Here is a 61,384-nt window from a genome sequence, read left to right on the forward strand (position 1 = left end):
AAAAACAAAAAGTGCGTTGCTCGCAGCTGTTGCTCTCTAGTGCGTCACTTGAACTGAAGCGAAGAGAAGAGAGAGTAACAGCTGAGTGATGGAGAGAGAGAGAGAGGAGTAGTGTAGGGAAGGAGTGTGTTTAGATTGCTCGCACACACACACACACACACACACACACACACACACACACACACCTACATTACGCTTACTCGTACATCAAAATGCGAAGCAGCCGCCGCTGTTGCCGCAAAAGGCTACAAAATTCAATTTACTATGCGCGCTTTATGACCGACTGCTGCCCTTCTCCTTCCCTCCCCCTTCCCCTCGGCAACCTTTTCCTCCCTCTCCCTCTCCCTCTCGCTCTGACTCCTTCTACTCCTCTCCAGCAATCCCAGTCAGGCGCAACGAATCAGACTTTATGGCTGTGAGCCATCGTCTGCCCATTTTGCCTGCTGATTTCCATGCATGGCACACACACAAACACACACCTCGCACTTTCGCACACACATACAGCAAGTATGTAAACTATTCAACTTGGCTTTGTGATACCTGCTACTAAAAAAAATTAAACTATTGAAAGGAAAAAAACTCAGACAAAAATTATTCAAAAACAAAACTTATAAGGGAAAACTTTTCTCGCATTAGACAATTTTATTGCTCCGAAATATTAAAAGACTAAATTACCCAAAGAAATACTGTATAAAAAATCATAGAACAGTTCCCTAATTAAAAAATTAAAGATAAAGATATTAAGAAAAAGTAACATTAATATAAAAAATATAAATTAGTATACAGAATAAAGAATAATAAGGACGATTTGCTTGAGTTGGTTTAACAAAATGAAATAAATTTGCTTGAATTAATGTTAAAATATTCTGAACTACAGAAATTAACAAGAAAAGTAATACAAAAAATTAACATAAACAAAATTAAGACGTATAACAAATAAGCAATAATATGAAAGAGTTGGTTTAGCGGGCTAAACAAAAATAAATATAGTTGCTTGTGTTAATATTGATATATTAAAAATATAATTAAAATAATCGAATATATTTTAGAAATTGAACAAAAATAATAACATTAAAAGTATAAATAAGTTCAAAAATTAAAAAATAATATGAAAAATAGCTTAACTTAATTAAAAAAGTAAAAAAAAAATTAATTTAATTAAAAACAAATGAAATATATTTCAGAAAATAAAAAAAATAACATTAATACTTTTTATAATATTAAAAAATATAAATAAGTATAAAATAAAAATCAATAATATAAAAGAGTTGCTTAAATTGGTTTAAAACAAGTAAACAAAATTGCTGGAATTTATGTTCTAATATTAAAAATTAAATTAAATATATTATTTACTTATTTACATGTTAATTATTATATAAAATAATATAATAACTAAAAGAAGGGAGGGCTGGCTACTAAGACCATCGCCTCAAAATATGTATTAGAAAGAATCTTTCATTAGATAGAAAAATGCATATGAATGGAAAATAAACAACATATTTTATTGTATGAGCAATGGGTAAATAAATAGTATGTAAATTTTAATAGTTTTTTAAGATTATATTTTAAAATATTGACAGACAATATGACAATTGATAAAAGTAAGCTAGATATATTACGGATAAAGTATTTAAATAAGTCCTTTTGAAATAAATAATATAATGTTGAAATATTAGGTAGATATTTATGTAGGTGCTAATCATAATTGCGTTATTTGGATGGAAAAGGGGCGTGACACAACTTAAATATAAACCGTTTTTTTATAACTATTTGTTTAAGATATGTTACAGTATTTCAGTTATCGCATTTCCATCATACCCCACTAATCTACATATGCCGGGTATAATAAGCACAGCACCGCACACCACACGCTGATACGTAGAGCGAGAGAAGAAGTCATTACAAGTGCTTGCTTATTAAGTTCCATGGCTCATTAGGCGCTGACAATAAACGCTGTCAAAACACCAGCCAACCACCAAGAAGAGGGCCGTAGAATAACAGACTGGGTAAGAGGGAAAGGAGCTAAGAAGAAGCAAGACTTCGAAAGACGCACTGCCTTAGCTACTGTGCTCCAGCTCCTGCTCCGGCTCCAGCTGCTGCTGTGTGTTGGCTTGCCTGCTCCCCGCGGTGGCGCTGGGCGACGTAAATGAGCGAAGCAACAAGACAAGCTGCCTAATCCAGGGCCGCATTATCTAATTGTCAGTCTTAACAGATGATTACTGTACTAATTTCTCTCGCATAACCTGCGTCCGTAGCCAGGAGACATTGCCCCACAGCCCCACTGTGGGCGCCGTTTCGCCACAGCGCAATACGTGCGTGCCACATTGAGTTGATGCGTGTGTGTGTATGTGTGTGTGTGTGTGTGTGCTTAGCTGGCAAACAGACTAAGCCGCCGCTTCAACCATTGGCAATCAGCGGAATTGTAAAACCGTAAACAACATGACCAGGACGAAGCGAACAGACAGACGAGCGAGACATACAAAATAGATGGACAGACAGGACAGGACAGGACGAACGAGTGAGCGAGCAAGCGACATACAAAATGGATAAACGGAAGACTAAGGGACAAAAGCACAGACGGACGGACAGACGGACGGACGGACAGACAGACGGCAGGACAGGCGATTTGGGCAGGCAGCCAGAGGAGCAATCGAAGCCGCTGTCGCCACAAACGAAATCGCAAATGTTTGCAGTGTATGCGTATGTGTGTGTGTGTGTGTGTGTGGTATGAAAATGATGTGGAAATTGGGAAACTGGGAATAGTATGTAACGCTGTTGGATCTGTGGTCATAGCAAATCACCAACGCCAGCGGACGTTCGACAAAATATTTGTCTGTCTCTTGCTATTGTTTGCCCCTGTGTGTGAGTCCATCTTCCTCTATATATGTGTGTGTGTCTGTGTGTGTGTGTCTGTGTGAGTGGGTTAGCAAAGTGTTTGATTTAGCTGATAGAACAGCCTTCAGCAGCACCTTATCGAGCATGTGCAACACTTACTTGGCCTTTTCCTCCCTCTCTCTCTCTCTTTGCTATCCCAAAAGCATTTTGTCACGCTTCTTGTCTTCGACTTTGGCTTTGGCTTTGCTTAATCCTTTTCTCGGTTTTTAGTTTCATAATTTATTTAATTACTTTACTTGTTCTCGCTCTATTCTCTTCTTGCTTGCCATGTGCTTTTTGGCATTTTGCCACACTTTTCGGGTGTGAAGTAATAATCTTTTACATTATTATACGTTTACGTTACGTATACGTGATCTTTCTCATTTCTATCTTTAGTCCTTTTTGTTCTTAAAGTTTTTTTTTTCATTTTTTATTAGTAATATTATTTATCGCTTCGATCCTTTTGCTGACTTTTTATTATTTGAAATACAGTAATAAGTTGCTTAATTCGAATTCGTTACGTATACTTAATTTCATTTTTAGCTTTATCATTTGTTTTTTTTTTGCTTTAAGTGTGAAATTTTGTTTATTTTGTTGCTTCGATCCATTGGCTGAATTTTAGTGTATTACGTTTCATCATAATCCGGTATATTATATATTACGTATACGTAATGTAAATTTTTTTCTATCTTAATTTTTGTCGATTTTGTTTTAAGGTTAATAATCTTTTCATTCGTAATGTTTGTTATTTGTGACTTCAAACATTTTTCCCACTCTTCGGGTAGAAAGTAACGTATACATAGTAATACACTGTGTATACGTTATATTTCTCATTCCTATCTTTATTTCATTTTGAACTTAAAATTATATTTTCATTCATTATTTGTAACGCTTGTTATTCATCGTTTTGCTAATTATTTTCATGTAATAACGTAATACGCTGCTCAATTCGAATTGGCTACGTATACGTAATTTTCGTATTCCTTTTTTTTTGTTGATTTTGTTTTAAGCTTGATCATCTTTTCATTGGCTTTGTTTGTTTTGTTGTAACTTTAGTATTTTTCGTACTCTTCGATTGTGAAGTAACATTATGTACTATGTATGTATACGTTGCGTATACGTGATTTGTCTAATTTCTTTCTATTTGTTGCGTATACGTAAAATAAAATGCTTCATGTTATTGATTAAGTTTTTATTTATTTATAAATGTTGTCTATTTATAACAGATGTGTTATTATTTTCAAAATTCTCTTATCGCTCTTTCCAAATTTAACCTTTCTTTATCTATTCTGAATCGTACTTGATCTTCATTTTTTTGTACTATATGCTCTACTTTATCCTTTAAAAATTTGTATATTTTATAATTGTTGAATTCATCTAAGTCTTATTTAAATCTTTTTATATTTCAATCGCTGCACTATGGAGATTTTAATATGCTTATTATTAAAAAAATATATATAATATTTTCGCTTTAGGAAAAAACCTCGAAAACAAAATTAATCTGCCATCCATCCTCAATTAGTCTTCCTTCCTCCTCTCTACTTGTGCTATATAGGCTTTATTGCACTAATATGAATGGCATGCTTTTTTCTGGCAATTCCTTTGCTCGCTTCCTTGCTCGCTCGCACACTTAAGTCTCATTTCATTAACTTTATCTTATCGCTTTTGCCTTCTTACACTAATTTAACCTTTCAACTATGGCTTTACGCGCGCTCTTTCTCTTCCTCCCTCTATTTCTCTCTCTCTCTCTCTCTCTCTCTCTGTCTGTCTTTCACTTTCGTCGGCTGTCTCTGCTTCCACTTGTCTTTTGTTGCTTTTAAATACCTTCACATTGCTCCCACTCCTCAACACACACAGAAGTAGTGACCCCATTTCGAGGCCATCGCCTGCCAATGCTGCGGCTTGTCGTCATCTAAAACCAAATCCCCAACGTGCTTCGCCTACACTCCACCCTCTTTTATTCTCTCTCTCTCTCTGTCTCTCACTCCATCGCTGTCAGCATTCAATCCCCCTTTGAGAATCACCAATTAAGCTCTGTTTAAAGCACAATTAAGAACCACCCAGCGGCCAGGCATCAAGCTCATCATCATCAATGCAATTATTGACTACAAATCTGGACGCAGCGCCAAATCCGACAGCAGCAGCAGCAGAGAGAGAGAGCTGCAAAAAAAAAGGCAAAAACAACAACCGCAGTGAGAGCAGAAATAGCAGCAACAACAACAACCACAACGAGGGAGAGCAGCAAACATCATCAGCAGCAGGAGCAGCAGCAACAATAAAAACAGCAGCAAGCCAAAACAAGCAGCAACAACAACGAAAACAACAGCAGCAAGAACAGCAAAAGCAACAACAACGAGAGTAGCAGCAATAACAACAACAACAACAACAACAGTAATGACAGCAGCAGCATGCACGAAAAGGAAGAGCAAAAAAAAACAAAAAAACAGAACAGAACTGAACAACAACAAAATCAACGGGCGGTCAGACAACAACAAGGCAAAGGCAACTGCTGAGAGAGCGAGCGAATGCCAGAGAGTGTGAGTGAGAGTGCGAATGAGAGTGTGAGAGATCGCCAGCCTGCTGTGTACGTATGTGTGTGTGTGTGTTGTGGAAGAGCGAGGGCTGGCGCACAGTGAGTTGGGAGCACGCGGGTGGCTAGTGAAAAATTGGCCACTGATTAAATTCAACACGTTGTGGGATTAACTAACTTGTATTTTATTTGCGGCCAAATTGTGTTGTTAACTTGGCCACACGCACACAGAGACGCAGTGGCACAGCAATTACGTTATCCCCCAGTTTCTTGCTGGGGCCAAAAAGAAAGCCCTCGAGGCATTCAGACAGAACACTTCGCGACTCTCTCTCTCTCTCTCTTACACACTCGACAGTCAAGGCAGCGCGCGCGGACAGCGCAATTTTTTTCAATTTTCCCTTTAGGGCTAGTCAACATTTGTTGGTCCACCCCCTCAGTCCCCCTCAACTCCCCTCTCTCGTGGCGTGCCCCCATCAAATCCCTTGCCGCCGCTGTTGCGTCATTAGCGACAAAATAAAAAAATAAAAAAAATGTATATATGAAAAAAGTGAAGAAAAAAGCAGCGCAAAAAAAAATGCTAAAAAAAAAAAAAAAAATACTTGGTTGAGCAGAAGGGAGCAGGCACTTGGACAAGGCGACGTTGCGACAGCTGACGCCGGCGGCTGAAAATCGTTTTTGTTTTGCAAGTTTTGCTCTCAAAAGCTCAACTCTAGCAGCGAGTAGAGTAAAAGAGAAGAGGAGAAAGGCGGTTGGAGGCTTGGGGGGTTGGGGGGTGGCTGAGCGTGCAACTTCAGCTCATAGCAATGAGGCATTGGCCGTGTCTTACCGCCAAAACGAAGCGCACATCACTTGAGGCGACTTTCTGCACTCATTTCGCACGTTTCAGAGAATAATGGATGCACACATACACACACACATTCTACCTCTCTCCCTCACTCTCCCTCTCTCTCTTTCTCTTCCTCATTCCTCAACATTGCTCAAAGCTTTGCTGTCATGTGAACTAACTCAAGTAAATATCAAAATAAAAAGAAAATAAAATAAAAAAGAATGAAACCTCGCTTTTTGTATAATTTACTTTCAACTTCCTTTTCTACTTCTTCTTCGTCGTCTTTTTCACATTGTCTCTTGTTATCCTTAATAGTTACGCAATTCTTATTTTCGCACATTTTTAGTCTATTTCACTTTTTTTTTTTTTTAGTTTTCCAGTTGACAGCTTTTGTCACTCATTTTCCACTTTAGCATTTTCTTTTGTGCATATCTCTCTCTATCTCTCTCTCTCTCTCTCTCTCTCTCCATTTCTGCATCTATAGTTTTCCATATGTATATCTGTTTGCTTACCTCCATTTTTTTCGTGTTTCTCTTTTCAGTATTGTGTTCTTTCTTCGAAAATATATATATTTTTTTTTTGTATTTCCATTATTTTCTTTTATAAATTGTTTTCATTACTCGGTCTGCTTCTTCATCATAGGTTGGTTTTTTATCTTGGCCAAGTTTAGTATTTCTTTCGTATATTTTTTCATTTTTTTATTTAGCTCGAACTGTTTTTGTTTGTTTATCTATGTATATCATTAGCATTTTGTTTGCTTTAGTTTATACTTTTTTTTCGAGACTTCTTTCACTCACTTTTAATTTGTTCTCAGCTATTTCGAGTTGCTTTGCCTTTTCTTAAATTTGTTTCGCTTCAGTATTAATATCCATCAAATGTCTAGAGAGCTTTATGTTTTAAAGATTAAATATTGTATTTCTTAAATTTGTTTTTCAATTTCAATTACCTAAGCACAAACAAAAGTATTCATGTAAGCTTCGTAGTAAATTGCAATTTTGAATGCATTTTTTAATTTTGTACAAATTTTAGCTAATCTCACTTGCTCTCTTTGGCTCTCTTTCTAACTATCTAAACTGCCATCGCTCTCTTTTGCTTTTCATTATCGCCATTTATCTCGCTGATCCTAGCTAACTCCCTGAAAATGTTTGTTCTACGCCACAGTTGTCTGTTTCTCCTATCCACTTCCTGTATCTCCTACTCCTCCCCCCGCTCCCTCTCCACACTTCTCCCTTGTGAGTGTGCGGCATATTCTTTAACGTTTGCTTTGTCGGCTGGCTTTAGGGGACAGGCCAGGACGCGACGACAATCAGTGTGAGGCAGACAAAAGGGACGCACATTGCAACACAGGGACAGAGCAGCAGAGACTGCGACTGCGACTGCGACTAAAAGAGCGAGCGAGAGGGAGGGAGGGGGGCGGGCAGCCAGGGCTGAATTAGAGGCATCCGCCGTACACGAAAATACAGTTAGCTTTAAGCATTTCCCGTATTTTACTGTCATGGCGCAAGAGTGTTTATATGTATGTGTGTGTGTGTAGGTGAGAGCGAGACAGAGAGAGAGAGAGAGAGAGAGGGGAGTGCGGCCACTGTGGGGGTTAAGGAGGGGAGGAGGGCAGGAACTGAGCTGAGGGCCGGTGCTTTGGGGTTTTCGACTTAGTCGTTGTAAATTACTTGATTCGTTGTTGGAATTTAATTAACATTTTGCTAAGTTTTACTTTAGACTTTTAGTGGCTCTTTATGGCCAAGTGTGTGTGTGTGTGTGTTTGTGTGTTTGTGTGTGTTTGTGTGTGTAAGATGTCTGTCTCGAGTGCTGCTATCTCGCTCGTTCCTTATCTATTTGAAATGCGTATCTCTGTCTCACACTCATAACTCGCTCTCTCTCTCTCTCTTTATTTTTGCTTTCTGCTCTTTGCTCTCTGCTTATAATGCGGGTAACATTGGCCCAGGCTTAGTGAGGTTATGTTTACACGCTCCATTTTGCATGTGTTGATAAACACACACACACACACACACACACACACACACACACACACACACACACACGCATACAACGTGTAAGTGCAAAAGAGATAGAAGAAAGGCATATAAAATACAGAACGATCCATTGAGCAATGTGCATTTTAAAGTGCAGATAATTGCGCGTGTAGACAAAATGTTTTTTCGACTATTTATGTGGTTCCCATGCGGAGCAACTCTGCTTCAACAATAGTGATGGCACCGTGCTTAACACGATTAATGCATTTACGATTATTCGACGAAGAAAATTTCTCTAAACTTTATCGAAATTTATAATATAATTATTTTTTGTACATACAAATTGTATAAATAAAACTATTAAGCAATTTATTATATTTGTATATAAATCAAATTAATTATTTTATGAATTTTCATAATTTATTATAAGTAGATTAAACAATTTTGCAATTTATTACAAATAAAACAATATGTTTATAAACAAAAGAATTATTTTATGTGTATAATCTTAAATGCACTAATTAATTAAATAAAAAAAGAATTACACAATCAATAAGAAATGTTGAATGACATATAAAAGTCGTTATATTATATATTTGTTGCCCAAAATGATGAGCAAAAAGAAATTAAATAATTTAAATTAATTTTCCTTTAAATTTATAAAATTTCACAATACAAAGTTTGATAGGAAAACATATTTTCACAGATATAATTACACACTTAGGAAATAAGCGATAGGCGATAGTCGTGTCACGACTCGCACTCATCCTTAATTGCAAGTGGCAGACTAACACACATACACACACACACACACACACACACACTCGCACACCGACAGATACAAACAAGCAAACACACTTATACACTTGCAGGCAAAGTCTGGTGTGCCACAAACAAAACCAAGAGAAATAAAACTTAAATACGTTAAAATATACGATTATCTGAAAGTATTCTCCACATTCCGACCCAAATAGCCAACTTGTAGATTTAGTAACCAGTTCAATTTAACTCAATTTTACTAATCTACACCCAAAGTGTGTGTGTGTGTGTGTGTGTGTGTTTGTGTGTTTGTTGCTTTGTGTTAGACAAACATGGAAAACAGATAAATGTGAATTGTTGCTTATTCTATAGATGAACTACAAATTTGCCTTACAGTCGTCTGGTTTTTGGTTTACAATTACATGAGCTCACTTGTTATTCATCTATTACACAATACACACACACTCATACACTCATACACTCACTACACAATGTTGCCACATGCCCCCAGCTGGGGCAACTCGTAGACAACAGCAAAAAATAATCATTTACATAAATAATCATACCAAACGTTCACAAAATAAAATCAACATCAATAAACTGCACAATGTACTCAAAAAAACAAAAAAAAAGAAGCAAAAACCAAATGTTGAATGTGCTTGACAACGTTAAAATACCAAAAGAAAAATAATTTATAAACTCAACTCGACAAACTACAAAATTTGCACTTGAAACAAAGTGCGACCCACATAAGTATGCTATACTTTTGAATATCCTTTAATAAAGTTAAGATTAGTTTTCCAAGTAATCTTTTTCATCTATAAATTTCAAAGGGAATTTACTTTAATGAGTTTTATCTATAATAAATGATGATTAAATCATAATATTATAATTCCAAGAAAAGAAAAAGATTCTTCAAAGTGTAAAAATGTAAATAAAGTTGCTTAACAAATACAAATTATTTAAATTTATTGTAATTTCAAGAAAATAAAAAAGTGTAAAAATGTAATTGAAGATACTTGGAATATTTAAATTATTTGATTTTAAATGTAATTAAAAAAAATATATACTTTAACTTGAACATACTTTTTTACAGCATATACGCAAAGAGTAAATTTCAGTTTTATATTTCTTTTGCATTTTATAAATATACAAAAGAAAAAAGTAATACTTAAAATGTGCTGCTTCAGTTGCAGCATTGAACTTTGACCGCTGGCCAGAAATCATGCATACAAATGAACCGAATTTAATGCCAATAAAACGAAATGAAATCAAAATTGCAAATTGAATTTAAAAGAAAAGGCCAGAAACAACAAAAAAAAAAAGAGAAACAGAAACAGAAACAGAAAAAATGTAATCCAACAGCAATCATAGAGAACGCGAGCAACCTTCACAATAATTGCGAAACTAATAGCTTAATGTCAAAATAAATATTAAAGTCTTGCAAAAAGAAACCAAAACGACAGATCGAAGAGGAGGAAGCGGAGGCTGAAAGAAGGCAGGATTTGACATGTATACATATATATATATATATGTTATTTATATATGCAAATGCAACTGCAACTGACAGCACTGTAAAATGAAATTGAGCTTGATAAATACACAATATGTTGGTAGAGCATGATATAAATTAAATTGCATATCAGATTAAATATTTATGCTGGCAAAATTCAGATAATATTGCTTAAATCTAACTAATTCCCAGAACATTGAATTGTATTTCACAATATATACAAAGAAAAAAAATACAAAAACAAATGCATCAAAATGTTGTACAAAGAAATAAATAAAAAAAAATAACAAGACTATTATAATATTTTTTTTTGTAACAATGACAAATGTTGGTTTCTTAATGTGCGGAATAAACGAAATCAATAAACAAATAAAATATACAATTTGAGAATTTTATTTGACTACAAATTTAAAGAAAAATTTGAAGAAAATTACTCCAAGAATATATATTAAAATTGTTAAATAAACAATAACTAATAATAATTCAAATTCGAAAAATTATAAGAAATGAGAATTCAAATTCGAATCAAATTCATTCAAAAGTGTCTATAAAAATAAGTATAAAGAAATATACAAAGCAATAAGATTTTTTTTTTACTCCAAGAAATTATATTAAAATTGTTAAATAATACAATAACTATTAATAATTCAAATTCCATTTATGGCATATGTAAAAGGAAACCCATTCGATAATGCTTATAAAACCAGCTATAAAAAAAATTATATTTCCAAGAAATTCCGCTTAAAAATTCAATTGAAATTTTCCAGCGTGGCACATTCAAATATGCAACCAAAAATTTGGTTTTCGTTTTCGTTTCGTTTTCATTGCGACAACAAATCAGGGAAATTGAGGGAAAAAGTCAAACCCAAAGAGCTGTGTCAATAACTTTGCTTAACAATTTCGTAGAACGAACGAATAGTAGAGCTTGCTCATTATATGTATGTAGTATGTATGTAACTTCATCATTATGATGATGATGATGATGATGATGCAATCAATCATGAAGGCGGATGTCCTTTTTTTTCGAAACTGTTTAGTTCCGTTTTGATGGATTCCTGTGTGCATGCAATAACTTTTAATAACTTGCGAATATCTAAAATTCTTGCCACATTTACTTTCAATATTTCCTCACAAGAAATAAAAAAAAATAAAGGAAATGTGTGTGAGTGTGTGAGTGAGGGGGGGGAGATAGAGGAAGAACCGTATCGAAGGTTCAAGTCAAGAGAAGACAGTCGAGGGTCAATCAAAGTTCGGCCATCGACTAGTTAAACACACAAATGCCACACCCACTTTAGAGAGAGCGTCAATATTCTATATATGTGCGTATGTATGTATGTATGTATATATGTATGTAGTTGCACTCAAAGCGGATGTTCGGTCAACAGCGGAACTTGCAACAGTTGCAACAGTCAACAAGTTTGCCAAGTGCCTTGGCCCAAAGTACAGTCAACAACTTAAGGCAAAGTGCCTCTCTCTTACTCTCTCTCTCTCTCTCTCTCAATCTCTTGATTTTAGACATTCGACTTGCTTATAGTTTATGACATTGATAAAGCGATCCAGCGACTCTGACTGTGAATGCGAATGCGAATACGAATGTGAATAAGAATGTGAATCATTTACATTTACACACTCGCACAATTTGCACACACTCCAGCCCCTGCTCCTGCTCCTGGCTTCTTTTGCGTTCTCCCTCGCTCTCATAAATATTTACATTGTATGCTAAAAATACGACAATGCTGCCAAATAACCCGCTAAACTTAGCGCCCCCCTCTTTCTTCCCTCCCTCCCTTCTTTCGTAGGACAACGTAAGCTTCAACAATTTCATTTGACAACACACACATACACACACACACTCCCACACACATAACGCTACATTAATTGATAATTGTTTTGTGCTCAAAAGAAATTAAACAACAGCAGCAGCAGCAGCAGAAGCAGAAGCAGCAACAGCGACATTCGTTTTACCCTCCTCTACACGTTTCTGTCTCTGTCTCCATCTCACTCTCCCACTCTCCAATTTCTAATGCTGCTATCCCAACTCCGCACATTTTTCGCTCTCCCTCTCTCCACGCTCCATTACGTTCATTGCGTTTGTATTGTGTTCGCTATACATGTGTGTGTGTGTGTGATGCTATAGGTTTGTCTGTCATTTAGCTCTACAAGCACGCTCCTTAGTTAATACCACGCTTAAATACCCTAGCTGTAAAATCAAAGAAAGCGTATGCGATGCTGCTTGAAAACTATTTTTCTTTCTTTGCAAAGTATTTTTTGTTATCTAATAAAAAGCTTGGACTACATCGTTTTCTACTCCAAAATAAAAACTTATAATTTCATTTCGTGAATATAAAATCAAATAAAATATTCATTTTAAATTAAGATTTATAGTGAAAAAATAATATGAAAAATGTACTTACCACTTATTCACTTTGAAATTTACTTGTTTACTCAGCGCACAAAACAACTCGCGGCTTATTTACACAATTACAGGGTATTTGTCTTGTTGTGCGTTTAGTTTACTTTATCAAACACATATGTGTGTGTGTGTGCGCGTGTGTGTGTATTGTGTGTTTTTGCTTTTTCATTAACTTTTTGTGCTCGCTGCTCTTGTTCTGGACATGTTGAGGAAACTGAGGAGTTTCCAGTGTTAGTCACCGCCAGCCACGCCTCCCGCCCCGCTGCCACGCCCCGCCCCTTTTTACCGCACTACGTCACCGTTTTCGCCGAACATTCAGCAACTTAATTGAACGATTAGTTTTTGTACGTGTTGCCACGCCCACAGCGCCCACCGACCATAGCCCAGGGGCACCTGATTCAGTTTAGGTTTTTACCAAACAGCCCCCCACCAGTCCCCACCTCCTCTCTCTATCTATATCCTTCGTTGCTGCCCATTTCAGTTGTCGGTTTTGGCCACTATTTAATTTTATCTGCTTTGCTTTTATTTTCGTTTTTATCGCAGTAACAAACTATGCACAACAATTTGACCAGCCCCTCTCCCCCCTTCCGTCACTCTTGACCAACAGCTTCATGTCCCGTTGAGTTTCTTTTTGCTTTTGACTTTGCGACTTGTTCGCTTACAACAACACAAAGCAATGAAAACACAAAAAAAGAGAAAAAAAAAGTCAAATGCCAAGGCACTAAAAAGTCAAAAGGCCACAAGAACAGCAGCTACAACAACATGTATTAGTTGTTGTACTAGTAGTTGTAATGACAACAAAAGAACAACAACGCAACACAGTTTTTCGTGGGAAGGCAATGGGTGCAAAGTTAAAAGCGCACAATAAATAAATAAAACAAAGCAAACGCATGAAATGATACACTGAGCGCAGGAGGCAGCGTGTTTACTCTTCCTAATGTGTTTTGCCTCGCTTGCTCTCGCTCGCTCGCAATACAACGAATGGCCACACACAAACCGACACACACACACACTGGCGCACACTTCGCCTGAGTAAATGTGACAGCAAACGAAGATGATGATGGCGAATGCGGTAACAAATAATGTAGGAAGCGCGTTAGTTAGAACGAGTTAGAAAAGAGCATGGGCACTGCTCTGCTCACACATACTGTAATTTGAAACAACATTCGACGCGACACGACTCGACAACTGAACGACATTATGCCTTTAGGCGGTTACACTCTCACACACTCTTCACTCACTTTACGAAGGCGCCTTTTTTCGAATTCGCCCACAGGTTGTTTCGCTTTAGCGGCGCCTGGCAACTGTTGATAATGACGCTGATGAAGATGCCGTTGACACGCTCTCGCCTTGCTCGCATGCGAACAGTGAGCAAAAAATTCGACGTTTTGCGGTAAAACAGATCAAGAGAACAAATTAGAGCGCAACTTAAGCAAGAGAGTGCAAGTCCAACAGATCTTGGTGGGTGAAATTAAATTAGATCACTGTAAAAACTGTAGTTAGACGAATTATTAAATAAGTATTTATTGCAGGCAGTAATAACATCCTTATCAATTAGTAAGTTATTAAGAACAGTTGAATGTTTTATTATATAATTTCAATAATACAAATTACTAGCCATCCTAATTAAAGGTGTATTGTACAACATCTAAAGATCCTTGCACTCACTCTTTACACACGCTCTTTTGCATTGCATGCACATTCAGTCTGTGTGCTTAAGTTACATGATCTATTTTATTTGACACACTGCTGTCCTATTACTCTCTTTGTACTTATATGTCGCATAAGAAGAGTGTCACATTGAAGAGCGAAAGCTGTGCCAACTTATGGCTGCTGCTCTGTTTGTCGCTCACGCACACGCGCGTGAATCATGGCATAGAACTCTGACTCTGCAGCTGTCTCCATCTCCATCTCCGTCTCTGTCTGTGTCTTCGACTCTGGCAAAGTCAGGACAAAAGCGAAACAACAACTAAAGCGCTATCGCTGTGTTAATGTCAATGCTGCGTGTCTTGCCAGCCTCTTGTATGCTTCCTCTGTATGTGTGTGTGGGTGTGTGTGTGTATGTGTGTATAAACACACGCGGTAATTAATTTTATTTAATTTTCGACGACAATAAAAGCGACAACAACAAAAGTCAAGGAGCAGGCAGCAGCAGCAGAAACTGACATTAAGAACTATGGCGAATGCTGGGTGTGAGAAGGAGCAATAAACATGAAGATGGGGGTGGAGAATTGGCAATGGGAATGGGAAGCAAGAAGAAGTCGCTCAGGAAAAAACAAGTTAACAAAACGTCAACAATAAAAAGAAAGCCGGCCAAATGGCAGAAGCGGCCAACGGTGACGGCGAAGACAATGCAAAAAAAATTAAAGCAAAAAATAGTCAAAGTTCAAGGCACGACTGCGCGATACCCGTCACCTACTTTTATAGACCAAAGAACGTAAAAATATTGTGGTTACCATTCAATATTATTTTTAGTTAATCGCTGGTAAAAATGTAGTTATTAATTATGTATTATTATATTAAAATTAAAAATATACTAGGCAGCTTTCAATGGTCAGAAACTCAAAATACCCTTTGGCTCTTTGTGTGGCTTGCAGGCACAAAAAGCGTAAGAAAGAAATGTCCGATGGTGAAGCGTGGACAAATTGCGAAAGGGGGGAGGCGGGGAGAAGGTGGACATGGACACATAATTATCAAGCACATCAGCGTCAACGGCAGCCGCAGACGAAGACGACGAGAGCATTGATAATCAGCAAAGCGCGTCAAAGGGGCGCGACAGAGACAGCGACAGAGGGCAGCTGAAAATTGCCAGGACATTGGCGCACGTTAGAACAGTGCGAATGGAGGAGAGGTGCAGCGTGCGTGTGACAGAGCGAGAGGCAGGAAGGGCGTACGTACGTGGAGTGGGTGAGTGGGAAAGCAAAATTGTCGAAACGAAACGAAGTAGGAAAACAAGTTTAACTTAATTGTCAACATTGTGAGAGGCAACAACAACAAAAAGAACAAGACCAAGAATAACAGCAGGCAAAAGAAGCAACTGACAACAACAACAACAACTATGCGGAAGTGAAACAGACAGCAGTAAAAAAAGAAGTTGCTTGCCAGCGGAAGAGAGCATAAAAATAACGTTACTAATGATGCAGCACGCAATGCGAATGGCATGTACAACAACACTTTGACCCCCTTTGATCTCCCCCCTCTCCACACACCATAAATAGTTAAAGATTACGCTAAACTCAGTTCAAATGCAAAAACAAAATGGCCGGGAGATGGTAACTAGAGCAGCTTGACAACTTTAATGCGTGCGCTCACACAAAGGTAAAGAAGAAGTCAAAGAAGTAGAAGAAAGTGGAGGCACAGCTGAACCCTTTTGTGCCAGTTAAATCCAATTTCATGGCACACACACACACACGCACACATAGAGCCCAGAGCACATACATAGGGCTCCGCCAAAAGAAAAAAAAAACATACAAATAAATAAAAATAAAACAAAACAAATAACTTGCGTAGTACCTCTTCCCCCCTCTCTCACTCCATCTCAACCCGAAAAACCGCGCTCGCGTCACTAATGAGACTCTCCAAACAACACCCGAGCATACTCCAAGCATCCTTTCCCCCACCTTCCTCATTCAACCACCCACTTCTTAGTCCCTAGACAACAACAGCATGCCAGCATGTTTCTTTCTGCGCCGCTGACACCCAAGGCAAAGCACACAGCGAAAAATTCAACAAGCAGCCAGCAGCTAGCAATAAAATTTAAAAGCGTGATTATTTCTATGCTATGCAAAAAAAAAAAAAAAAAAACAAGGAGTGAAAGAAAGGAGACGGCAGCTAGCGCAGCTAATTATGATTTGCTTTAAACAAAAGCTAATTACAACTAATTTCGCGCTAAAAGCCAAAGGCAACAAAAAAGTGCCTGATTAAGAAAAATGCGGCGGGGTTTTTATTTCATTTTGCTTTCAGCTTGCTTGTTTACCTTACAACAAGAACAACAACAAAAATAAATCAAAATAAAGGATCGTTTTTCATTTCAAACGCTGACGCTGTTAAAAGTCTGTCATATGTTAACATGCTGCTAACATATCGAATTTATCGATAGTATATTTGCCAGTTGCTGTTGCTGTAAATTATTTTTTGTCAGTATATTTTTTTAGCTGCCTAGTGCGCATTTATTAGCGCATTTTCAATTTCTGGCAACAAGTAGAATAAAAAAATTTCTTTTTATATTTGTTGTTCCCACCTTTGCCGAATTTAACAACATCAATTTCTGTCGGTTGCACAGAGAAAGTAAATATATACAATGGGTGATGTTGACAAATGGATTGAGATAGTGAAGGAGTGCAAATATCTGCCGGAAAATGAATTGAAGAAACTCTGTGATATGGTCTGTGACATACTGTTGGAGGAGACAAACATACAGCCCGTGAGCACGCCCGTCACCGTCTGCGGCGACATTCACGGCCAGGTAAGCGACATGCCAACGCTGGTCACACTTGTCAATGTGCTCCTTTACAATTCCTGTTCCTTTTTTTTTTTGTGGTTTTTTGTTTTGCGTTTCCTATGACAGTTCTATGATCTGGAGCAATTGTTTCGCACGGGCGGCCAAGTGCCCGACACGAATTACATATTCATGGGCGATTTTGTGGATCGCGGCTATTACAGCTTAGAGACATTCACACGCCTGCTCACGCTAAAGGCGCGCTATCCCAGTCGGATCACATTGCTGCGCGGCAATCATGAAACACGTCAGATCACCAAGGTTTATGGTTTCTTCGATGAGTGCTTTAGCAAGTATGGCAATGCGAATGGCTGGAAATATTGTTGCAAAGTCTTTGACTTGCTCACAATAGCGGCGGTAAGTCAACAATAAACATATTACACCCGCACACAGTAATAAACACAACACACACACGCACACACACAACGACATTGAACACACTCCCCCTAAACACATGCTTGATTATTATCGATAACATTTGCAGATCATCGATGAGGAAGTGCTTTGCGTACACGGCGGCCTAAGTCCGGAGATTATAACGCTCGATCAAATACGCACAATCGAACGCAACGGCGAAATACCCTATAAGGGTGCTTTCTGTGATCTTGTGTGGTCCGATCCCGAGGACATGGAATACTGGTGCGCTATTTTATTCAATACATATTTGAACTCTATATGCTGAAAACTATGAAATTTATCATTTGGCAAATAGTGTTCGATATATCGTATAAATATAAATTCTAATATGTTATTTTTTTTTGGCTTTTTTAGGGGCCAAAGTCCGCGTGGCGCCGGCTGGTTATTTGGTCACAATGTGACCAAGGATTTCATGAGCATCAACAACTTGGATCTGATATGTCGAGCACATCAGCTGGTCAACGAGGGCATCAAATACATGTTCGAAGGCAAACTGGTCACAGTTTGGTCCGCGCCCAACTATTGCTATCGCTGCGGCAATGTCGCTGCCATCCTGAGCTTTGATACGGCGCAGGAGCGTCAGACACAGATATTCCTGGCTGTGCCCGATTCGGAGCGTGTCATCCCCAAACAGAATACGACGCCTTATTTCTTGTAAAAACCAAAACAAAACACAAAACGAAAAGCATGCAAATCGACAAAGCACTTCAACAGTCAATCAACCAAATCCTATTGCCGTTCCAGCTGCAAATCGCAGAGCAGTACACACACACAGAGACAGATACACACACACACACACACTCACGTATTCTCAATTATGCTCAACAACAAAATAGCAACCAATCCTTGTATTTAGTTTACGACTTTTCTTTAATCAGAAGGTCGCTGGCTCTTTTTCTCTTCAGCATTTCTTTCCTTCTATCTTATTTTTTTTTTTGTATTATTATTTAAATTCATAATCGTTTAATTTTCTACAAAAGTTATTCAAATTTAATGTGTGGCACTTAAGCTAAACAAACAAAAAACTGATTAAAACCGAAAGACATTATAGAACATGCTGTTTTCTTTTCGACGTTTCAAAATAATAAAAAAACACAAAATAAATAAAAAAAAATTGCCTGCCTTAAAATAAAAACTACTATTAAACTGCATTTGATAAAATTGCTGATATTATGTTATAAAAAAAAGAAAAACAACAGTCATTATATGTACATATAATTTATATCGAAGCAGCTCGTTTTAAACCAGTTGTATTTAAATGACTAGAATACGCTTTTGTACTTTCAAATGAGTGAACAACAAAAATTATATTCAAAGAAAATGTTTAAATAAAATAAACTTACCTTTCACGCCTGTCAACAAATATATTTTTTTATTAAAAATTTCGAAATTTTGAAGCATTCTAAAAAGTAATTCCATTAAAAGCTTCTTCCAACAATTTGTTGCACCAAATATATATCTGGAACATATTTTTTTTTAACTTAAACTCCAAAATAAAGACTTTAAAGCATAAATCAATTAAATCTCGATTTTCAATTTCATTTGTTTTACATTCAAAGCAAACTATTTCAATTAAAAGCAAATAATTGCAAAATGCTTATAGATCCAAATGCTTGCCGTCTCGCTCGCACCGCATAGGGCTGTCTCTTTCACATACGTAGACAACAATTAAAAAATCAAAATACGCATTCATTGTTTTACATTAATTTATTTAACAAGTTCTCGTAGTTTGTTGATTTTGTTTTCTATTTTTTGTTTTCTTTTTGAGTTGTTCAGTTGTTCAACAATCAAAAAAAATAGTGAGCGAAATAACAATCGACTAAATTTCATATATTCTCTAGCAAATGTATAATTATTACAATTTTCTTGATCAGTCGCAACAACGCGAATTACGCGACAAAAAATAGAGAAAAACAAAATATGTATAATAATCGGTATAATAATAATAATAATAGTTAAGAATGCTGTAAAAGCAACAACAACAAAAGGCCTGCTTTGTTTTCTTTTTTTTTTACCAGAGTTTGTTTTCTAGCTGCAAAAATTTTAAATACAACACAAAAAAAATTGAAACATGCTTGAAAAAAAAAATTTGGCAAAACGAACTAAAAAAAAAAAATGGATACTAATCACAATAATTGTAATTTCAATTGCTTTTCAGTTTGTTTTGCAACGAACGAGAGGCGAGTTGTTGTTGTTTAGGTGTTTGTTGTTGTCGTTGTTGTCGTCTGTTGTTGTTCTAGTTGTTGTTGTTGTTGAGTTGTCGTGTTGTTTAAAGCTTGGAACTTCGGGGAGTGAACTGCGCTGCACAATCGACTTTCATTCCATCATCTTTATCTTCCTATTGCGGCGCTATATAATTATGCTCAAATATATCCAGCTCGTTCTGTATATAATTGGCCTTGTTGCGCAGCAACTTCAATTGCTTCTGATTCGCCTCAAGCACATTCAGCTGCGACTCCAACGTCTTGAGCTCCTCATTCATATCGGTGGTGGCCGTGTCCACAGTGCGGCACAACCGGGCAAAGGTGCTCGACAATTCCCTAGAAAAGCGAAATAAGAGAGAGAGAGCGCAATTAGAAAATGAATTACACAAATTGATATCCAGATTTCTCATGTTCAAGATATTTCTCGCCAAAAGTTATGTTAACGATAAAATATAAGTCTGAAAAGCTCTCTGAAAGCTGAATTTCTCAATTTCAAGATTTTCCTCGCATAAAGTTAATGCAAATATAAACCAATCTTTCATACATCTATACATCTAACAATTTTAATTAGTTACAGCACAGTTAAAAAAAAAGAACAAACTCTAAACTAACAGTTTGATAAGGAGCTATAAATATAAATAGCTCATAACACAGCTAAAAATAAAATACAATCCCTAAACTAATAGACTTCTATTAATGTTATATATTACTTTTAAATTTCAGTTGATACCTAATCATAATCATTTATCCTGTCATTTACTATTTAACTGGAGGCTTGAGGCAAATTTCACATTAACTTGTTAACTTGAGATTAACTTGAGAATAACATAAGATCTTAAACATATTTATTCTGTCATTTAATATTTAACTAGACGTTAACGTGAGGTTATCTTGAGATTAACATGAATTTAACTTGAAGTTAGCTTATTAACTAAAGTTAACATGAGAATAAATTGTTAGCTTGAGATTTAGTTGAGGTAAACTTGTTAGCTTGAGATAAACTTAAGAATAATTTGCTAACTTGAGGATCACTGCTTAACTTGAACTTAAGAAACCGTTGAGAAATCGAATACAGATTTGCTTTATATGTGAATTTGTAGCTGTCACTTACTGCTGCACCTGATGACTGCAATTGGCCGAAGTCAGATCGACGATCATTTTAAGCTTCTTGGTGGCATGTCGCACATACTGCCCCTTGAAGGTGCGCTCCTTGGCCGAATTGGTCCACGACAGACGCTCATACAGATAGATGCAGCCATAGAGCGCTCCGATGCCGACAAGGACCCGCCATCCAATCGTTTTCAGCATCTGCAAGTGTTCGGTATTCAGTTGATAGCGATATAATAAAACCTGCTTGGGCCAGCAGCAGTTTCAAAATGATCAACAACACAAAAAACCTTTTGCAAGAAGGCTACTTACAACGCCAGCGACAACCAAACCGCCAACGGTGCCCTGCGAGCCAATCGAGGACATGGCAAAGCGTGATATAATCGACAGCTGTTCCGGCGTAATTCCGCCCACAACGCCCGGCGTGGGCAGCAAACAGACGGGCGTTGTTTCCACCGGCGTGCTGACAGGCGTGACCACAGTGTGCTGCAAGAAGTTGATGGGATTTCAGGATAAAGGTTTTCCATACTCTCTGTTTTCAAAATGTTAACTCACCCCAATACTGCTCTGGCGATTAATCAGCGCCGGCGTTTGCTTTTTGCTGCGCTCTCGCACCTTGCCGGTGAAACGTTGAATCATCGCCGCAATGCCCCAGCTGAACTTAAACTCGAGATCCTCCTGAAAATCGGCGCACAAATTCTGACAATTCAGCGAATAGAGCATCTCGAATGGTTGTGTTCGCACCACCATTTTGCTGCTATTCGTGACGAGTTGTTCATTCGGGACGAGAGCATGCATTCGATCCGTCATCTCGTTCTGTGCGGACTCCACATTCATAGCCAGCGCCATCGAGAGACGAGCACGCAAATTGCTCCCCAAACCGCTCTCGACGTGGGCATTCAATTCCTTCTTGTAGATGTTGAGCACCAGACGTTCGGGATGGAACGGCATATTGAACTCATCGATCAGGACACCGAGACGCCAAATCTCTTCGTTGAGGGCCTTCGAGACCTTCTCCTCGACCTCTTCGACCATATTGTGTATCTTCATTTTCATCTCACGTGTGACTTGCATCATTTGTGTTTCGGTGCCTTGAATGCGTTCGGTTAGCAAATTCTTTTGATCCTGTTTCAAATTGCGAAAGATCGTGATGCGTTCATAGATATTGTCGAGCATCGATCGCATATCGCCCGACACGCTTTTACCGCGCGAACTGTGCTGTTGGAATTTGGTTTTGACGGCACTCTGCGAGATGCATTCCTCGAATTTGCGCTCAAAGTCCTGGAACTCAAAGTAGCGTATCTGAAAGCCTTCCGCGATGGCGCCCAAATGCGGTGGATTGCCCTTCGATTCCTCGATGCGCGCCTGCAGCGTTTCACGGGCGGACACGAAGAACACACGTTCGGCTGCCTCCTTTTCGTTGCTCACCTTCAGCTCCTTGGTGAGGAAATCGATGCAGCGCTCCGTGTGCTGGGATTTCACCTGTTTTACAGTTCGGTGCGGGGGGGGAGGGAGTGCAGGCCAAAAAGATTGCGAGAGTTATTAATATTGTTTGAGAGACTGCATTTGTTGGATTGTGTTTTTCATTGGCATACAAATGTCGTACTTCTTTTATGTTTTAATTTGGAATTTTTTAAATATTTGATTTTTTTTGCAACTATTAAATATTGAACAAATAAATATATATTGTACAATTTTGTTTATATATATTTTTAGAAATTGAATTTTTGTAATTTTAAGCTGCGACTTATTGAATTACTAAACTAACTATCGATACCATAATCGATAGTATATTGAGCAAACAATAGATGATGGTGTTTAAACTACGCTTAGCTCGAGATCTCAACCAGACATTTGCATGCGCAATTTGCAAGAAGCTTTGAAGCTTGGAAAATTCTTTTCTTTTCTTTTTTGGAAGGGGGGTCAGAGGCAAATCATAACAAAACACAGGCAACAAAGCGCATTTAAGTGTATTGTGAGCTTGTCGGGATCTGGGTTTGGATGACATTACCTTAGCCAGCTCCTGGCGTTGTTGTTTTTGGTTTTTTTAGGTAAAGGAATTTAAACGAAATTAATGGAAATATACAAAAACAACAACATTTACAAATAGGCTTACAACAAAAATCGAGAGAGAGAGAAATACAAAAATATAAATAGAAGAATTGGACGTTTGAAAGATCTTACCGATTCCTGGAACTCTGGCTCATTGGCCGACGCATCCCAGCGATTGTTCAATATAAAGATATTCGGTTTCGATAGCTTCTGCGAGACGGTGTGAAAGAATTGCTTCTCGGCGCGCGTCATTGTCGATTCGGCATTCAAAACGAGCACAAAAACATCGGCATTGAGACAATGATTGTCAATCCAATCATCCAAATTGGCGGAGACATCAACGCCCGGCGAGTCGACAAACACAACATCATCGCGCAACAAACTGCAACGTTCGCGGGGCCAAAAGATGCGCACCAAGCTGCTCTCGCAGAGTTTCTCCTGGCACAAAGCATTCGCCAGCTGTTTAATGTTCTGCAAGTAAAATTGAACACTGTATTAGAAAGGAGTTCAAGCTACAGCAATTTTAGCATACTTACTACCACGTTGAGCTTCTCATCGGAGCCCTCTTTCATGAGATACGCTTCGCCGCCATCGCTGCCTTCAACCTGACAGAAACAATTTGTTGTATGCCCAATGCCGCTGGGCAAAATCTTTTCGCGCAACATCGCATTGATCACAGAGCTCTTGCCATTGGAGGTGCGGCCAAAGAACGCGACTTTCATGTGATCCCGCTGCAATACTTCGCGTATGGCGGCCACCTTAAACACATAGCTCTCAAACAGTTCCCGCTCCGCTTTGTCCACAATTTCGGCATCCGCGTGTAGTGCTAAAAATAAGTGCAAACTTTGTAATTTCTTTTTATAGAACACTTTTCAGTACATCGACCTCAAGTTAATGCGTGAAATAAGACATTGATATTGTAAAGGTTTTTATTTCTAAGTTAAGTTTAACCTCCAGATAAAAAGTTATCCTTTACGTTTAACCTCTATTTTAAATGTGATCGGTTCGATAAAGCATGGAAACAGTTTGTAAACTCACCATTAATGAAGGTTGTGGTCTCGAGCACGTATTCCTCGATTTCCCCATAGATGTCGTTAATCTTCTTCTTGGCGCGCACAAATATCTGCAGCGGTGATTTATCGTTTGTTTGGTACATACGATTATCGGACATCATTGGATTGAAATTGGCCGATGTCGATGACGCCGATGTTTGCAGCGATAGATTGTGACGTGAATCGTCCACGGTATCGGTGGCCGTTGAGTTTTTATCGTCGTTATTGTTGGGGCCCGTTTGGCCGGTCACCAGTGAAATGGTGCGATTCAGATAGGCCGCCATTATTTATGTTTATTTTTTGGTTTTATTGTTTTTCGCCAAAAACGTCACAGAGAGAGGAGAGAGAGAATTTTGATACAAAACAAAAGGTATGTAGCCTAGATAAAGGAATCCCCTCTCTTGATGCCACCGCCGTCGACGCTTCCCCCCCTTTTAGGCTGGCCACGCGTGCAACAACAACAAAAACTATGATGAAACAAACATAAAAAAAAATTAAAGTAAAAGCTTCACAAATTGGTAACGATAAAAGGAAAGGAGAGTAATGCACGTGTGTTATCGTTATCGATCGCTCTGCTTACTGAACTTGTTGTTGTCGCCGTCAAATTTGCACTAAATTTGTCTTAATTATTTTGTTTGTTTTGATTTCTTTTGGTTTTTTTTTTCTTTTGAGGGGGGGTTAAAGTACTCAAAAAGCTATGGCACAAAACTGAAAAGAAAAGGTAAAAGAAAAAGTAAACGTAACGAAATATGACATCAAAGGCACAGAACTAAATAATAATAAAAAATACTACAAATATACAGACAGTCGAAATAGCAAAAATTCCACACTCACACGCATACACACACCACACACACACACACACTAATGATGCTGCTGCAACGGCGCAGTTTATTTATGTTTGTGTATCCGACTAACTGCGTGTGTGCTTTTCTAAGTGTGTGTATGTGTGTGCGTTTGTGTCTGTTTGCAATCGTAATCAACGAAAATTATATACATATATGTATATTATATGCTGATAAGTTTTAAGCAGGTCCCGTTGTTTTGATTGCGACCCGCAAATTACTGTGAATTGAACCTGGCCACCAACTAACCTGATTTGTGCTTTCGCTCATCGTATGTTTATGTTGTTTCCGGCGAACGCGATTCCCAAAACACGCAGCCCCGTTGTTTTTGTTGAGTGTCTGCTGTCCTTGTGGTTTGTTGTTGGTTAAGTTGCGTTCCAATTGTCCACTACCATGCACTACACCTGGTGATTTGTTTTCTCGCTTGGCGCTGCACAAATACCGTTTATTTTGCCTATAATTAATCTATAAATGATGTAACGCGGTGCACAAATCCGCCAACAATCAGCGTGACCGCAAGACGTATTTAACAAAAATATACTTTCCTGCTGCCAGCTTTTGCGGTATTTTACCACCCAAGTGCTCACACATGGTCACACTATAGCCATATCGAATTTTTATTATAGGTGGTGGCAGGCCGATAATTCGGCCATCGAAAAAAAAGCATTGCATAACTTTCGCGCATGGCGCCACAATTTAAATTGCAATACCACCCAACGGAACCATTGTAAAGAAAGAAAAGCATTTTCGTTTGTGTTTTTGTATATTATTGTTCTGTTTTTTTTATTACGTTTTTTTTAGAGGTTTTTCATTCCACTTGTTTGTTTGTATTGGTATTGGTATTTTTCGTTATTATATTTACTGGTTTGCAATAAATTACATAAGATAACAATATGTTTCCATTGTTTAAAGTAAAAATAAAAGAAAAAACTATATAGTTAGGGGTAAATTAAAAGTAAAATGTTATCAAGTTAGATGTGTTTTTAAGATATTAGGCGGGGTCCTTGAGTAGTGGTTCGGGTAATTTGGTAAGTCGAGTCAATGTATCGAAAAGTAAAAAAAAATATATAAAGAAAAGAAAAGAAAAGACAAACGCCTCCAAACATAATAATTGATTGGCTTAAAGTGTAGTTAAGTAACAAATAAAATCCAGAAAATCGTTCAGGAAGGAAACACCAAAAGTGAAACAGAAAAATAATAATAGTGAACAAAAAAAAAAAAAACAAATGTTCAAATCGTTGGAAAAATGCTGAACATAACAGTAGTGCCAAGAGGAGAAGAAGGTGGACAGACGACACCTAACACTTTGTGTATGTGTGTGTGTGTGTGTTGTGTCATCGTCCAGCCATATATAACTTAATCTGGTATAAATAGCGCTTATACAAATAATTAAGTGATTTTTTGTTTTTCCTTTTTTTTTGTTTTGTTTGCTATTGCTGTTCCTTTTTTCTTTCGTTATCATTCATAATTTAGCTATACTACTAAATATAAATTTGTTGTCTTATTTCCAACTTATTGTTTTGCTGTTGCAGTTTTGTTTTTGTTATATTTTTTGCTTGTGATTTCGTATTTGGTTGTTCTCTGCTCACTCTCTCTTGCTCTCTCACTAGTTCTCTCTCTCTTTCTCTCTCTCTCTGTCGTTCGATTCGAAACGATGCGTCTTCATCTCCTCCCTCGCGCTCTCCATCCTCTCCATTCGTCGTGAATCCATCCATCCATTCGTCCATCACAATTTGATAATGACTCATTGCATTCTTGTGTGTTTTGTGTGTGTGTGTGTGTGTAAGTGTATTAGATGCTACTTTCGCTACAAAATTTGTTTTCGCTGCTTCTCTATGCTCGTGTTATTGTTGTTTTTCTCATATAATAATTTGTTGTTCTTATTGTTGATGTTGTTGTTTCTTTTGCTTTTGCTTTTGCTACATTTGCTGAACTTGTTAGATCGCCTGCACCTGATGCAGAAATGCAGACGACACCAATAATTCCAATCCAACCATCCAATTGTCCAACGTCCCAACCCCCATCCACACAATGCGATCATCTTAAGCTTACTTCTTCTTCGTCATGTTGACGAGCATGTCGGTGGAGAAGGACTTGGGACGCTCGATGGGCAGGCCCAAAGCACGATCCCACACCAGGGAGGCAAGAACACCAAGAGCACGCGACACACCGAACAGGACAGTGTAGTAGTTCATCTCTTTCATGCCGTAGTATTGCAGCAGGACACCGGAGTGGGCATCTACATTGGGCCAGGGGTTCTTCACCTTGCCGGTTTCAGTTAGAATTGGGGGCACCACCTTGTAGATCTTCGAGACCAACTGGAAGAGCTCATCGTCGGGCAGATGCTTGAGGGCAAACTCACGTTGGCAGGTATAACGAGGATCGGTCTTACGCAGCACAGCGTGTCCATAGCCGGGCACAACCTGTAAAGCAGAGGAATGACGAAAATAAGTGGGACATTAGCGAGAGTTACGTAAGAGGGAACTTTCAACAATTTCGAGCACTCATCGATAAGTTTAGTCAAGACCCAAACCAGTGCTTATCGTAGAAACGAACCAGATAAGATAATTATTGTAATTATAAGTTATACCGCACCTGTCCGGACTTGAGTGTCTTCCAGATGTATTCCTTCAGCTGCTCCTCCGATGGATTGTTGCCAGCCTCGCGCTGCAATTTGCGCAACCAGACGAGCACCTCCTGGTTGGCCAGACCGTGCAATGGACCAGCCAAACCGTTCATGCCGGCGGCAAACGAAAGGTAAGGATCACTGAGAGCCGAACCAACCAAGTGCACGGTGTGAGCGGAGACATTGCCACCCTCGTGATCACTGTGAATGGTCAGATAGAGACGCATCAGTTCGGTGAATTCGGGACTGTCGTAGCCCAGCATCTTCACGAAATTGGCGGACCAATCCAGGTTCGAGTCAATCGAACGGGAGCCCTTGCCGCCGCGATAGGTGTTGCAATAGATGGTGGCCGCAACCACTGGCAGTTTGGCAATCAAATCCATGCTGTCCTCGTACACGTATTCCCAGTACTTGGACTTGTGCACACCCTCTGAGTAGGCTTTGGCGAATTTGCTGTCATGATTGAGAGCGGTGACGGCGGCAGCGAACTGCGACATTGGATGCAATGTGGTTGGCATGTTGTTCAGCATGGTGACCACATGCTGGGGCAGGGCAGCACGATCAGCCCACTCCTGGGAGAGCTGTTGCACCTGGGCCTTGGTGGGCACCTCACCGGTGAGCAGCAGCCAGAAAAGACCCTCGGGCAGTGGCTCGTTGCCACCGTTGGCGGCGGGCAACACCTTCTGGCACTCGGGAATGGAGAGGCCACGGAAGCGAATACCCTCGTCAGCGTCCAGCACAGAGGTCTCGGTCACCAGGGCCCTGATGCCGCGCATGCCACCGTACATCATGTCGATGGTGGTTTCGCCCATCTTTGTGGCACCGAACTCCTTGCGGAAGGCCTTCACGCGCTCCTGCTCCTGGGGAATCTTGGCGGAGAGCACATCGCGCAGACTGGCGCCATCCGAAGACAATTGGCGCACATAGTTCACGAGTGGCACCTTCTGCAAAAGCAAAAAAGTAAATAACGAATTTCATTTAAAAAAAATTCATTTAGAAATAATCCATTTTTTTAACAGAGACTCGAACCGTTAGTAGCTGAAGTAGTAGAAATAGCGAATTTCATTTTAAATAAATTATTTAGAAATAATCCATTTTTTTAACTGAGACTCGAACCGTTAGTAGGCTGTCACACAGAATTAAACCATTGCTTAGCAAAGACACGAACCGATTGTAGCTGTCACACTGATTGATGAACAGCTGTGCTGCTTAGGATATGCATTACTAATTTATGATTATCGATTGTCGAGAAACAGCTGAGAGAGCTGAGGACGACGACAATCGACTGTCATTGAGCTGCACTTCAAATCGCAATCAAAGCGTAAAATTACGCTCAATTCACACACAAGCTGTTGATAAGCAGCGCCAGACACACACCACACATTTGCTGATAAGAAGGCAAAGCCGCCCGTTTTTTCTTGTTTTCTTTTTTGTTTTTTGCATTTGCAGCCTCCACCTCGGCCTCGTGTTGTACACCAACAAAAACATTCAGCGCACTCGTCGTGAGTCAGAGCTTTGAGCAGACATTAACCCAGGCAGGCAAGCAGCAAGTGTGTACACACTGCATTTGTTATTGTTATTGTAGTTGTAGTTGTAGTTGTTCTTCTTGTTGTTGCATCATTTTATTCCATGCGCAAAACAAAAAAGAAAACACGCAAAACAAAAACAACGCGCCATACGCAAAAGTTCAACGCAAAATTTGACCGTTGCTAGCAAGAAGCAGCAGCAGCTTCGTCAGCAAACCGGTTAAGACTAGTTTTTTTTTCTTCTTTTTTATGATCAGATCGGAACAATCGTCGTTGTGTCCCCATAATGAGACACGCTTAAATCGACGCTGTAGGGAAAATTTTTATTGTTGCTGTTGCTACGCGTGGCGTTTTTATTATTTTTTTTTGCGCGCGCTAGACGCTACTGAACGAAATGGAAATGAAAACGGAATCCAAGCTCAAGCTTAAAGTACAATTTTTGCCATTTGATTGACAAGACGGACACACAGACAAGACATCGTTCGTTGTATGTACATTATTTTTGTTGTTTGTTTCTCGTTGCAACTTGTTCATACCCTGTGTGCATGCATTAGAAAGCTGGCATCTATGAGTTTAGACACGCTTAACTCGCATAGTTGTCAGCTTCGGAATGCATGCATTAGAGGGCTCACGTTATTAGCGTGCAGGGTATATGCAAGTCAATCAACTTGCTATGCTATCAGTTTTACTTGTTGGTTTTTTTTTGCTCGGCTAGTGGGTCAGGCAAATTCAATTAACCATGTGAACTTGTGGCGCGGCGCCGCCAAGCGACAAGCAAATAGAATTGCATGCCTGTTTTGTTGTCAGCTTATATTGTTGCTCCTTTTCCACACACAAACTCACACAGACACACACACACAATCAAAGTTTACACGCACACTAAGCAAACCGGTTTACTCAACCGGCCCCAAAAAAAAAAGGAATGCCGTTTCATTGATAAAACGAAAAAAAAACAAACATTTTACGCATCGTTTATCGATTGTGATGTGAAGAGTTGGTCGCTGACGTTTGACAGCTGATTGCTACGTCACTAACACCCACACACACACACATATACTAATTGATGGTATGCAAATTAATTGCGAATAGCATAAATCTTGGCGCAGTTTTATTAAACACGTCGGCATGCAATCATAAAAAATGCTGCACTAGACAATCAAGCAAGAGACAGCGAGAGAGAGAGAGAGAAAAATCGTCATCAACAGCCGCTAGGCCGCCAGACTGTGTGTAACTAGATATCGATTCATTTTGTTTGTTATGACAAAAGCTTAATGACATGACCATTGCAATCGGAGACATTTTCTCTCCACATGCATGCATGCAAATGTGTGTGTTTGCGGCTGCGGCTGCGGCTGACAAATGTATCAAACAGCATTTTGTCAGGTGGCTATTAAACCACAACAGCAGGCAGTGCAACAGAGACAGAACGATTTTGACGTCTACAGGCGACGATGATGCCCCTTAAGCGGTTTCGCGGTTCTCTTCTTCTGCTGCTTCTGCTAATTGAGCTGTCCGTTTGTCAGAGATACACGTTGCGATTAATGATGCGAGAGAGTGAGCGAGAGAGAGAGAGAGAGCTTATGAGTGGGACAATGCTTGCATTGCATAACAATAGCCCCAACGGTTGAGGAACTGTTGCTTTGTCTCATTATCTTATCGCACGTTCTTATAAATAAAATACACTTAATATTTGCGTATGCATGTTGTTGTTGTTGTTGCTGTTCGCAATTTTCAAAAAAAGAAAAAGTCATGAACATAATCTGATTAGTTTCACGGGCGACAGACATAGTGTACAAAGAGGGCGGGGGGGGAAGGGAGGGCGAGGGAACGGAACAGCTGATAACGCCATTGAAATTTGAAGGTCCCCACAATGGTCTCACGCGCGACCAACTTATCGCCAATTATCGCATAACCATATACTACATATATACATATATATATACATATTCTATATATATAATACCTACATATATAGTATAGAAACATATAATTTATGATTGAGGAAATCGCAGTCGCGTGTTTCCAGCATAATATTGAGAGATAGCGCGTCGCATTCGATCTTTTGCCTTACATAATAAGAATCATCAGACAATCTCTTTATTTCTTCTATCTCTCTCTATCTTAATATTACACGTATTTTTTTGTTTTATTACAATCTCTAAATATAAAAAAAAAAACGCTTTGCAACCTCGAAATAATCTCCGTGAGTTTTGGCATCAAGGTGAACACGACAAAACACAGCAAAGTTGCATATTATATTGCTCAAGTCTCAAGTATTGCCACTTATCGGTCAATAGAACACGCGAGAGAGCGAGACAACTAGAGGGGGGGACTATAGCACACTTGATCCGTAGTAACGACGCTCTTAATAATTATCGAATCAAGGTTCACACAATTCCAACGCTCATCGTTAGCGTGACTATTTCAATTGTCCCGTCTCCATCTGTTATTCATATTATTATTATTGGTTGTAATTGTTTAATACGACGTTTAACGGATATAATTGCAATCTTGCGATACTAATTCTCTAAACTCATTCATATTTCAATTTTTATCAAATATGGCCGCCGCCCGGAGGGAATTACCCCAAAGCGTCAGATAAAAACGATTTAATTAAATTTTTATGCGCAATCGTCGTCGCTATTTGTCCTTCCCCCTTTCTTTATCGTTGCGCGTAAAATACTAATAAAAAAAATAACTTAAAAAAATTAGACGCCGTCTAAAAGTAAATACGTCAAATGACGTAACCCCTTCCCCGGTTAGTGTTCAGATCGTTAATTACAAATGCGCGCTAATCAGTAAAAAAAAAAAAAATGAAGAGAACAAAAAAATACTTTGAGTCAAACGAAGTCTCTTTCGAATAGCGAGCAAGACTCGCTCTCTCTCTTTTTAGAATTCTCAGTATTCTGACTCAGAATCCCATCATCATCATCAACATCATCATCAACATCAGCTGAAGGCGGGGGAAATCACACGACGGGACGAAGACAAACGGTTCAATGAAACAGTGTCAAGTGTTTCCGACAACTGGTTTTCGTTGTCGTTGTCGTTATTGTGTTTGATGCGGCTGATCTCAATCACAATCAAGCGCAAAAACAGTTGCTAATAACTATAATTTTGCAATCGATCAATCATCAATCAGTCAATCGCAGTATTAGCGATTTAAAAACAAATAAAAGTTATTGCTTCACAGTTATATTAAGCTTAATAGCGCAAAAACAGTTGCTAATAACTATAATTTTGCAATCTCTCAATCATCAATCAGTCAATCGCAGTATTAGCGATTTAAAAACAAATAAAAGTTATTGCTTCACAGTTATATTAAGCATAATAGTGCTGATCTCAATCACAATCAAGCGCAAAAACAGTTGCTAAGAACTATAATTTTGCAATCTCTCAATCATCAATCAGTCAATCGCAGTATTAGCGATTTAAAAACAAATAAAAGTTATTGCTTCACAGTTATATTAAGCTTAATACTGCTGATCTCAATCATAGTCAAGCGGAAAAACAGTTGCCAATCACATTTTTAAACTCTCAATCATCAATCAGTCTAAAACAGTTGCCAATCAATTTGCAATCTCTCAATCATCAATCAGTCAATCGCAGTATTAGCGATTTAAAAACAAATAAAAGTTATTGCTTTACAAAATTGAAAAATCGAAATAACAGTTTAAATAATAAATCAAAGTAAATAAAAAATGAAAACCAAGTACATATTTTTAAGTTGAGTTATTTAAATAACTTACAGCAAATAAAAATTTATTGTTCGTAAATGTTGCAAATATTGTTTGTAAATATGTATGTATTATTTGTATTTTTTCCAACTCTCCCACAAACAGAAATATTATCATTAATCTTTGAATTTATTACGTTGTCAATCATGATCAATCGCTCAATTGTGTACGCATCAATCATGCGAGCTTTTCGCTCTCACATATCTAAGCTAATTAGCCACGTATATTTTTTTTTGTTTTGCAACTTTTTTTTTTCTGTTATGCATTTCTAGGCTGTTGTTTGTTGTCGTCGTCTTCATTAGCAAGGCAAGCTATGTAAATATTTGAACTGCGTGTGTTGTGTGTGTGTTGAGGGATCATAAATATTGTGCGACTTATATTGAAAGGGGTTTATCGAGAGCCCCCACCTCCCTAATTAAATTAGCACTTTACGCTCGAGCGATGAAGTTTTTTGTTTTGTGGGGGCGAGGGGGGAAGGGAGGTGCTGCAGAGGGGAAGGTTCTATTTTCGCATTATTAAATTTTTCTATTTCCTTTTGCTATCAGCAGCTCTCTCAGTTCGCTTTTTTTTTGTATTTCGATTTCGATCTCTCGATCATGTGCCCCGTACAACAAATTTGTCATGCTTATCAGTTAAGCCCTCATATACTATATAGTAGCGAATCGCCACTTGCGACAAAAATGTAAATGTCTCTATACTTTTCAATTGACACAAAGACACACAGAGAAAGAGAGAGAGAGAGAGTGAGAGAAAGAGATTGTAGTTGAAATGAGTGAGAATTTCTCAAAAATGTGTTGCATCACATGATCATTAAAATCTTGCAACAATTTATGTGTGGTGGCGCCTTATCACAGGCTTTATCTTGACACTTTTAAAGTTTCCATGACGGCATTATTTCACCAGGTTGCGTTGTTATCATTTATCAACTACCATTACCCAGCACATAAACGTGCGGAATTTTGAACGAACCCCTCATAATAATAATCGCATAAGTGGGGGCGAGGCAACGAGAACGAGAACGAGATATTATTCAAAACGACAAAAAATATGGTGCATATATAAATTGTTGCTGCTACTTGAGAGATTGGCACGAGCTTCACACCACTCCACTAATCTAATGATTAGAAAGGCGAACCCATAAATTAAATGCCAATGCAATAATACGTGGCCCCATATACACACACTTCCACATACACATAGAGTTAAGAGGCATATAATGCTTATACGGCACAATCGATAATGGTCAAATTTAAGATTCGATAACAACAAAAATTAATCGCAATCGTCTTAAAGCAAAAAGAGATGAGCTCTTCTCGTCGTTGTTATGCAATCGTTTTCGTTTGATCAGCTGTTTTGCACATTCGCTCTCATTCACCCACCCCCACACACACACACACACACACAAACACACACATGCATGCCAGCGTTGTTGTTGCCAAAAGGGCAGACAGACAATACGCTGATGTGCGTCCCGTTTTAATGGGCGAGCGAAACTTTTACGTAAGCATTGGTCACGTATCGTGACGTATTAGCGGCGGGGCGATAAAAAATTTCGCGTGTGTGTTATTAAGTTTGGTTGAACGTCAAAAGGCTTTGCGTGCGCTACTGTTTTGTTGTTCGGTATATTTAGTTGGCATTTCACATACACACACACACACACACACATATTGCACTCGAGACCGGAAGAGAATGCATAAAATATCGAACAAGCCCTTTTATCAAAATTTGCCCTCTTACGATATTTTTAGCAAAGAGAGAGAGAGAGAGAGAGTGAGCGAGAGTGTATCGTAACAAATCAGTGAAGGACGTTTGTCGCCGTCTGTGGTGGCTGCGCGTTTTGGCGCCATGCCAAATGTACCACAATAATAATAATAACAACAAGAACAACATAAGCGTATGCATAACATTTTCAAATAGATTATTTAACTTTATAGTATTACGCATCGAAAATCTGTTTGCGTCACATTCACGCGCTCTCTCTCTCTCTCTTTCTCCGTCTCTTTGGGCTCTCTGCACGCAGTCGCTCTCGCGTCATATGACGACGAAAATGCCGCTTCAAAAGGAGGCTCGTCCTGTAAGCCGCCATACATGTGGGCGTGTGTGTGTGTGTGTCTATTGATTTATCGATTAACATTTTGCCAAGTGCCTTTGCACCGATTGTTTGTTTTTTTGCCAAGTTACATAACACAGACACATACACTAAGCATATACTTGGTATGCATGTGTGTGTATACGTGGCATTTTCTTAGCATTGCCGGGTGGGCGGCAGCGGTCTATTTGCTTTGCTTGCTTTAAGGTCATTCGACGGACAATCTTTGCAACAGCACAACAACAAAAGATGCAACAACACTTTTGGCCAGCAGCATCACCAGCAACAACAACACGTGACGCGCTTCTTTTTTTTTTGTAAGTGAAACAAAATGCGCGCGATAGAGAAAGCACAATAAACGGCTTGCTGTGTATATTTTACCTGTGCGTTCTCTCTCGCGCTCAAACAATTGCGCTCTCTTAAGCGTGCTCTCTCTTGCTCTCCGTGAGAGCATCGTAGTAGACTCGTAGTAGTTTTGTTGTTGTAAGATTACAAGAATTAAAAAGGCCGCGTGGTATTTTGTTGTAAGCGAAATGGACAACAAAAACAACAACTGTCGAATGGAAGTTATGCAAATGACATTTTGAAGCAGATGCACAGCACAAAAGTGGGAAGTTCATTAAACTCTTCTTGTCGCAAAGCCAAAAAAAGAAAAAATGGAAAAAGAAGAAAAAACTAAAACGTTGATGTTGCTTTTCTGCGTCTGCGTCTGTGTTCTATATGAGATTTTTATTTTTATAAAGATTCGCTATTTTGAGGCAAAGTGAAAAATGTTGCGCCCCGATTATGTAATCACGAGAAAATTAGCACATAGCGCAAATGTTACCAAAAAAAGATACAAACACACATATATGTATTTGTGTATGTATTTTGTGTGTGTGTAATGCATTGTGTATGTATTTGTTCTCAACAGGATTTTACTTTACACTTATCACAACACATAATTCAAAAAAAAAAAAAGAAACAAAAATTAATTCATCATTTGCGCTGTTTTTTTTTTAATCGCAAGCACATGGCTGTTTTTTTTGGCGTGACGTTGCCCTTGCTAACACTAATACACACACATTAAACACGTACTTAGCAAAGAGAGAGAGAGCTGTATGTGTGTGTGTGTGTTGGCAAGCCACGCTTGGTTTTGCCTTGAGGATCCTTTTGCAATAACAAAAACTACACTTTTGGGCGCAATTTTCGGACTGTCCCAGTCTCTCACTATTAACAAAAAGGCTCGCATTTTATACAATAGTAGCACCAACAAAAAAAAAAAGTTAGGGAAAGGAAAGCGTAAATAAGTTAACTCACCTGTGCTTCGGCAATTTTACGTGCAGAAATGCGATAGAACGACATGATTTATGTTAATTTCGGCTAAATGATTTTGCGCTCGAGATCAACACAAAACTGAGTTTGGAAACACACTAAACACACGTACACACACAGAAAAAAATTGCTTTCCCCAATGGATTTTTTTGTTGGAAATGTTCTTTTTCTTGTGGCGTTTTTTCTGTCGTTTTTGGCGAGCGAAAAACTGTTTCCTACTCTCCCTTCTTTTACGGCAGCTGCGCGGCAACTGAAACTGAATGTTAAAATATTATTCGAATTCGAATGGTTGGGTTGGTTGGTTTGGTTTTGGCATTCAATTTGTGCCCACCACCGATTGTTGTCGCTGCCAATTTATCGATAGTTCTCCCACATAAACCGCGATAAGAAACTGCAACTCAAGACAAACAACTATGAATAAATTGCTAAAGCGCAATGCTTAGTTTAACTACAATTTAATACTGCTGACGCATCTAAACGCAATAAGTATGCAAATTCTGATTTCATAAATAAGATGCCGCTTATCGATAACGTTATAAATACTAAACCGACTAAAAACTACTCCCACCTACGCAGAAAACAGCTGATTCCAGCTGCTTTTCATTTTTTGCCGCGCATTGGTAATTTTTAAATAAATAATATTAAATACTAGCTCACCTGTATTAAATTTGCATCTTCAACGTTTGATTGTTCCTCTATAGTAACTGCGAGCTCTGCAGCGTTCGCATTTATCTTAATCTCCTTAAGTAAATTACCACAGGCTGCCGAATCCTTAAAATTGTTGTTGCGACTAGTAAATAATGTACGCACATGTGATTGAGCCAGGAATTTGTTTAATAAAGCCATTTTTTGTGTAGATGATGTATCGACTTTGAATTGTAATAATAAAAAGGAAAAAATATGTCCAATGCTGGCTAATGTTCTTTTTTCCAAATAAAATTGGTTGCTTTACAATGCCTACTGTCAGCTGTTCAAGCTGCCAGATTTTCTAATTACTTGGCAATTCCACTTGCAGTATTTTAGTATTTTATATGTGACAACTTAGCAAAATGCTATTATGAGTACATAAATTATGAAATAAACAATAAATAATAGCAATGGACATAGTTGGCATTGCATTACGGTTAAATCCGTACATATACAATTAATATATTGTGCATTTCTATTTGGTATTTTGTTAGTTTATCAATTTTGGCCACACTGCGCGCTGTGTGTTATGCAAAAGTCGTCGTGAATTTTTGACTGGCAAATTTCCTCAATTTTCTCGATAATAACAAAGCGTAAGTATCAAAATGCAAATGTTCCAAATGTAAACATTACTTATTAATGCTATTGCAGCAGCCAAGATGGCGACGGCCGTGCCGCATGTGCCCCCTAAACAGGATTTACCACCACCCGGTGGCTACAAGAAGATTCCCTTTGCTCGTGTGCCACCCAAAAGTTACTTCACTGGTAAATCGATCCGAAGCAAGCTATAATCCTTGTTTAACTAAGCGTTTTTATGATTTGTAGGCTTTTCCATGATTGGCACCTATCTGGTGGCCACCATTGGCGGCTTGGGCATCTATTATTTGACAGCCAAAAAGGTGAAACGCGATGAGATTGAAATGCGTTCGGCCGAAAATGTGATTTTCCCACTGCTGATTGCAGAGCGTGATCGCGAATTTTTGCGTCAATTGCGTCGCAATCGTGACGAGGAAGCCGACCTCATGAAGAACGTCCCCGGCTGGGAGGTAAATACATTTCAATATTATTGAATTTCATAAAATTAACTATTGATATGCTTATGTTTTCCATAGGTGGGCACCTGGTATGGTGAGCCAGTGTACAAGACGCTGCCTGAAGATACTTTGGTATCGCCCCATTTCCGGGAGTTCTATGCACATGCCGACTGGAAATCGACAGCAAAGCGAGCCAATTTGAAGCTCTGGTCGTAAACGAAACAACTTTGGATTAGTTAATGCACCAACTATTAAAAAAGAAAACTACATTTTTTTGTTAATATAGAATTCGCCTTAAGCTCGCTCATTGTTGTTGATCATTAAAGCAAAATTGATTAATACCGAGTGGAAAAAGAAAAACAATAACAAGAAAATTGTCTGCTGGTCACATTATATATTTATTCTATTTGCATGTGCTTGGCAACGCCACGTTCAAAATTATGTGGTTGGCAATGTGTTGCGTTCTCTTTCACTCGCTCAGCTTGGCAACGCCAGTGTCGCAAAAATAGTTGGCAACAAAGCTCAGCCAAAAAGGATCACTTGCCTATGGCGTTGCCACTGTACCACATTTCTAACTGTTAGTTGCGCAGTTATTTTTGGCGGTTTTACAAGTGCAAGTGCAAGTGCAGCGTTTGAAAATTGTTTAATTGCAAAATAATCGCTGTTTTTTTGTTTCGCTTTTTTGTTTAAGTGTTCGTTTTTATTGAATTCAATCAACATCAATGAATGCATTTGTTAGCATTGTTGTATTTAGAGATTAGCGGCTATTATAATAAAAGTGTTTTTTTTTTTCGTGTGTGTGTGTGTTGGAGTTTGGTGTTTGTATTGGAAAATGTAAGTATACATTTCATACATTGAAATTAAAAGTACGTAAGCTATACATTAGAGACTGAGAGACTTATGCGCCATTTTGTTTTGTCGTTTGATGTTTTGTATTATATTGGGTTTTGTTTTTTGCCTTGATGTTGTTGTTTTTGTTTGATGTCTCGATCGAATTGCGATAACAAATTCTTATAATTATGATTACATATTTAAAAAAAAATAATTGATTGGTTTCATCTGCGGCTGCGGCTGCAGCTACCGCATCTTCTTCTTCGCTGGCAGCTGCGCATGTGTGTATGTGTGTGTGTGGGTGTATTAGGGTTCCTTTTTGTATGTTGTTGTTGGTTTTTCGTTTACCGCTGCGCTGTTGTTTTTTCTGCTTTGTCGTCAGCCAAGCTTGCGCTTTGGATTCCACAACAGCAGCTAGCATTTAGGTTCCACATCAAAGACAATTCGCTCTCCTTTGGATGCCAAACCATAAAAGACAGCTCGCATTTAAGTTCCACAAGCGCAGTTTACATGCATGTGTTAAGTTCCTCAATATGTGTGTGTGTGTGTGTGTGTGTATAAAATGAAAATTGTTTTCTTGGTTTTGTGTGGTTTTCTTTACAGTTCTAAGAGCTATAATATTTAGCTAAAACAAGGGCGTGTGTGTGTTCATGTGTGTTTGTGTTGGTATTGGGGGGCGTGGCAGCCTCTTGGGCTGCTGCTGCTGCTGATAGTGTGGCGCCTCCTACAGCTCTTCTAGCTTCTCCTCCAGCTCCTCCTGTTTAATAACAACGTAACGCATTGGCGGTGACTCTTCCTCTTCTTCATTCTGCTCTTCCTCCTCCTCTTCGTGATCGTGTTGTTTGCTCCTTTCCTTGCGACGTCGCCGCCAGCTGCCATCACGTTGCTGCCACCTCTACTTCATGTCGCGACGCCGCTTAATGCTGCCATCACAGGTTGGCAAATGACGTTGCAGGAAACCCTCGAAGACAAACTTGCGACCGCAACGCTCGCAGCTAAATTCACGCTTCTCCTCCACCTGCTGTTTGTGCTGACGCAACGCCTCCGCATTTGAATATTTGTCGCGACACGCATCGCAGGCATAGCGACGCTTCACCTGCCCCACATCGAAGACAACCGTAAAGTTCTGCGCACAGAACGAGCATGTAAACTCCTTGACGACAACCTTTTTGCCACCGTGTTGGGCGGCCAATGCTTCCGCCTCGGCCTCAAGTTTATCCTGATGCTTGTGCGAATCCATGTGTGTATTGTATTTGGATTCATCGACGAATTTGCGATAACAGCGTGTGCAACGGAACGGCTGTTCGCCCGTATGTCGCATCATATGCTCCTTGAGGTATGCCACCGAATTAAAGATTTTGCTGCACACCTTGCATTTGCGATCCTCGGCCGAGACTTCGTTGCGTTGCCGCAGACAGGCGCGCATATGGAGCTTCAATGAGCCGGCGGCGCTATAGCAATTGCCACAATTGGGGCAATAGAAGGTTTTGTTGCGCGACGATTGCGAATCGGAATCGGGACTGTGATCGATGGTGCCCTCGTACACAATCGAACCCAATTCATCATCATCCTCATCGCCATCGGCTTCCTCATCGTCCACATCATCGACTTCGCCCTCCTCGACACCGACATTATCGCCGCCATCATCCACATCCTCGTCGTCCACATCGTCATCGAGTTCATCGTGCTCGACATCGTCCACATCATGGACAACATGTTGCTGCTGCATATTGGGCACAATGTGTAGAATGGTGTGTGTGCCGTCACCTTGTTCAATGGTCTCTACCTCTTCGACGGTGCTGTTCTCCACCAGCTGTTGCAAGGTCACCGCATGCCCATGCTCATCGATGATCACTTCTTGGGCATTGGTCACAACGCCATCGACATCGTCGTCCACATCATCGATCTCCTCGTCATCGACATCGCCCTCATCGACTTCGTCGTCGTTGGTGGCATAGGCATAAGTGTATAGTTCTGTGGCGCCGGTTTCGTCTTCCACATCGGCGACCACATCTGCCACAACATCGTGTTGCTGCTGCTGCTGCTGTTGTTGTTGTTGTATGATAATTTCCTCTTTGCTCGTTGGCGTTGTGTATTTCATGCGTTTCGAGTTCATGATTGTTGTGTGTGTGTGTGTGTTTTTTGTTATGGCTGCGCGCAAAAACAAATTATATGCTAATAATATTGTTGTTGTTGTTGTGTTTTGTTAAGCGGCGTGGCGTCGCTTCGTCGTTGTCAGCGCCTCAACAACACAAAAACTTAAAAGAAAAATTCCAGCAAAAAAAAATTTGCTTGTTGTTGTTGGTGGATTTTTTTCTTTTTTTTTGCTTCCGGTTTTGCCAGGCTGCAAACATGAAAAAAAATGTTTTCGTTATTTTGGTTTTAGTTTTGTGTTGTGCCGCAAAACAAATTGTGTGGGGAGCTGGTCGTCTTACATTTGGCGCGTTGCAATTTTTCTTACAATAGTCAACACTCTTTTTTGTGGGCACCCGACGTCTTTCTTGCCACCAAGTTTTTTTTTTATTCTTTCCACTTCACACAATATCACACAATTTTCGTCGATTGTGGCAACATCGGCGATTAATGGTCACACTGGCCGTACAGCACACAGAAAATGCTGCGTAGTCTTTTTGATTTTCTGGTATATTTGTGAAATAACGTGAAGTTGGCTGCATTACACAAATGCCATGCCTACGTCATATATGCGCCGCTTACGTCACTCTCTGATCAATTACGTTAGTATAGTAAATATATGAATCAATATTTTTTTATCAAAATAAATGATATGCATTTTTTCTATATATGCTATTTAGCCACGAAAATATGCAGCTGATTATTATTTGCAGTGCTTATGGCTGGTGACAGGGTGGCAGCGCTGCCGACTATCGGCCGTTTTGTCAGGCACAACAGTTGTGCAGCTGTTGAGCGCGATGCGCGCGTTTCTTGAAATGCAGTGCTGTGAATACTGATGCAGAATTTGTAGGTTATTGTTAGCTCCATCGTTCTGCAGAGCACAACAGTTGTGAAGCTGTTGAAAACAAATCGCGCTTTGTTTGAAATTAGGTTAGACATCATTTGAAGGTGTTTAGTTTTATTAGTTGCAAATTAAGATATTTGTTTTGGGGCACAGAAGACAGTTTTAATGACAGACATGCCTACAACATTTTGCTGTTATATAGCCGCTTTTTTGGTTTCGCTACACATTTTTGTCACGTTGCCAAGCAATTTGGGTGGAAAATGTATTATCGGCTTTTAAGCCAATTCGTGTGCACTTATAAAATGCATTAATTATATATGCCTTACAGCTATTTTAAGTAATGCCATTTCAATTAAAATATATATAGAGCAAACTGTGGCGTGTTGCAATACTCACATTTTCATAATATGTATTACTGCATTTTGAATTTTCCATATTTATATTTTATTTTCACGTTGGCCCAACTCATGGCACATCTGCTGGTTACAATTATAGGCATTTTTCTGTGTTTTGTTTATACAGCACTCCTAACAGCACAGTCTGTTTTACATTAATTAACAAGCGGCGTTTTTTTTCTTCCTCGACCTTGAACCACTTACAAGGCGATCGTCGTGAATATACATGTACATTGTACATACATAACACATATAAAGAAAACTTAGATAAGTCAGCTTTCGGTCAAAACTTGCAAATATTTCCACTAACGTTCGCACATTGTTGCAATCGAGAGCGATAACTTGTTGCCAGAGGAACTTTTTGCACTTTTTCTTTATGCCCTGTAAATATTAAGATTGATTGCTTTGACTTTATTTAAATGTTTGACAATAACATTTCGATTTTCGAAGTTAAATAACCCTTTATTTTTTTGTTTTATTTATAAGATATAATTTCGTTTAAGCAATATTAAAACCAATAAGCGTAAGTAAAATACATATTAGCAACAAAAGAATTTACATATTGAATTCAATTTATTGCAAATACATATGTCATAATGTGGTTTTAGTTTATTAAACTACATTGTGGTTTTAATTGCTCTAACTTTAATAAAAGTGATTTATCAAAGGAAATGACAATATCAAATACAGAACTGTTATTCATAGTTTTCTTAGGATTTCATAATGTATAATATCTATGATGAAATCCTAAGAAAACCATGAATAACAGTTCTGTAATTGATATTGTCATTTTGATAAATCACTTTTATTAAAGTTAGAGCAATTAAAACCACAATGTAGTTTAGATATTATACACGTTATCTTAAAGCTTCGTTTGCCATAAACTTCAGCAAAGACCATGGGGCTTATCGAAATTCAATACGCCTGCCTAAGTGCATAAACTTCAGCTGTTTATAGGGTATTTCCCCCCCACACACACAGCTGGTATTGAGAAGATCGCGCGTCATCGAAAAGTTGTATATTTCACATTAGAAATGTGATGAGACAGCGTCGATGACGCGAGGAAATAATTGCATATAGAATCTATAGATATAACGAATTGCGCATTTCGTTGAAAGTGAGATAGAGAGAAAGAGATGCTAGATAATACCGTTAAGTGCTAGAGCTTAATGAAATTTTTCCAGCGTGAATTCAAGTCGGAAATTGCTTTGGAAATTTGTATCATAAACGTTGCAGTCACGTTTGCACAAATGCAAATGATTAATCTAAACAGACTCTCCGATTTGTAGACATATTATTTGTATAAATATTTATGCATGTGCATGTGTGTGTGTGTGATGTTGCGGTAGGGCCAACTTGTTTGTTATCTGTCACAGGCAATTGCATCATATGCATTTTGACGCTAGTTTGAAAGGGATAGTGTGATTGTGTGGAATGCATTCCAATATTTGCAAACATCATCCACTTGAATTTGGATTGTGAGTAATTTCAAGATTGTGTGATTGTGTCACTTGACTTGCATTGTTAGTAATTGCGAAATGTTTCCACATATAGCTATTTGAACTGGCATTATTCTAGAATGTCTGTTCAGCTCCCATTTTTTTCAGTAGCATCACATTGTTAATTTCGTTTACCTAGTCAACAACCCCTCACCTCCTCACCTGTACCTTTCTATGCTACGCGTTTAATACGTGCCAAAATGTCATTATTCATATCGAAGTGCACAGCACAAAACAAAATACAAATTGAATGGAAAGAAATGATTGGTTCTTTCAGCCCAAACTTGTAGGTTGTGGAAAGTTTTTTAATTCGCCAATTTGTTTTTTTTTTGTTTTGTCTTATTTTGAGTAATGCATGCCTTATAAGCTGTATGAATGTGTGTGTGTGAGTGTGTTTTGTTAGCTATTTAGGTTATGTTTGCTGGGCTCGGCATAATTAGCAGGGCGTTGCCAGATGGCGCCACGCAAAATCAACAAGACTTTCGTTCAAATTTGCATTTGCATGTCTTGTTGCGGTTTCTTTCTCTCCTTTCTTTCTTTCCTCCCATCTTTTGCTGTTGAGACACGTGTTGCAGTTAGTTTTGAGTTTCGATCAACTTCTTCCAGAAATTTCGTCATCAATTGCAAAACGTAATTGCATTGCTATCAATCAAAATATACAATATTCTGGAAATAATTCTATGTAATTCAATTCAAATAAGTTTTTTTGCCGGCAAAATGAGTTTATGTTTATGTGTGTGCGTGTGTGTGTAAAACGACGCTTCACAGCGAGTGGAATTTTCCATGCAATATTTCGTGTAATTGTTGACAGCAAATTTCAGTTACGGTTTTTGTTGTAGTATGCTGTTTTAACCCTTCAGTGGACGGCGAAAATTCACAATATGCATGTAAGTTACATACATACATACATATGTATGTATGTATGTATACATTATTGGTTGTCTTGCTCTAATAATTAATTGCAAACTAAAACTCTGCTAATTGCTGACCAAAGAGCTTTAGCTGCTCATAAAACTTACAACAAACCACTCCACTCACGATAATCCCCCTATGTATGAAGGCAACAACAAAATTGGCCGACCAAAACGACCCCCGGGGGCTTGCATGGGTTTAATTGCACTCTCGATGCTGCTGCCTGTGATTTTATTTTCGTTACAGTTTGTTGTTGCTGTTCTTGCTGCTGCTTTTGCTTTTGTTTTTGTATTGTGTGTGTTTTTTCTTTTGCTTTTGGTTTTTTTTGTGCTTGCGTTAATGGCATGTGAACGAATGGGAAAGAGAGAGAAAAGAAGAGCACGTCTGACAGAAGAAGCTGAAAGGGCAGATCCCAATTGTATTTGATCTGTGGACAACACAGTTGCTTGCACATCCTTTTTTCGATGGCTTCGTTGTGCTTTTTGGCTGACTTGTCCTCCTGTTTAATGTATCAGCAACAACAGCTGCATGACGGCAATTTCAATGAATTTAACGTTTTTATCTTTTTTTCACTTTGTATTTTAATTGAGTTCTCCACTTAAAGCTAGGCACAAAAAATTTGTAAGAGAATTAGCTGCATTTAAATAAATTGCTATAATAATCATAAAGCTTTTGCTGCTGCTGCCGTCAAGTTTATAGCAACAACAAAAAATAAAGAACAAAGACAATTTTGATAACCGATCGCTTTGATGTAAAAAAAAACTAGTTCCCACTGGTTTGGTTCCAAGCAAAGCTTTCGTCTCCATGCCTTATAACAAGACTGCGATGGCGAGCTGTGCAGTCTTCTTAACTGCTTGTGCGATCAACTACAACGGTCTCAATGCTCTCACCTCCTCCTCCTCCTCCTGCTCCTCCTGCGACAGGACGTGTTCCATTCCCAGTTACATTGCCATTCTGTTGCACACCGCCATTTTGTGGCTCAATGGGCGGCAGACCGACAAGCTTCTCACTCTCCCGCCACAACCAGTCGGCGGTCTCCATGTTGCGTGCCCATGGCACCAGCGGGAATCGCATGCTATCCGAATAATAATCCCCCGAAGAACCCTCCAGCGAGGGATCGAGCGCCAGGCGCAACGAAGTCTGTGCTCCTGCCTGCGGTGACTTCATGAAGTACAATGCCAGCGTTTGGATGCAGCTCTTCACCCAACCGGGTGCAACGAAATGCCGATTTAGTTCGGTGCGCACCACGCCCGGATGACAACAGTTGACGGTGACACCGCTGCCTTGCAGCAGTTTCGACAACTTCAGGGTGAAGAGAATGTTGGCCAACTTCGACTGACTGTAGGCGCCGAAGAATTTGCCATACTTGCGTTCACTCATCAGATCCTCACGATTGATGCGGCCAAACAAATGGGCCGCCGAACTGACGACCACAATGCGACTGGGCGACGCCTGCTTGAGGCGATCGAGCAGGAGATTCGTGAGCAGAAAGTGACCCAGATGATTGACGCCAAACTGCTGTTCATAGCCATCGGCAGTTAGGGAGCGTGGACAGGCCATAATGCCGGCATTATTCACCAGCAGATCGAGTCGGGTCTCCTCCGCCTTGAAGCGAGCAACGAAGTTGCGCACCGACTCCAATGATCCCAAGTCGAGGCTGCGATTGAAGAGCTGTTGGTTCTGGGTGCGATCGATGATCTCAATGCGAGCTGCCTCGCAGCGTGCGGGATCTCGACAGGCCATGTAGATCTTGGCACCACGACGCGCCAGCTCGAGGACCGTCTCCTTGCCAATGCCCGTGTTGCAGCCGGTGACGATGACCACCTTGCCATCGATGCGATTCTTTTTGCGATAGACGGGACCTTGAATGAACTTGCGCAGCAGCCACATCACTGCAAAGACGGCGAGTCCAATGAGCAGGATCAACACCAGCCAAGCCCAAATGCCACGGAAGCAGAGCGCCTTTTCGGCCGCCTCGGCGGTTGGGTCAAAAACTGTTGGCGTCGTCGTCGTGGGCGTAACAGCCTCCGACATAGCTACTTAACGCGGATTGAATGTGTGACACGATGTGTGGTTGTTGTTCTCGTCGATAACTCTACTTGATGCGACGTTTTAGGGGATATGGGAAAAGTCCTGTGAATGAAAGGAAATGATTTATGAATGAGTATGGTTGATATGGAGAAGTCGTGTAGGTGTATTGATAGTAAGAAATGCTGAATAGTTTTGTTGATCGATAACTTAGAGTTATCGATAGCACATATTTCGATAATGGTGATTGGATACATTCTTCAACAATGCAGTAAGAAAAGCTGAATAGTTTTGTTGATCGATTATTTAGAGTTATCGATAGCACTTATTTCGATAATGGCGATTGGGTACATTCTTCAACAATGCATTCGATTAATAAATGCATTCGTTCATTATTTACTGTAGGGGAAAGTGAATAACTTCGTCAAAAGCAATTTGTTTACTTTATCGGGACTTATCGATACTGTTACGTTCTAGTTAATGGTATAATCGATAACATTAGGATGCTGATCAAATTATCAATAACACATTGATGCATATTTCCATTATTGTTATAATCGATTAAGGTAATAAGCACATTATCAATTTGTTAATCTAGCACAGCTTGCGAGCAATTACATAAATTATTTGTTACTACTCGTATGCTCTAACAACTTTTGAGTTATTACGAGTTTCACACACAGTTCTTCTCAATTAGCTTGTCGATAGCTTTTAACATCTGAATGTTATGAATGAACCGAGCTGAGCCCGCGCTATTTATCGATAACATTGGAATGCGTGCACTTTCCAGCATTCTGTCAACTCTCATCGTTCACTTTCCCAAAATAAAAAAACAAAAAAACCATGTTTCAACACTTGACGTGTGTGTGTGTTTTACTTGCCAAATGCGTTTCAATATGTTTTTTTCTTTCTTTTCACCTGTCTCTCAATCTCACTCGCTGTTCGTTACACTTCCTCACGCGTTAATTTCACACTTTAGACACTGACAAAACGATGGCAAAAACTACTTGACGAATTGTTAAGCCGGCTGTCTCTCTCTCTCTCTATCTCTCTCTCACACTCTCACTTGCTCTCGCTCTTGTTTGCGATTATCTTTAGTGTTGATCTGTGGCCAAGTTAGCTGGCTGGGCTGTGATGATATTGTTGTTCACTGTTTGCGCGATCTTAACCAACTGAAACTAACTGTGGCTCCCGAATGCTCCACCTGAGCCGCCGCTAACACGTCCAAAATAACCTGAATACCAATCGCTTGTTGTTGTTGCTGCTGCTGCTTTTGTTGTAATGCGGCGTCGACGTTGCCGCCATTTGGCGTCTGTTATTAACATAACTTTATGCATGTGCATGCGTTGACGTTGACGTTGGCGTTGGCGTCGACGTCGGCCTCGACATCAGCGTCGCGCGGGCTTGCTTGACACACATACACATGTACAATGTTCACACACGTAAACACACACACACACACTCACACATTGACAAGCCTGCCTGTCATTCCCATTTACGAAGCGGCCGCTGTCGCTGCTGCCTCTGCTGGCTTTAATTTCTTTTTCTTTTTTTACTTCTCTCGAATTTTGTTTTCGACTTTCACTTTAACGTGCTTTTCTTTCTCGCTTCGCTGCCGGCGTCGCTGCCATTGGATAATTTAACTTGCATTCTGTCTTCTTCTTGCTCTTCTGTTTTTGTTTTGATTGTTGTTGCCGCCGATTTCCCATTCTCCTCTCTTCGCATCTCTCCCTCACTCTCTCTCTCTCTCCGAGTCTCTCAGTGTCTTCTTCGGCTCTTAACGCACTTAAAGCGACTTGGAACAACAAAGTTTTTGAACCCAAGCTATGGGAACAAACTTCAAGAGTTTCGCATTTCAGTTTTTCTGTTTAAAGGATTTTTGCCAGAAGTCAAGAACTTTTGGCTATTCCACTTGGATTTCAAAGAACTTCAAAGTGCACAAAAAGTAAAGATACAGTTTTTTATTTAGCTGAACACTTTTTGGAAGAACAAACAAAATGTTTAAAACTCTAGGGTATTTCACTGGGATTGCAAATCAAAAGTTGTTAAACGAGCAGACAAAACATAAATTGAATTTTCGTTGGAGACAACAGATTTGAAAACATTTTAAGTCATTTAAGACTTTAACACTCATCATGAGGCAAATAAAATATAAGTAAGCTTTGGGTTCAACAGCAAAGTTCAAGAACTTAATATAAAATCATATTTATTATCATTTTTTAAAATGGGATATTTAAAACAACTATTGTATGCATAACTAGGGAATTCAATAGGCATCGAGGTTGTGAGAAAATGTTTTTACAATTCAATTTTTACATTAGTCGGTTTATCATCAAGACCAAAGTCCTCAATTGGAACTGAACGTTGAGGAAATCACTAGGATGGGTCTCTTGTTCCTCTATCAAGTGCCAGTTAACGGTCGCTCGCCATCAATTAGCCTTTCTACTAAACTATTATTCACTGACGACGACCGTCTTAATTGATTCATCATCATCATCATCACGTGCTGTCGACTGTTCAACGTTGTGCGCCAGTCCCACCAGCCTCTCGCTCTCCCCCCACAGCCAATTGGCCGTCTTTTCGTCACGTGCCCACGGCACCAGCGGAAACCGCCTGCTGTCCGCATAATAATCCCCCGAGCAAGCCTCCAGCGATGGATCAAGTGCGAGACGCAAAGTAGTCTGAGCTCCAGCTCGCAGGGATTTCACGAAATACAGAGAGACAATGCTGAGCAGACCGAGAAACCAGCGAGGTGCGCGAAAATGACGATTCAGATCGGAACGCACCAATCCCGGATGCAAACAGTTGACGGTAACCCCGGTGCCCTGAAGCATCGTGGACAATTTGCGGGTAAAGAGGATGTTGGCCAACTTGGAGCGACTGTATGCGCCAAAGAACTTGCCATACCTGCGTTCGCTCATCAGATCCTCACGATCGATGTGGCCAAACAAATGGGCCGCCGAACTGACGACCACAATGCGACTAGGCGCCGCTTTTTTCAGATGGTCGAGCAGGAGATTCGTGAGCAGAAAGTGACCCAGATGATTAACGCCAAACTGCTGTTCATAGCCATCGGCAGTTAGGGAGCGTGGACAGGCCATAATGCCGGCATTATTCACCAGCAGATCGAGTCGGGTCTCCTCCGCCTTGAAGCGAGCAACGAAGTTGCGCACCGACTCCAATGATCCCAAGTCGAGGCTGCGATTGAAGAGCTGTTGGTTCTGGGTGCGATCGATGATCTCAATGCGAGCTGCCTCGCAGCGTGCGGGATCTCGACAGGCCATGTAGATCTTGGCACCACGACGCGCCAGCTCGAGGACCGTCTCCTTGCCAATGCCTGTGTTGCAGCCGGTGACGATGACCACTTTGCCATCGATGCGATTCTTTTTGCGATAGAATGGTCCTTCAATGAATTTTCGTAGCAGCCACAAAATCAACGCAATAAGTAGCGTTGTCAATATGACCGGCACAATTGTGGCCCAAATACCTCGTAGACCGAATATATTTCGGTTGGGTTTATCATTGATTGAATCCATTTGTGATGTACTGATTAAGCGAATATCAAGTCATTGTTTTAGGCATTTGGCGCCCAACGTACGTTGTCAACAGTAAACCTGAAATACTTTCCTGTCTCTTCGACTTCCGTTTGAGCTCAGACTACTTGAACTTTGTCGCTTTTCCCGCTTTTATAGCACTTGATTTGCACTGATTCACAGACAACATTTTAATGGCTTTTGGGGATTTTATTTACGGAAATTGTTTAAAACTGTAGCAGGTGTCAAGGATTTCACGATTAGGGAGAAAATTATGGGAGTCCTTGTGACATTTGCGTGCCAACGAAATTATGATTTGGGTTCAAGTTAATTAATAAACAACTTAAGAGTGCAAAGTAAACTTATTTATGCAAATTATATGGAAAGGTTCGAGGAAAAAAGCCGCCCGTCGTTTATCTAAGATTCTATGTTTTAACGTTTTACATACTTTGTATCAATTTGAGCTAGTTTTGGCGGCAATGTCCTTGGATCCTTATTGTTGAAAATGAAATGAAAATGAAAAAGGATGTCGCAAACAATGGGGAAATCCGTTAAAATACAAAATCAATAAAGCCGTCATAATCCATGAAACGCGCGACCACAGTTGAATGTCCTTGACACAGGCAGGCAGGCAAGCAGGCGAATGCGACCGCAGGACATCGAAAGCGACAGCTGCAGGGACAAGGACAGGGGAAAGGACATATCATCTTTTTTACCGAGAATTTCGACGCTGTCTGTCGCCAATGTGGCTGACGTGAGTTTCGGCATGTCTCCAGCTTCTGTGCAGAGAGCATCAAGAGAGCAAGCCTAAGAAGAGAGGGAGAGAGAGCGCGTACGAGAGAGCGGGAGAGTTGCGCGTAATGGCAACTTTGACTAGGTCAGGATAACTAAGGCGTGTTCGTGTTCTACGTGTTGTTGCTGCTGTTAAATCGATGAGACTGTCATGAAGCAACCCCGTTTGTAGTTAACTCGTAACCAGTCACATTCCCATGCTCAAATGTCGCTCTCGCTTCCCGCTTCCCACTTCCCCACTTCGCCGCCTCAGAGAACTCATGCACAAGTTCATTGTTTTTTTTTTTGTTCTGGAGCAAGGCGAGTTTTGGGAATTTTCCATAGCATGATTTGATTTTCATGACGCTTTCAACAGCATGCGCTGCTGTTGCTGCACCTTGGGCAGCATTGACAGTTGTTGACCCCAAAAAATATATACATATTTATAAAATGCTAAGAATTGTGTTGAGTGCTTTGCTATCGACCAAACAAGCGATTAAGCAATTAGCATAGCAGTAAATCGTAATAAGATGTAATTAATAACTAAGTAACACATTTATGCGAGTAATAATGTTAGCTTATTAAACTGTACAAACGCTGGGTTATTGTTCAAGTACGTCAACAATTCTCGCGTTGAACTTATGAGTAATTAGGTTATATTTTCTAGTCTTGATTTTAACGTATTTTTGTTTGCAATAATTGTTGCATTTATCACAATTTTCTTCTTTATTAAATGCAGGGAATTAAGTTTGAAAAATATCATACGAAATACCTTTAACTGGTTATTTATTGAATAAAATGAACTTTTATTTTGCTTACAGATGGAATACAATCTTATCACGCACGCTGAGCCATCAGAAGGTATGTAGTTATCGATGTATTTAATCTTTTATATATTTCTTAAGATATCTATTTTAAGAAAAAGCTACACTATGCAATGAATTGACAATTTTTTAATTAACTTGCAAGCTTTATCTTTATCTAAAGTAAACTAAAAACTTTGGATTGTAAATACATATTTTTAAAACAACTTTCGTAAGAATTGTAGCCTCGTGGCTCGTAACAATTGAAAATTCAGTTAGTTTGGTTAGAAAATTTTGTACAAATGCAGAAAGTAGAAATTTCGAGAAATCTCTTGTTTTCGTAAAGCCTTGTGTGAAAATTACAGCCTTGCAGCTCTTACCACTTGAAAGTTTAGTCAGAAATCTTTTGCTTTTATTATGTCTTATGTAAAAATTGCAGCCTTGCAGCTCTTACCACTTGAAAGTTCATTCAGTCAGGATATAGAATTTTTAATAAATACATAAAAAAAGTAAAGTTGTTTTCGTAAACAATGTTGGGTATAAATTTCAGACTCACGGCTCTTACCGCTTTAAAGTTCAGTCAGTTAGGATAGAGAATTTTATCTAAATACGGAAAGTACAAATGACTGTTACGAAATCTCTCAACATTGGGTATAAATTACAGCCTCGCAGCTCTTACCGCTGGATTTTTCATATTCTCAAAATGAAATCGTTTATCTTTGCCACTGTATCGGCAACTGACTCCTACGTTAATGCCCTGTTTTTTTGAGTAAGTGCTCGCCTGCATATATCCTTGTGCTTTCCTTTTTATCCTGATTGTTTGCATTGCACTTAAGTGTACTTTAGCACGAGTCTGTTGGCATTGCACGATAATTTGCTAATGTTCCCTTTAGCATCCCAAGGGAAGCTTTTCATTCGATGGTCACGTGTAATGTGTTCGAGTTTGTTTTTTGTTGTCGTCCTAATCCGCTTTGCAGCGTTGAACGACTCGATCCGTCTTCGCCCCTGCCCCCGACCCCTCCCTTTACATTTAGTAATTGTGTTTGCCTCTCTTTTTTTTGCGTTATGTGACGTCAATGCAAATTGGCGGACGTCGGAATGTTGAACACGTTCCACAGTCACAAACTATGTTGAGATTTAATTTTTTGTTTTTTTGTTTTTTTCTTTTTTTGTTTACTGTTGTTCTCTGTTTTCATGTTTTTCTATTTTGTTGTTTTTTTTTGGCAGCTGCTGCCGTTTCACCTTGATCTTTAGCCGATCTCTGTAAACAACAATTAAAGCAAATGCCAAACAAACTTATGTTGCTTTTGGAAATTTTACAATTTAAAATTTTAATTTTTTTATAGTAATTTTGTCTTTAATTGCAAGTGGATCACAAGTGTCCATATTTTTCTCAGCTCCTTTTCTTTTTGTAATTGCTCCCAGATGGACAGAAATTGAACTTCGCACTCACAGCATGGACAAATGCAATGCAATACAAATACAACTGTGCTGTACTCTTAACAATGCAACGATGTCGTCACTAATTAAACAAAGGCATGTGAGCCTTAAGAGAGCGGCGACTGCAAGAGAGAGAGAGAGAGAGCGAAAGAATGCAGAGTGTGGGAGCTGAGCTTAAGGTGCGAGAGAGGGAAGGGGTCAGCTGTTGTCTCAGATGTCAGTGGCCGCGCCGGTGTGCGTGTGTGTGTGTGAGTGCGAAGTGCAATTTGCTGTTTTCTTTTCTTTTTGCTTGCAAAGACATTTCCTTTGTTATCGAAACGGGATAAAACAAGAAATTGTTCATCAATTCATAATTGAACGAGGCACGCGCAACACATTCATGTGCTTCAACGGCACCGCGTTGTGTTTGTGGATGGGGAAGCGGAAGGGGGAAGAGAGAGCTGAATGAAATATCGATGACTGTTGTTGTGTGATTCCAATGAAAACCTGTTGCCGTTGTTGTCGTTACTGTTGTTGTTGTTGTTGCCTCGCATAAACATCAAACACAACAAAAGCTGCGGTCGTAAATTAGCAAATAGAACTGAAGCAACTCAAATGTAACAATAACAACTACGACAACAACAGCAACTACAATTCTTAACCCGTGTCAAGGCCAACCCAATTTGTTAGTGTGCAAGCGAGAGCGAGAGAGCATGCCAGTGAAGTGTCAAAGAAGAATGGAAAAAGTCAATGTTGCGGATGTTCATAGAAGGGGAGCGGGAGGTTGAAAGGCTAAGTCAATTGGCCGTCATTGTGCAAATGTGTGTGTGCGCTCTCTTTCTTTCTCTGCCGTTCTCGTGCGACAGCTGCAATAGATCTGCACACACACACGGGCGCACATGCACATATGATATAACGTGTTGTTGTAGCGAATGGATTGCAGATTGCATTAGACGCATTCGATTTGGCAGCCATTTGATGGAGCATGAAAAGTGTGACTCGATGCAGCCATATAAAATCATTCGCTGTCCATGCTTGCATAACTTTTGCATTTCTCGCGTCGATCGTTATGAAATCGTTCAAGTGTTTTTTTTTTTAGAACCTATTTTCGACTCGAAACTTTTGTTGAAATTTAAATTTGCATTTGAGGAAATTGCGTGAGTCACAAGCTTCAGTGAAGCATGCAACATGCCAATTTCAATTGATTTGCGAGCGTCAAACGCACAACGCTTTCCATCAATCATTCAATTTATTGAACACGCCCGCTGTAAATCAAAGAAGTTTTTATATAGCAACCATATATATGGTGTAATAATGTACTTATGAAGAGGTTATATGCATTTAGTGACAATCGAAAAATATTATGTGGTGTTAATACAAATTTTAGATTATGGGACAACAAAATTTGTTTATAATAATATAGCAAAAGTCAAACACACTCGACTTATTTTGTTTAATGCGTATCTAAGTAACCTATTTTTCCATAACTTTATATTTAAAAGTGATATATATCATTTTAACGGCGAAATATAAAGAATTAATCATATTGAAGACAAAAGATTTAGCTCTTATTGAAAATATGGTTTCAGTCTAAGAAATACAAGAAAGTTTTTTTGTTCCATAATTTAAAATACTTAAATAACTTACCTATCCTAAAATATTTTGAATTACGAGAAATTTTTTCAGAGCAAAATATACAGAAATAATCAGCTTGAAGACATTATTAATATAAATATATACAGAAATAATCAGCTTGAAGACATTATTAATATAAATATATATATTATGATTTCAATCTGCAATGACAAAAATGCCTAACGGGTATCTCAATAGTCGAGTCGACTCGCCTGCAGCTGTCTTACTTATTTGCCATGACATTCAACGTATATATCCATCTAACTATCGCATCTAGTATCTCTGGCATATCTTTCGATCGATGATCAACTGCGTAGCAGCAGTTTATTGTCATGTGAAATTGAAAATATGCCGCACGCCTTGACGAAACTGCTTCGAACCGGTTTTTTCGGTTCCATTAACAACAGCGAAGAGAGTCCATGACGAACGATAAGAATCCCATTCACAGATAATATTCGCAAAATATTCTCCAATAACTATCTACCATCTATTGCGCTTTTTTTTTTTTAGTTTAGTTTGTTTTGTTTGCTTGTTTGTTTATCTATCGCTATGTTTATTTTGTTATTGTTAATAGTGCACATTGCACTTGTTGTGACTAATTGAAAGCCAACAAAAAGAAGAAGAAGAAGAATTCTACAAACTGCAGAGAGGAAAGTCCAATGATCAGTTTTTGTCTTTACTCTTTTTCTTCTTTAGTCTATTTTTAACATTGAGATTCATTTATATGACAATTAATGCTGTCTACATTTTCGGTTCTTAAATTGTTTCTATTTCTTTTTTTTTTTGGCACACTTTAATTTAAATTGAATTGCGACTGTCGATTGAACACGGAAATCGTTGAAGAACGGGAATATTCACTACGCTTCTGTATAATTGAGATAGGGGATAACACCTCTATTTATTTTTTGCTTGTAGTTCACTTAAACACCTGTGAAATCAATCATTTGTTCGATTGTCGCACAAATATTTCACTGATTGTCAGCCTTAATTGCCTTAATAGTTTTCCAATTCGAAATTGGGTCATTCAAACGACGCACAGCAACCTTGACATGAATATGAAAATAACATTTATAAATGTTTGAGGCACCTTTTAGATGTAGCGTCTTCAGCCACTCAATTCTGACTAATCCGAACTAAACTAATCGGATCTTATCAGCTTAGCATAAGCCAAGCCAGTGAAGCTTTAATATTGCATTTATTTGCTTTGAGTCTAAGCTTTTCAGAGACACTCGATGAGGTCAAATGTTATCAGGCCAATGACAACAACAAACAAACCGAATATTTGCATTGCTCTTATTAAAGCGAGAGCTTCTTACTATGCATGTTAATCAAATATAGAGAGCAAAAACCCAAAAACTACAACAAAGTCCTTGAACACATTTGTTAACAAAAAAATAAAGAAATAAGTACTTCCAATCAATTATTAAATGACCAAATACTCAGTAAATTTAAGGCAAATATGGGAAAAAGTTTAATACTGAGCAAAAACCTTTAAATAACGCAATTTTATTAAATTTATTATTATTTTATTAGTTGTTTTACGATAGTTTTTAATTTTTTTTTTAATCTATTAAGTAAAATAAAAAGTAAAGATAGAAAAGTTTGAAGCAAATTGCAATTTGTTTTAGTTGATATATAAAAAAAGTTTTTATTTTTAGATTTTTGTCTTGAAATAAAACATAAAATTTTTCAATTGTTTCAATTTATAAAATAAAATTAAAAAAAGGGAAAGAAAAGTTGAAAGAAAATTGCAATTTGATTTAGTTGATATATAAAAAATGTTTTTTTTTAGTAGGTAAATAGGTAAAGAAAAGTTTTATGAAAATGGCCTTTGTTTTATCAAAAGTATTTTCTTTTTAGTTTTTTGTCTTAAATTTTAATTTTCCAATTTATAACATTTAAAAAAAAATTAAATCATATAAAGAAATGTTTGAACAAAATTGCAATTTGTCTTACCTAATTACAGCAATGAAAAATGAATTTGAAGTGTTTCCAAGAGTTCGAAATCGTTTAAATAACGTAATTTAAGTACAATTTATGAAATAAAGTATTAGATATTTAGTTTGTTTCAATCTATAAATCAAAATAAAAAGTAAAGTAGCGAAGGGAGAGTTTGAAGAAATTTGTAATTTGTTTTTCTTGATTATATTTAACTTCAATTAATCAATGCAAAGAATGAGATCGAAAACTTTTAAATACCGTAATGTAAGTAAAAAGTTGATTTTTAAATCATAAAAATAAAGTAGGTAAAGAAATGAAGAAAATTGCAATTTGTTTAATTTTATTGTATTTTACTTCAATTGATCAATTGCAAAGTGAATTTGAAATGATGATTCGAAGAGTTCGTTGTGCATACCCGCTTAGATGCGACCGGATTTTACAGGGTATTGCGTGCATGTCAAAGGCAAGCACACTTGACGCTGTATTTTGTTGCTTATTTGTTTTGCTGTTGTCATTGCTATTGATTTTCCTGCTGCGGTGCTGCTTTTTGTTTTTCCGCATGCCACAAGAAAATGGCACAACCCATTTTGTGGGTGGTGGGGGGTGAAAACGGGAGGCGGCTGAATGTGCTTTCCTTTTTTTTTTTGTTTTTCTTTTTTTTTTGATGAGGCGCCCAACGCAATTTCTGCGCATTTGGCATGCAATGCATTTGGATTACCCAACCCTAGACATCAGAGCCTCTCTCTCCCCCTCTCCCTCTCTCTCTCCCTCTCTTTCCCCCCTTTGCGTGTTGACGTTGCAAGAAAATTGTAGATTAAGAGGTTTTCACATATATCATTTTTTCGTTTTTAATAGGTTTTTTTCTCATTTGTTGTCGGTGTTTTTTTTTTGTTTTGTTTTGTTTTGTTTTGTGTATGCTTTGTGTTTTTATAAAATTTAATAACTAATCACTAACAAATTTAGTTACATACAATTAAGTAGAAACCAAAAAAAAAAAATATATATATATATATTTTATTAATAATATTTGTAATAATAATGATAATGATAATCATAATAATAATAAGTAGGTACAAATGTTTCTTTTAAATTTTAGTTGAACATTTTATAAAAAAATGTATATATATATATATTGTATATTCAATAATAATGTTCAAGTCTGTTTGTCAGCTCTTTTTGTGGTTGTTGATCGCAATGCGCTATATATGTATATAGTACTATATATGATATATGTATATATATATATAGATGTGATATACAATATATATTGTCATTAAATTGCGCTTAACTTACGTTCGTCAAATTCTTTATTGAATCATTTTTTTGTTTCATTTTGTTATTTTTAGTGTCTTTTGCTACTATTTTTGTGTGTGTTTTCTTTAGTTATGTATTTTTGTTTTTCAGTTTGTTGTACAATGCAATTGGCAGTTGCAAATTTGTCTCAATTGTTTTGTTTTGTGTTTTTTTTTCTTTTTGGTTCTGCTTTTTCTATGGTTTCTCGATGTGTATGACGAGTATGTGTGTGTGTGTGTGTGTGTCTGTCTGTGGGGGTGTGTGTGTGTGGAAGCCTTTTAGTATATGTAAAAAGTACAATACATGTATAAATATTCTTGTGTATATATATATTGTTAACTAATACAATATTTATATATATTTAGATGTATATATAATTAGATCTGTTTTCAAATATATGTACGTATATTACGCTGAGAAGCAAAAAGAGGGAATTTAACTTATGTAAAGCATAAACATACAATATAAATAAAAGGAAAACAAAAAAGTAAAAACATTTCGCAAACAGCTGCCAACTTATTCAACATTCTTACAATAGAAAATGTCCGCTAGATGTCGCTCTTCGTTCGCCCTCGCCGTCGTCGTCGTCATCGACGCTCTCGCTTTTTTTTTTTTTTTGTTGCTGTAACCGTTCAGTTTTTGCGCCTTGCACTGGAAATAAGTGCTGCGCGCTTCGCTGCTTTCGTTCGGTTGCAGCAGCCAGTTACTGCATTCTGACACTCGTGAGTTCCATTCCCATGTCATTCCATCCAAAAATTGGAAAGACGCCTGCGCAGCGCCCTCTATTGGTTTGGTTGTTCTTAGCCAGGCGATGAAGTTGTGCGACGCAGACGCAGCTTCAAACGATTTAGACTGCTGCCGCTGCTGCAGCGGCGTCGACAGCGACGGATGGCATAGGGACTGCTTGCAGTTAGCTGCTCAGCGCTGCCACCGCCACCGCCGCCGAGGTCATTAAAGTCCAGTTCAACACCAACGACGCCAACGTCGACGGCGGGTGCGCCTGCTAATGCTTGGCAGCAGCGACGCAGGCGTCGACTTAAGCGGCTGACGACGCTGCGCGAACGTTGCGGCTGCCAATTATCGTTGTAGTTGTTGTTGTTGTTGTGGTTGTTGTTGCTACTGCTGCTGCTGACGTTGTTGTTGCTGTTGTAGTTATTGTTGTAGTTGGTGTTGCTGTTGTTGTTGCTGCTGTTGCTGTTTGTGTGTGTGACCTGTTCTCATGATCGCTTGCCATTATCCTTGCGAAAGGATTTACGCAGCTTGTCGACCAAACGCAAATGGAATTTCGTATAATCATTGTTGCTCTGTTGTTGTTGTTGCTGCTGCTGTTGTTGTTGCTGCTGCTGCTGCTGTTGCGCCGCTGCCGACTGCGCTGCTGCTTGCATTGCCGCTTGGCGTTCCAACGCCGATGCAGTTTGCGTGCGACTTGGCGGACTTGAACGCGTCGGCGACATCATCTGCAGCTGCAGTTGCGACATTTGCAGCGAGGAGCCGCCTTGCGAGCAGCGCGATGCGTTGCGTGTGAAACCGCGCGAACTGTGACTGCGCTGCCCACAGCCAAATTGTCCATGTGACGGCGAGGTGGCAAAACTTTCCGATTTGCATTCGGACACCTTGCGACGTCGCTGCTGGTGCTGCTGCTGCGACGCTGGGGCGCTGGCAGCGCCGCCGACGATGCCGCCGCCGCCGCCGCCACTGCTTGCATTTGAGCACTCGGATGTTTTGCGTGAACGTGAACGTGTATCCTTATAGATATCGTAATTGTTTTTCATCACCGGCATCATGAAAGCCATTTTTATGTTTTTGTTATGTTTTTGCTTTCTTTGGTCGTTACGCACAAAATAAAAATGCCAAACAATAAGCGCACAAAGTATCAACAATGTTAAATTGTTTCTCGATGTTTCTGTGTTTCGTCGTTGTTGCAGTATTTAGCCGCTACGTGTCGCACTTGTTAAACTCGACGCACACACACACACACATGCACACGCGCGCAACACCGCAAAAAAAAATATATATAAAAGTGCATTCAACAATCAAGCGAAATTGAATTTCGTTTTGGTTTTTTGCTTTGTTTTATTTTATTTTTTCGCAAGCACGAGAGCCACTGCACGTCTGTTCGCTGCAACTGCTGAATTGTATTTGAATTTGTGATTTGAAGTGAAACGTTGGGTTGCCCGCCGCCGCAAAAAAACACATACGCGCGAACGCACGCACACAAACGCAAACAAAGAGACGACGAAATATTAGCGGGTATCGCGCTCTCTCACGTGACGTCACCAAATTACACTGTGTGTTTCAGAGAGTGGCCGCAAGAGAGCGTTACAGCGGGTGTGTGTGTGCGAGGGAAGATAAATGTGCTTGCTTTTGCTGCTGAAGTTAACGATATTGATAATCAATAAAAAGAACTTTGTAATTAAAAACGAAATTGTAAATGATGAAATAAATGCAAAATTTATGCAAGAAGTTATTTAAAAATTGAAGAGCAATAATAACAGGAGCAAAACTAAATTAATATTTACGATATTGCATTGCGATATATAAAATAATAAAGTGATCATAAATCGAACATATTAATACTTACTTTCGTACTATTTTGCAAGTATGAATGTAAATGAAGAACACCTTAAAGTGCAAGCAAGACATGCGGATATAATGCACTTTTTTATGCTAAGCGGCTTTTAACTCTGCAGCGGCAGCAGCAAACACTAAGTAAATAACTGTGCCAAGCTAATAAAAGAGCGTGCTTGAGTTAAGGAAGAGAGTGAGAGAGACTGTGCCATCTGTGTGTGTGTGTGTGTGAGAGAGGCTGTGAAGGGTGAAGAATGTGTGAGATGAGAGCGCGCCTGCGCGTTGTTGAGCGGGTCAGTTGTAAGCAGTTGCCGTTGACTTTTTTCGCCGCTATGCGACGAATGTTTACACGCTGCATTGTTTTCACGATATAGACAACAAACATAAGCAAGCGAAATGCAATTTTTTTTTGTTCGGTTTTTGCCATTCAAGGTCAGCTGATGTGCTGCAATGCTTAGTGTTCTACTTAGTAGAATTAACGAATTGTAGTTTCGATTTACGTACTATATACTATATATTATATTGTATTGTAATCATGACAAATTGACAACGTTGTGACCAGATTGAGACGGCAATACACTTGTCAAAGTCAAATGCAAACAGTTTAATTGTAAGACCACCACAAATGCAGGTCTGATAAAATAAAAGTAAGCTTATCAGCAGAAATATTGTGGGTGACTTACCAGACGTGAAAATTACCCAGTAC

At 38.9% G+C, this 61,384-nt stretch overlaps 8 protein-coding genes across 16 annotated transcripts; 2 read left to right on the forward strand and 6 right to left on the reverse strand.

Annotated features, from left to right (window-relative positions):
* The first annotated feature begins 17,058 nt into the window (after positions 1 to 17,058).
* On the forward strand, positions 17,059 to 19,693 carry LOC133847454 (serine/threonine-protein phosphatase 6 catalytic subunit). The gene is made up of 4 exons (XM_062282506.1): positions 17,059 to 17,350; positions 17,453 to 17,740; positions 17,868 to 18,022; positions 18,155 to 19,693. Exons 1-4 carry the CDS (start codon positions 17,186 to 17,188, stop codon positions 18,456 to 18,458), a joined length of 912 nt encoding a protein of 303 aa, XP_062138490.1. The 5' UTR covers positions 17,059 to 17,185; the 3' UTR covers positions 18,459 to 19,693.
* On the reverse strand, positions 19,489 to 25,574 carry LOC133847447 (transmembrane GTPase Marf). Of its 4 annotated transcripts, none has more exons than XM_062282492.1 (9): positions 25,310 to 25,574; positions 24,202 to 24,923; positions 23,700 to 23,989; positions 23,296 to 23,634; positions 23,123 to 23,134; positions 21,667 to 22,593; positions 21,424 to 21,597; positions 21,116 to 21,354; positions 19,489 to 20,340 (listed from the first exon to the last, which is right to left on the reverse strand). In XM_062282492.1, the coding sequence occupies exons 2-9, from the start codon at positions 24,497 to 24,499 to the stop codon at positions 20,139 to 20,141; spliced, it is 2,481 nt and encodes an 826-aa protein (XP_062138476.1). In that variant the 5' UTR covers positions 24,500 to 24,923; positions 25,310 to 25,574; the 3' UTR covers positions 19,489 to 20,138. The 4 variants fall into 4 exon arrangements, with proteins under 4 accessions (XP_062138476.1, XP_062138479.1, XP_062138478.1 ...); XM_062282495.1 differs by having other exon boundaries at positions 21,116 to 21,312; positions 25,310 to 25,572; XM_062282494.1 differs by lacking the exon at positions 23,123 to 23,134 and having other exon boundaries at positions 25,310 to 25,573.
* Positions 25,575 to 26,422: 848 nt separating this feature from the next.
* LOC133847448 (probable citrate synthase, mitochondrial) lies at positions 26,423 to 37,213 on the reverse strand. 2 transcript variants are annotated; one of them, XM_062282497.1, is made up of 3 exons: positions 37,010 to 37,213; positions 27,656 to 28,630; positions 26,423 to 27,483 (listed from the first exon to the last, which is right to left on the reverse strand). In XM_062282497.1, exons 1-3 carry the CDS (start codon positions 37,196 to 37,198, stop codon positions 27,109 to 27,111), a joined length of 1,539 nt encoding a protein of 512 aa, XP_062138481.1. In that variant the 5' UTR covers positions 37,199 to 37,213; the 3' UTR covers positions 26,423 to 27,108. The 2 variants fall into 2 exon arrangements, with proteins under 2 accessions (XP_062138481.1, XP_062138482.1); XM_062282498.1 differs by lacking the exon at positions 37,010 to 37,213 and adding an exon at positions 36,338 to 36,605.
* Positions 37,214 to 37,474: 261 nt separating this feature from the next.
* On the forward strand, positions 37,475 to 38,414 carry LOC133847457 (NADH dehydrogenase [ubiquinone] 1 alpha subcomplex subunit 13). Of its 2 annotated transcripts, none has more exons than XM_062282510.1 (4): positions 37,475 to 37,632; positions 37,691 to 37,804; positions 37,865 to 38,085; positions 38,152 to 38,414. In XM_062282510.1, exons 2-4 carry the CDS (start codon positions 37,699 to 37,701, stop codon positions 38,287 to 38,289), a joined length of 465 nt encoding a protein of 154 aa, XP_062138494.1. In that variant the 5' UTR covers positions 37,475 to 37,632; positions 37,691 to 37,698; the 3' UTR covers positions 38,290 to 38,414. The 2 variants fall into 2 exon arrangements, with proteins under 2 accessions (XP_062138494.1, XP_062138495.1); XM_062282511.1 differs by having other exon boundaries at positions 37,512 to 37,632; positions 37,694 to 37,804.
* An 841-nt stretch (positions 38,415 to 39,255) lies between these two features.
* On the reverse strand, positions 39,256 to 41,501 carry LOC133847449 (zinc finger E-box-binding homeobox 1). Of its 2 annotated transcripts, XR_009895166.1 has the most exons (3): positions 41,340 to 41,501; positions 39,382 to 41,248; positions 39,256 to 39,351 (listed from the first exon to the last, which is right to left on the reverse strand). XR_009895166.1 is itself a non-coding variant. In XM_062282499.1 (2 exons), the coding sequence occupies exon 2, from the start codon at positions 41,018 to 41,020 to the stop codon at positions 39,800 to 39,802; it is 1,221 nt and encodes a 406-aa protein (XP_062138483.1). In that variant the 5' UTR covers positions 41,021 to 41,248; positions 41,340 to 41,501; the 3' UTR covers positions 39,256 to 39,799. The 2 variants fall into 2 exon arrangements, 1 of the variants encoding a protein (XP_062138483.1); XM_062282499.1 differs by having other exon boundaries at positions 39,256 to 41,248.
* A 3,743-nt stretch (positions 41,502 to 45,244) lies between these two features.
* LOC133847450 (retinol dehydrogenase 12) lies at positions 45,245 to 48,770 on the reverse strand. 3 transcript variants are annotated; one of them, XM_062282503.1, is made up of 2 exons: positions 48,182 to 48,770; positions 45,245 to 46,820 (listed from the first exon to the last, which is right to left on the reverse strand). In XM_062282503.1, exon 2 carries the CDS (start codon positions 46,719 to 46,721, stop codon positions 45,534 to 45,536), a length of 1,188 nt encoding a protein of 395 aa, XP_062138487.1. In that variant the 5' UTR covers positions 46,722 to 46,820; positions 48,182 to 48,770; the 3' UTR covers positions 45,245 to 45,533. The 3 variants fall into 3 exon arrangements, with proteins under 3 accessions (XP_062138487.1, XP_062138484.1, XP_062138485.1); XM_062282500.1 differs by lacking the exon at positions 48,182 to 48,770 and adding an exon at positions 47,634 to 47,892; XM_062282501.1 differs by lacking the exon at positions 48,182 to 48,770 and adding an exon at positions 47,597 to 47,892.
* Positions 48,771 to 48,945: 175 nt separating this feature from the next.
* Positions 48,946 to 51,696, reverse strand: LOC133847453 (retinol dehydrogenase 12-like). The gene has a single exon (XM_062282505.1). It carries the CDS (start codon positions 50,249 to 50,251, stop codon positions 49,169 to 49,171), a length of 1,083 nt encoding a protein of 360 aa, XP_062138489.1. The 5' UTR covers positions 50,252 to 51,696; the 3' UTR covers positions 48,946 to 49,168.
* Positions 51,697 to 58,262: 6,566 nt separating this feature from the next.
* Positions 58,263 to 60,254, reverse strand: LOC133847456 (uncharacterized protein DDB_G0283357). The gene has a single exon (XM_062282509.1). The coding sequence runs from the start codon at positions 59,901 to 59,903 to the stop codon at positions 59,328 to 59,330; it is 576 nt and encodes a 191-aa protein (XP_062138493.1). The 5' UTR covers positions 59,904 to 60,254; the 3' UTR covers positions 58,263 to 59,327.
* Between the last annotated feature and the right edge of the window lie 1,130 nt (positions 60,255 to 61,384).

The sequence above is a fragment of the Drosophila sulfurigaster genome, chromosome X, assembly GCF_023558435.1.
Source record: "Drosophila sulfurigaster albostrigata strain 15112-1811.04 chromosome X, ASM2355843v2, whole genome shotgun sequence".
In the NCBI taxonomy this organism is placed as follows: Eukaryota; Metazoa; Arthropoda; class Insecta; order Diptera; family Drosophilidae; genus Drosophila; species Drosophila sulfurigaster.

Coding starts and splice junctions, on each gene's coding strand:
- LOC133847454 (XM_062282506.1), top strand. CDS start 17,186: ATGGGTGATGTTGACAAATGGATTGAGATAGTGAAGGAGTGCAAATAT. Junction 17,351..17,452: donor GCGGCGACATTCACGGCCAG/GTAAGCGACATG, acceptor TTCCTATGACAG/TTCTATGATCTGGAGCAATT. Junction 17,741..17,867: donor ACTTGCTCACAATAGCGGCG/GTAAGTCAACAA, acceptor TAACATTTGCAG/ATCATCGATGAGGAAGTGCT.
- LOC133847447 (XM_062282492.1), bottom strand. CDS start 24,499: ATGGCGGCCTATCTGAATCGCACCATTTCACTGGTGACCGGCCAAACG. Junction 23,990..24,201: donor GACCACAACCTTCATTAATG/GTGAGTTTACAA, acceptor ACTTATTTTTAG/CACTACACGCGGATGCCGAA. Junction 23,635..23,699: donor ATGAGAAGCTCAACGTGGTA/GTAAGTATGCTA, acceptor TTTTACTTGCAG/AACATTAAACAGCTGGCGAA.
- LOC133847448 (XM_062282497.1), bottom strand. CDS start 37,198: ATGGCTTTATTAAACAAATTCCTGGCTCAATCACATGTGCGTACATTA. Junction 28,631..37,009: donor AAGATGCAAATTTAATACAG/GTGAGCTAGTAT, acceptor TTGCTTTTGCAG/AAGGTGCCACTCGTGAACTA. Junction 27,484..27,655: donor AGACACTCAAGTCCGGACAG/GTGCGGTATAAC, acceptor TCTGCTTTACAG/GTTGTGCCCGGCTATGGACA.
- LOC133847457 (XM_062282510.1), top strand. CDS start 37,699: ATGGCGACGGCCGTGCCGCATGTGCCCCCTAAACAGGATTTACCACCA. Junction 37,805..37,864: donor ACCCAAAAGTTACTTCACTG/GTAAATCGATCC, acceptor TATGATTTGTAG/GCTTTTCCATGATTGGCACC. Junction 38,086..38,151: donor AGAACGTCCCCGGCTGGGAG/GTAAATACATTT, acceptor TGTTTTCCATAG/GTGGGCACCTGGTATGGTGA.
- LOC133847449 (XM_062282499.1), bottom strand. CDS start 41,020: ATGAACTCGAAACGCATGAAATACACAACGCCAACGAGCAAAGAGGAA.
- LOC133847450 (XM_062282503.1), bottom strand. CDS start 46,721: ATGTCGGAGGCTGTTACGCCCACGACGACGACGCCAACAGTTTTTGAC.
- LOC133847453 (XM_062282505.1), bottom strand. CDS start 50,251: ATGGATTCAATCAATGATAAACCCAACCGAAATATATTCGGTCTACGA.
- LOC133847456 (XM_062282509.1), bottom strand. CDS start 59,903: ATGGCTTTCATGATGCCGGTGATGAAAAACAATTACGATATCTATAAG.